The sequence below is a fragment of the Lactuca sativa genome, chromosome 6 (genome assembly GCF_002870075.4).
Source record: "Lactuca sativa cultivar Salinas chromosome 6, Lsat_Salinas_v11, whole genome shotgun sequence".
NCBI lineage: Eukaryota > Viridiplantae > Streptophyta > Magnoliopsida > Asterales > Asteraceae > Lactuca > Lactuca sativa.
Window position 1 is genome coordinate 195534383 of NC_056628.2, and position 72089 is coordinate 195606471.

At 35.9% G+C, this 72089-nt stretch overlaps 5 protein-coding genes across 5 annotated transcripts; 4 read left to right on the plus strand and 1 right to left on the minus strand.

Annotated features, from left to right (window-relative positions):
* Positions 1-12073: 12073 nt before the first annotated feature.
* Positions 12074-15566, plus strand: LOC111908828 (cytochrome P450 98A2). The gene is made up of 4 exons (XM_042896177.2): positions 12074-12241; positions 12703-12914; positions 13051-13186; positions 13342-15566. Exon 4 carries the CDS (start codon positions 13820-13822, stop codon positions 15407-15409), a length of 1590 nt encoding a protein of 529 aa, XP_042752111.1. The 5' UTR covers positions 12074-12241; positions 12703-12914; positions 13051-13186; positions 13342-13819; the 3' UTR covers positions 15410-15566.
* On the plus strand, positions 12208-13490 carry LOC111908798 (uncharacterized). Its single transcript, XM_023904598.1, has 4 exons — positions 12208-12241; positions 12703-12914; positions 13051-13186; positions 13342-13490. Exons 1-4 carry the CDS (start codon positions 12208-12210, stop codon positions 13488-13490), a joined length of 531 nt encoding a protein of 176 aa, XP_023760366.1.
* Positions 15567-22220: 6654 nt separating the features above from the next.
* LOC111908829 (eukaryotic translation initiation factor 3 subunit I) lies at positions 22221-24384 on the plus strand. Its single transcript, XM_023904629.3, has 8 exons — positions 22221-22543; positions 22726-22941; positions 23106-23233; positions 23341-23460; positions 23566-23655; positions 23749-23835; positions 23938-24017; positions 24157-24384. Exons 1-8 carry the CDS (start codon positions 22360-22362, stop codon positions 24233-24235), a joined length of 984 nt encoding a protein of 327 aa, XP_023760397.1. The 5' UTR covers positions 22221-22359; the 3' UTR covers positions 24236-24384.
* A 24334-nt stretch (positions 24385-48718) lies between these two features.
* Positions 48719-49483, plus strand: LOC111908799 (uncharacterized). Its single transcript, XM_023904600.1, has one exon. It carries the CDS (start codon positions 48719-48721, stop codon positions 49481-49483), a length of 765 nt encoding a protein of 254 aa, XP_023760368.1.
* A 19093-nt stretch (positions 49484-68576) lies between these two features.
* LOC111908832 (uncharacterized) lies at positions 68577-70494 on the minus strand. Its single transcript, XM_023904630.2, has 5 exons — positions 69869-70494; positions 69467-69608; positions 69191-69350; positions 68890-69090; positions 68577-68804 (listed from the first exon to the last, which is right to left on the minus strand). Exons 1-5 carry the CDS (start codon positions 70359-70361, stop codon positions 68799-68801), a joined length of 1002 nt encoding a protein of 333 aa, XP_023760398.1. The 5' UTR covers positions 70362-70494; the 3' UTR covers positions 68577-68798.
* Between the last annotated feature and the right edge of the window lie 1595 nt (positions 70495-72089).

A 72089-nucleotide genomic window follows, 5' to 3' on the forward strand; every position in this document is an offset into this window, starting at 1 on the left:
GACGGTTCAAATCTCCACATCCACGAGAAACCATTTGTGGAGAGTCTATCGCTCACTGAGCAACATTTGACTGATTCCAGCGCATATAAATTAGGGAATTTGGTATAGAAAGGAGTTTTACTACACCAAGGATCCTTCCAGAACATTATTTTAACATCAAACCCCGGGATGAGGGCGAAAATGTCAGTCCAATCTATGTGAAGCGAATTAGTATCTCTAACTGCCTTATAAATATTGCACCAGACTCCGTTTGATGATTTCCTTGCTATATAAGAGGTAGGTTTGTTGACTAAGTTGTGAATGCTTACAATAACACTTCTCCATAGACCACACTTTTCATTCATGAGTCTCCACCACCATTTAAATAGCAATGCAGTGTTCTGTGCAAAAATTGATCCCACACCTAAACCACCATCCAATTTAGGGGCAATGACTTTATTCCAATCTACCCATTGAATTATTCTTTTCAATTCACTACCTCCCCATAGAAATATACGCCTTATTTTTTCAATTTGATCGATGATTCCCAATGGAGCTTTAAACAACGACATATAGAACGTGGGGAGACTATCCAGAACAGACTTGATGAGGGTGAGACAACCCCCAAAAGATAGGGAATTGGCTTTCCAACTAGAGAGCTTAGAAGATAATTTATTCAGAATCGGATTCCAGTTTTTCTTAAGTGACATGTTAGCACCAACCGGTACTCCCAAGTAATTAAACAGAAATTCACCATGTCGGCATCCAAGTGCTTGAGCAGTACTGGAAAGATTTTCTTTATCAATGCCCACGCCAAATAAGCATGACTTAAGAAAGTTGACTTTCAGCCCCGAAGAAATATGAAAGCACTTCAGAATCCGTGACAGATTTTTAAGATTCTCATAATCCCATTCACCCGCAAATATTACATCATCAGCATACAATAAATGTGAAATAACAGGACCGTCCCCGGGTAGTTTAATGCCACGGATAATTAGGTTATCGCAAGCACTTTTCACCGCAATATTTAGCCCTTCCATAGCCAATATAAAAAGAAATGGCGACAGCGGATCCCCTTGTCTCACCCCCTTGGATATTGAAAATTCTTTTGTGGGAGACCCATTAACAAGAACTGAGGTGTAACATCCCAAAATTTAAGACTAAAAATTTCTTTTAATAAAACATTACGTTAAGTAAATTCATCATTTTCAAACATAAACAAAGTATTAGTTTCCAAAATACATATTCGTTATCAAAGTAAACATTCCCAGGCTGTCTAAACTATGGTGTGTGCCATGCGATCATCCCGAGCTCCATCATCCGCTACCGGAAGTACCTGAAACCAAAACTGAAAACCGTAAGCACGAAGCTTAGTGAGTTCCCCACCCTACCACATACCATGCGCATAACTGCACACTGCACATACTGGGCCACGCTTTCTATCTAGCTGCAACTAACACATACTGCAAATACTGGGCCACGCCCGCTATCCTGGGCCTCGCCCCCTACCTCGGGCCTCGCCTGCTACAACGGCCCCGCCGCTCCAGGCCCCGCCTGGCTTCGAGCCCCGCTCGGATACATATTTGTTTCACTTAGGCCTCGCCTGTCACAGGGCCTCACCCACTAACATATAATAGCACATCAACATATCACATCACATCACATAAGCTAAACACATACTAACGGATCTTGTCCTAAGGCCTCGCCTATCTCTGGGCCCCGCCCTTGTCCTGCTACTGATGAGTCATGGAACCTCGTCCATACTCCTGCTGATAGTGAGGTGCAGGCCCAGCCCACCCTTACTCCTTCCCTAACTTGGGCCTCGCCCCTAATCTGCTACTACTGAGATGTGAAACACCATCCACACTCTGCTATTGGTGAGATACGGGACCTCGCCCACACTCACCTCCCTACCAGGCACATACAAGTATCACACACACAACAAGTATAACTATCACATAAACCATTCCTTGGGCACTCGCCATCTATCATTGGACCTCGTCCCGAATATCATATTAGCATATTGTGCCTAGGGCTAACCCCCAGGTCTTCTACTCATAACTACATGGGCCAGCATTGTGGCTGTAGACCCATTCATACCAAGGGAAACTCACCTGCACTGGCTGAACTGGCTGATGATCCCACTAGCTGCTGCCCGACCACTCACTGGACTCCTGCTCTACTAGCTTCCCGAGCTATCAATATCAATGCAACACTTAGTCTAACTGACCCCCGACAGTCAACCAAGTCAACTCTGGTCCAAGTCAAAGTCCTGGTCAAAGTCAACCTTCCAGGTCAACCCTACTCGCCGAGTCCACTTACTGACTCGTCGAGTTCTTATGCTCAAAGTCCTTTCCAATCGCGACTTGACTCGCCGAGTCAGCCCCTGACTCGCCGAGTCTACTGATTCCCGAATTCTATCATGTCCCACTCACTGAGTCCTGGCTCGACTCGCTGACTCGAGTCTTAACTTGAAGGGTTTGGGACCACGCGACCTGACTCGTCGAGTCTATGAACAGACTCGCCAAGCACAAGGCAATCTTCAACCAACTCGCCGAGTTCATGCCCATCTTCATCCGACTCGACGAGCTGTTCATCCCACTCGTCGAGTTCATCCTCATCTTCAAGCTACTCGCCGAGTCCACTTGGTTCCACATACATGCAGAGGACTCCAAACTGTAGATCTACCCTTCCCAAGCCTACTCCTCACGTAAAGTTGCAAACTTTACGTGTAGAGAAGGAGATCTAGGCAAAATGCACCATAAACTAAGGTGTAAGACCAAGAGGCTCCACAATCCACTCAATGGCTGATACTTTACGGGATTCTAAACCAAAACAAGCATGGATATGAGGTAGCAACCTCAGATCTGGACCTCAAGCTCGAGATTGATCTTAAATATGGCTTAAAAGCCCTAAAACTCATAACCAAAGTAGATCTGGATGAAGGAAGCGACTTATTACCTTCAAGTGCTCTGAAAGGTCCTTCAACTTTGGATTTGCTGCAGTTCCTTGAAGCCTCAATGATTCCTTCCCTCCTTCTTCCTTCAAATCACCCTCAAAATGGCAAAGAGCTTGAATAAGCAACAATGGCGGTTTAAGGTTCGTATTCTGGGTTGGAGAGGCAGTAAAGGAGCCCTAGGAAGAAGAATGAGACGTTTAAATAGGATCCAAGCCCCGGATTTAGGGTTTTCCTCGCACAGACCCTACTCGCCGAGTTGGTCACTTACTCCTCGACTCGGATCCCGCTCGGACTCGTCGAGTTCCTCCTTGGACTCGCCGAGTCCCCCTTAATTTTTGGGTTTCCTTTACTTTCTTGGCTTTCAAAACTTTGAGTGTTACAACTCTCCCCCACTTAAACTAAACTTCGTCCTCGAAGTTTGCTATGGCCCACCGCCTGCAGTCTGCTTTCAATATCCCAACAATTATTCCGACTAACATCAATCCCTGCAGATAATCACCTCGGGTCAACCCTGACCCTGAACATCCTGGCACACAACTTACTCACCGACAATCCTTCTGGTACCCTCTAAATACTGCACTAAACCGATAGGGGTTCACCCCTCCTTTCCTTGCGCGATTTCCTTGCCTCCCTAAGGCAACGCTTCCAAAACTAACTATTTCCTCTGTCGCTGTGAAGGTCCTATCCTTCACCAACTCCATTACTCCTGCTACTACCAGCACAGGTCATCACTATCAGTAACCACTGACACTCCTCTCTGCCACGACTTGGTGCCGAGCACCTCTCGATCAACCAACTAAATTCCCACCATACGCTGCATACTCGAATTGACACTGACTGGCAATTCTGTTGTTCCTCATCTGACTTCCGGATGTACTGAAACCACCCTAGTCCCTACCAAGCTATCAATGTCTGGGTTACCGGCTCCCACCGATCGTTGACCCATCATAACTCCTAGTCGCTCTCAGCGACTTCCAAAGGAACTTCGACCACCTATCACTGCTCAATCTATCGTGCCATTCCGGCGCCACAATCCCGGGATCCTCGATCCCCTATCTCGACACTACAGTCCTTACTAGGTCTCACCTATGCTGCTAAACTCACGAGCCTCGCCCATGGGTCCCACCCGCCTCTAACCTCCTAATCGCACTAGTCTAACCACTCTCGCTCAGGCCTCGCCCACGGGTCTCACCCAACCATACTACCGAGCAACCCTACTCTCAGGTCTCATCTACACTGCTAATCTCATACGGGCCCCGCCCACGGGTCTCACCCAACTATATCCTGGAGCGGCCTCTCCCAAGATCTCACCTTTCTAGGGCTATACAAGCAAGCTCCCTATCATTCTCATCCACTACCCATTCCTGATCCCTACCTAATCAGTAGGAGATAAGGGCCTCGCCCCAACTCCGCTGACGAATCTACTAAAGGATGCTACGGCTTACCCGTAGACTTACATCACCATCCATTGCTGACTGCTAGTGAATGCTTTAGCTGCCCCGTAGTCTTACAACACTTCCACCACTGATTGCTAACACGATGACACCCATGTGCCACTAGCTCTCAAGATCCTTATTCCGACTCCCACGAGTCCTTCGGGCGATTCACAACCCGAATTCCCATCCACGTACTAACCATCACCATCATACGCGCTAGCTGCCGGGGAGTTTCTCAACCTCACAATCCTGAACCCTCAAACCATCAAACGCTGAACTACTTCTTTTCCTTCTCTGAGGTCACGTGCTCATTCTGGGTCTGCGTGCTCCTCTCTGGGCACACCCGGAGGATTCTCCCCCACTTCGATCCAGCTTACACCTTGCTGCTCAAAACTCAAAAGAGATCCCGATCTTTGCCACCATTCCATAACCCATCTACTGAGGAACCCAAGCCCGTCATGGCTAGGGATCTAGCCATTCCATCTCTAACACCATGCCACTTCGAACTAGCGAGACGTACCAAATCCCTTCCAAGCATGCTACAGTTACTGCATCCTTTGTAACCTCCTTCTATAGAGCACATCCCCTAATTACCATACAAATGTCCAAGGTATGCAGATGGCATATAACATAATCACAAGCAAGTAATATAATACTCACAGATACATGCCTACTAACATCGATGCAGTACCATAACAATAGAGTTACTACAAAGGGAAGGATTCAAACTACATACCTGCGATCTAGTGCGGCTCGATCTTGACTTTTTGCGGAACGGTGGGCGCCTGGCCCTGAACTCTCTCCACCACCAAGATGGGACAACGAGACTTGAAATGACCCGGCTGGTGACAATGAAAACATCTCTGATCCTGCTTACAATCCCGATACACATGCCCCCTTTCCCCGCACTTGAAACACCTGAACTTGTGACAAGCAAACCCATGAGTCCCTCCACACTTACCACACACCTCTAGGTCCTCCTGACCTCCAGCGCCCAAGTCAGCTGAGTAGGACTCCACACTACTTCCCAGTCTCCCTGCAACACGTGCCCGCTTCCTTTTTCCGAGTTGCCCATCCAAACCAATCTCCTGCTCTCGTGTGACCCCGACTACTCCATCAACCATATGAACAGCAGTTGGTTGTCCCTGGAACTTAGCGGTCACCCGATCCGTGACCCGCTCAATGATGTTGGGAAACTCCTCGCGAATGACTAGCGAAACCTCATTAATTACCCAGTCATGCAAGGGTCTCTCCTGGAGACAGGGTGCCCCACTCACTCCTGACTCCTGATGGTAAAAGCCTGGAATGGAATCCACCTCTCTGATGGATCCCTGAACTCCATAAGATCTGGGCTCTAGACGAGCCCCAAACTGTCCTGATACTATCCCGACCCTAAAGGCCTCAAGATGACCATCCATAAGCTCCACGATGGCCTCTCTAACCGAACCAAAAATCACTGGAGTCTGATCAATGATGTTGCGCACAATCTCTGCGGAAATGAAATCCCTCATCTAATCATCAAGCTGCCCGGCTCTAGAACCTGAGCCTGATCCCTCTCCGCCGCCTGATTCACCCGCTGGTCTCTCCCGCAACGTCACCATGCTGAAAATATATCACAACCACTATCAGAATTCTCATCACTGATGCGAGACCAAACATACTCTACCAGGTTCCCGGTCTTGTCTCGGCCTTTCCCGAATCGAGTACGGATCCTCTGCTTTCAGTAGTACGGGCCCATACTACCTTCCACATCTATCCGTACTTTCCTCAGGAATCGCTTCGACTCCACCAGGTCCCTTATCTATTACCACTGCTCCCAGCACTATCTCATCCTAGGCTTACCCTAGGGAAACCTCTAACTCAGCTCAAACCAGTCCTCAGCTGCTGAAGGTCTCCTTGTGATGCCAATTAGCCATTACCTAGATACCATCACATGTGACGAGGCTCAGATAATCCTTCGAGTAAGAGACTCGTCCCTACAACGGTTGGACTTAGACGAGAGCTGCACAATAGGGCCAAATCCAGCACTCTGAGATTATTCAAACCCGATCACATGTGGCGTGGCGTATCCACCTAAGGGCTAACTTCCATCACTTAGAATCCCACAATGCACAAAGCAAGCAACATTCAGACAAGGGAAAATCTAACCACAACATACTCAATCACATATAATAGGCACATAAGGCATCATTCCTAGATCCTTACTCCTAATCTAGCATGCTGTTCTATCAACTGATAATCATAACATAAACTGGTATGGGTATTTTGGGGTACTTACTTGAGCTCGGCTGATTGCATGCACCACACCCTTTTCCTCTTTTCGAAGTTCTTCTCTTTATGAATTCTTTTTGCTTTTCTAAAACTGTTTTCTTTCTCAAAACTCTCTTTTTACCAAAACTGTCTTTCCGTGTTGAAAACTTTTATACCAATTCCTCAGTTTGAGTTCAGTCACACTCGAGAGCATGTCCGAATCCCTCAAACCAAGGCTCTGATACCAACTTGTAACATCCCAAAATTTAAGACTAAAAATTTCTTTTAATAAAACATTACGTTAAGTAAATTCATCATTTTCAAACATAAACAAAGTATTAGTTTCCAAAATACATATTCGTTATCAGAGTAAACATTCCCAGGCTGTCTAAACTATGGTGTGTGCCATGCGATCATCCCGAGCTCCATCATCCGCTACCGGAAGTACCTGAAACCAAAACTGAAAACCGTAAGCACGAAGCTTAGTGAGTTCCCCACCCTACCACATACCATGCGCATAACTGCACATTGCACATACTGGGCCACGCCCTCTATCTAGTTGCAACTAACACATACTGCAAATATTGGGCCACGCCCGCTATCCTGGGCCTCGCCCCCTACCTCGGGCCTCGCTCGCTACAACGGCCCCGCCTGGCTTCGAGCCCCACTCGGATACAGATCTGTTTCACTTAGGCCTCGCCTGTCACAGGGCCTCGCCCACTAACATATAATAACACATCAACATATCACATCACATCACATAAGCTAAACACATACTAACGGATCTTGTCCTAAGGCCTCGCCTATCTCTGGGCCCCGCCCTTGTCCTGCTACTGATGAGTCATGGAACCCCGTCCATACTCCTGCTGATAGTGAGGTGCGGGCCCAGCCCACCCTCACTCCTTCCCTAACTTGGGCCTCGCCCCTGATCTGCTACTACCGAGATGTGAAACACCATCCACACTCTGCTATTGGTGAGATACGGGACCTCGCCCACACTCACCTCCCTACCAGGCACATACAAGTATCACACACACAACAAGTATAACTATCACATAAACCATTCCTTGGGCACCCGCCCTCTATCATTGGACCTCGTCCCGAATATCATATTAGCATACTGTGCCTAGGGCTAACCCCCAGGTCTTCTACTCATAACTACATGGGCCGGCATTGTGGCCGTAGACCCGTTCATACCAAGGGAAACTCACCTGCACTGGCTGAACTAGCTGATGATCCCACTAGCTGCTGCCCGACCACTCACTGGACTCCTGCTCTACTAGCTTCCCAAGCTATCAATATCAATGCAACACTTAGTCTAACTGACCCCCGACAGTCGACCAAGTCAACTCTGGTCCAAGTCAAAGTCCTGGTCAAAGTCAACCTTCCAGGTCAACCCTACTCGCCGAGTCCACTTACTGACTCGTCGAGTTCTTATGCTCAAAGTCCTTTCCAATCACGACTTGACTCGCCGAGTCAGCCCCTGACTCGCCGAGTCTACTGATTCCCGAATTCTATCATGTCCCACTCACTGAGTCCTGGCTCGAGTCTTAACTTGAAGGGTTTGGGACCACGCGACCTGACTCGTCGAGTCTATGAACAGACTCGCCGAGTTGGTCATCCGACTCGCCGAGTTCATGCCCATCTTCATCCGACTCGACGAGCTGTTCATCCCACTCGTCGAGTTCCTCCTCATCTTCAAGCTACTCGCCGAGTCCACTCGAAGGACTCGCCGAGTCCACTTGGTTCCACATACATGCAGAGGACTTTCGAGTCATGCAGGGACTCCAAACTGTAGATCTACCCTTCCTAAGCCTACTCCTCACGTAAAGTTGCAAACTTTACGTGTAGAGAAGGAGATCTAGGCAAAATGCACCATAAACTAAGGTGTAAGACCAAGAGGCTCCACAATCCACTCAATGGCTGATACTTTACGGGATTCTAAACCAAAACAAGAATGGATCTGAGGTAGCAACCTCAGATCTGAACCTCAAGCTCGAGATTGATCTTAAATATGGCTTAAAAGCCCCAAAACTCATAACCAAAGTAGATCTGGATGAAGGAAGCGACTTATTACCTTCAAGTGCTCTGAAAGGTCCTTCAACTTTGGATTTGCTGCAGTTCCTTGAAGCCTTAATGATTCCTTCCCTCCTTCTTCCTTCAAATCACCCTCAAAATGGCAAAGAGCTTGAATAAGCAACAATGACGGTTTAAGGTTCGTATTCTGGGTTGGAGAGGCAGTAAAGGAGCCCCAGGAAGAAGAATGAGACGTTTAAATAGGCTTCAAGCCCCGGATTTAGGGTTTTCCTCGCACAGACCCTACTCGCCGAGTCGCCTTAGCCGACTCGCCGAGTTGGTCACTTACTCCTCGACTCGGATCCCGCTCGGACTCGTCGAGTTCCTCCTTGGACTCGCCGAGTCCCCCTTAATTTTTGGGTTTCCTTTACTTTCTTGGCTTTCAAAACTTTGGGTGTTACATGAGGCTTTTGCTGAAGATAAGCAGCTAGAAATCCATCTCCTCCATTTACACCCGAAGTTCATTTGTTCCATGACTGAGTCTAAAAAACCTCAGTTAATGGAATCAAATGCCTTTTCAAAATCAATCTTGAACAAGAACATTTTTTTTCTTTTTTTTTTTTTTGTTTTGCCCAATATATGATTTCGTTTAAATAATAAGAGGACCATCATGAATGTGCCTGCCTTGAATATAAGTTGACCGAGTCTCATCAACCACCTCCCCGATTACCATCTTCAATCTAACAGCGAGAAGTTTTGCAATCACCTTGTACCTACATCTAATAAGACTGATGGGTCTATAATTTGTATATGGATGGATTAGTTGTTTTTTTTTTTTTAACTTAGTCAACAAACAACTAATCCATCCATATACAAATTAAAAGAACACTCCACAAATGGTTCGCCCAAAAAATTTGGAAAAAGAAAATTCAAAAGGTAAAAATGCATTTTTTTATAAATTAAATAAATTGGACCAAACTACAAAAAAATATATATATTTTTATACATATATCCAAAAGTATCATTTTAAACCAAAAAAATTATACTAATATCAAAGCTCTAAAGTTTTTATTTTATTGTAAGTTTGGTCTGATTATTTTTTAATTTTTTTTAATATCGATTTTGCCCTTTGTATTTTTTTGAACTTTTTTATTATAGAAATCAAAATTTCTCTCTCTCTCTCTCTCTCTCTCTATCTCTCTCTCTCAAACATAATTGACTTGAAATCCACATTCCGAAATCCGTCTATCATATCCATCAAAAACTCTTACCAAACTTCCCATATCTCCCACATTTTACTCAAATCCACATATACATAGATTTCCTTCACTCGGTCGAAAGCGACGCCTCCTTTGCCACCTATAGAGCCCCCAATTCCACTACTGCTCCCTTACCTATCATTTGGGGGTTTTGTTGTGGCCACCTTCGACCCTCTCTACGTCGCCCCTTTTCTCAAATCTTACATCAGCGTCGGAGAAGAAGGATCGTCGCCCTCACCCATCATCCAGATCTAAACATCTAGAGTTTTCTCATCGTCACCCTTGATGTCATCAAATCTGGAAGACGAAAACCCTAGTTACGGATGAGAAAGGTGATGGTGTTAGGGTTTCTAAAATTAGAATGGTGACGATGTGATTGGAGAAGCAGAGAGACGGTGTCCATTACCAAGTTGAAGTAACATCGAGTAAACTATGGCTTACTTGGTGTAACATCCCGAAAATACCAACAATTTTTTTCATCTTTAACCCATCAAATCTGCATAATCATTTGTTTGAAACCAATCAGAGTAAATGTATTTTTTTTCAAACATCATAGTAATATGCTAACAATCAATGCGAAAAATCCATCAGGGGATGTTGTGCAGTTAAGTCGGGCCCTTCCCTTTGGAACTGGAACTACCTAAAAATGTTTAAACCACAAAACCCTAGATCTAGCATACAATTAATTATATTAACATAAATTAGGGTTTAGATATGACCTTAGATTGTTATATAGCAATAACAATCAATCATTAGCTTCAGAAAGCTTTGTGCCTCAAGTGTTGCACCTCTAATGGAGTCACAAACACCACTAAGCAACAAGAATGAAGTGGGAAGAGAGGGGAGGCACCAAAAACGGCTGGAAACCCTAATCCAAGTGTTAGCCACGTTTTTGGTGCCTAAGGGCTCCTTATATACTTAGGCAATTAGGGTTATCTAACAAGGAAACCCTAATTTGACTGCTTAAGCCCTAAGCAACCCATGGACTCCTTCTTTAGAAGCGTTGGACGATTTCTAATGGTTTCCCTATAGAATTCGTCCACTCCACCTTCTATGGAGTCCATAAGCCCATCTATGTAATTATCTTATAATTACACAATAAGTCCGTTAAGTTTAATTAATCTCTTTTAGCCACAAAATTAATTATTAATTAATTCTTGACTAATATTAATTAAACAATATGATTTCTCCTTTAATATATTATTCTTATAATATATTAATAAATCATAATTAAACTTTTATCTCCTTAATTCATCCTACATATTGCTATGGTGAAGGCAACTCAAAAGGACCATGCTCATAATCGGGTCAAATACATACCAAAATAGTTATGGACTTAGACACTAATCCAACATTATCGTCAATATAATACATAAGCATAAACGAAAGATTGCATGTCTTAGAATAGTACATTAACTTATTGGCCTACATTCCATTATCCTCTCATCAAAATCATCTCAACACACATGTATTTTCGTACCGCTACCTGTGATACAAGGAAACTGAATGGATCAGACTTGGGGAGGTCTGGTGAGCACATAGGGTTTCAACCCACAATAATTAAATTTTTTAATTAAATTTTTTTCATCAAACAATTCAACCCGATTACTCATTCCCGTTATTTTCACATTATGACCCTAATTATTAGTCTCAAGGGGCCTACCCTAAGGATCATTGTAACCATCGGGGTAGACAACATTGTTTAGGGGATTCCTTAGCAAATGCATGTCAATAAGGCAACTATGGGGGGATGAAATACATCTTTAGTGAACACATAGTTCAAAAATACATACAGGTTGTGAGTCTACCAACGTTCCACTGAGACTGTCTAGAATAGTCTTTGGTCGTCATCTATATTCCGCTATACGACTAGATCATTTATAAAGTCAAAGCCTCTCATCTTAACATCATCTCATCTTATATATTTCATCATTATCATCCTTTTTCTACACACGCGTTTGTGTTTTACCGACTTGCATATTCGCAGATCAAATGGAGAAATTGCAGATCAGCTTAATCATCTGCGATTTTGATGATTAATAATATTAGATTTTTTTGTCTATTTTCTATAAAATAATTTAAAAATTGACTATTTTTATAATTTTCCCATAAAAATAAAAACTAAAATGTACAGACTAAGTTAAATCATTTTTCAAAATTTCAAGGAGTTTTTACCGTCGCCAATTGACTGAATTTGAAATTGGTATCTTTCAATTCCTCATCATCCGTAGGCCTGAATCTCAAAATCTCAAGAATCACGCTTGTCTTTCTTCTACAACAATTTTTTCCTCTTCTTCATACGGCAGTCATGTCCGCCAACCCTAATTGCACAGTGTACATCGGTATATTTTCGAAACCTACACCAATTTTACCTTTTATTATTACTATTTTGTCTGCTTCATGTTGTTCCAATATGTAAATTTCCATGAATGAGTTAGACTGTTAGGGCTAGTTGACGATCCTTTCTGAGTATTGATTCCCTTTTTGGTTTTAGCTGAAATTCAAGATGTATATGAGTTCTATGTTACCAGTGAATCTTGATTGGATTAACGTATACCGCTTTTTTTCCATTGATTCAACTCTCGGTCCTCTAAATCAATAATCCATTATAACGTGTATACAGGAAAGGTAGGCATATGGAATACGATTTGGGATAATTTGCGCCCAAAATTCATGAATTTGTTTAATACTACAATAGTGAATTCTTTCTATGTGTATCCTATATAAACGAATCTTGTGGTATACTTGCTATATGCGTCTTTCCATAACTGATGTTTGAGTGTGTGTGTGTGTGTATACACAGGTAACTTGGATGAACGAGTAAGTGATAGGGTTTTATACGATATCCTTATCCAAGCTGGGAGGGTGGTTGACTTACACATTCCTCGAGATAGGGAAACTGATCGACCAAAAGGTTTTGCATTTGCAGAATATGAGACCAAAGAGATTGCCGATTATGCTGTCAAGCTTTTTTCTGGTCTTGTCACTCTTTACAACAGAACATTGAGATTTGGAGTAATTCTCTTTTCCTTTTAGCTACTCAATTTTGATAGCCTATGTTACTGTTTTCACACTTCTTTATCAATTTATGCAACAGTATTTCATTTTTTTACCAGTTTAAAATATTGATATATGAACTCCATAAAAACAGATTTCTGGGCAAGACAAGTCTGCACAAAATTCAAATCCAAATCTGCAAACCTCACCAATGACTACATCAAATTCTCCTTTCAAATCAAGGCCAAATGTTGATGTTTCTCCTGGGCCCATTTCACCATATACACAAGGTAAAGTCTCTCACATGATGCCATGACATAAAAGTTGGAGTTGTGTGCAAAAGACAGGAATGCCCTCCTGATCCTCATCACTGAAAATAGTCCTATTAAGAAAATGCAGCCTTAGTTATTGAATATTGATGATATGTTTTTGGTTGAAATTTCAGTTTCCCCTAGTGCAGATGTATTTTCATATGTAAGTAGATCTTCACATGTGGATCACAACAATAATGACCATAGAAGAAGTCATGGGGCAAATCGGGATGCCATGTCAAACCGCTATGATGCAAATAACCCACATCATGATCGTCGCTAAATCTATTAGTAATCATGATAATGTTGTTAATTGTGGAGCATTATTAGATGATCGAAACTTAGTCTTTTAGTAATGTAGCTGTAGCATCTGTATGAATTAAATGTTTGATATTAGCTACATCTGTGACGATTGTTTTAGTTTGCAATGGAAGTGTTATGTGTTGCTGTTGGATGATGCGAAATCATGAAATTAAGATGGAATTGTTAAAATAATAAAAAAGAATATATATTATTTTGTTGAGCTATAACAAATGTGTTGCAAATGTAATATTTTCAGGAGCATGGAAGTTGCATTGATTAATAAGAGAATGCAGTTCCATTTATAAACAAATGTCACTTAAAGAACATGATATTATAGTTGCTCCTCTCTTTACAAATAAGTCAAAACTCATGACTTTGTTCCCCACACTCGGCTTCCTCACATCATCATCAATGGTGATTGAAGTTCTATCCCTCTCAATCACCCTCATCATTATCATCATCTTCACTTTGCATAGACGACTCGGACAAAACCTCCCACCAGGCCCATGCCCATGGCCCATTGTTGGCAACATGTACCAAATAAGACCTAACGATTTTCGTCTTTTAACCAAATGGTGTCATGTATATGGCCCCATCATATCGTTTCAAATTGGTTCCTCAATCTGCATTTCTGTGTCAAACCCACACTTAGCTAAAGAAGTTCTCAAGAACCATGACAATCAACTTGCAAATAGACACAGAACGATAGGGATTGCAAGATTTAGCAGAAATGGCGATGATCTCACATGGGCTGACTATGGACCCCGGTTTGTGAAGCTCAAAAAGCTTTGTGTTGTAGAACTTTTCTCTCTAAAGAACCTCGAAGCACATAGGTCCACGAGGGAAAATGATGTTTCAATTATGATCGACTCCATTAACAAAGATTATTGTGGGAAAGTTTTGGTAGTAAAGAATTGTTTGAAGAAAACAATGTTCAATATCATTGCAAGAATGTTATTTGGCAACTCATTGGTGTCTTATAATGGGGAGTTAAATGCCATCTTGGAGGCTCAGTTTCGCGCCAAGGTATCATTAGGTGTAGTGGAAGAAGTCTCGTGGCTACGGTGTCTTTCTTGGCTTAAAGACAACGAAAACAAATGGATTGGATCGCGAAACCACCGATTCTTTCAAGCAATTATAATACAGAAAAAAGAAAACCAAAACACTAGCACCCACCAGAATAATTTAAGTTTCTTGGATGCTTTATTGAGTCGACGTGAAGAATATAATCTTAGCGACAATACAATTAGTGGGCTATTGTGGGACATGGTGACTGCAGGGATCGACACCATTGTTGCCGCCCTAGAATGGGCTATGACCGAGTTGCTAATAAACCCGGCGGTTAAGCGAAAAGCTCAAGAGGAACTAGATAGGGTTATAGGGTTTGGTGAAGTTATGACTGACTCCGATATACCAAATCTTCCTTACCTAACATGTGTGGTTAAAGAAACCCTAAGGTTGCATCCTCCTACGCCACTAATGCTTCCCCACCAAGCCACAACAAACTTAAAGATCGGAAGTTTTGGTGTTCCTAAAGGAAGTAGGGTTTACGTGAATGTATGGGCAATCGGTCGTGACCCGCATGCATGGAAACAACCGTTGGTTTTTCAACCCGAAAGGTTTCTTGAAGAAGATGTTGATATAAAAGGACATGATTTTAGGTTGCTGGCATTTGGGTCGGGTCGGAGGATGTGTCCAGGTGCACAGTTGGGGATGAACATGGTGACCTTAATGTTGGGGAGTCTTTTGCACCGATTCGAATGGTCATTGCCAGAAGGGTTTAAGGCAGAGGAAGTTGACATGGTAGAGATGTTAGGAATAGTGGCTTACAAGAAGATCCCACTGGAGGTTGTCCCTACTCCAAGGTTGCCTAAGCATGCAAGTAGCAAGGATGAGTAAGTTGATTAAAGCTTGTTTGACAAAACTAGTTGGTAGTTAGTTGGTAGTTGGTAGTTGTTGCTTTTTATTTGTAAAAAAGTCTTTCGACAAAAGTAGTTTTTAGCTTTTAAAGATGTAAAATTACACAAAACCAAAACTAAAAGTTGCAGAAGTTAAAAGCAGTGAAAAACTAAAATATTTCAAAAGTTACCCTTTTAGATTATTAACTTCTTGTTTAAAGTAAATACCACTGTCCAAGAAAAGTCTAATAGTAAAATGGTTTCTATTTAGATATCATTGCTATAGTTAAATATTTTTTTTAATTATCATATAATATTATAAACAAATAAACATGACATTATAATAAACAAATAGTTAAAAACTGACATATAATAAAATCTAACATATAAAAATAAACAAATCGTTAAAAAGTGACATATAATAAAATGAACAATTAAATAAAAATTTAAAATATAATATAATATAACATTATAATAAACAAATCTTAAAAAATTGGCATATAATAAAATGACCATGAAGATTGATAATGCAGGTTTGAATGGGTTTCGACGACATACTTAAAATATTTCAACCTCTTAAAATACTCGTTGCCAAAACTCAAAAGAGAGTACAATGCTATTTCCATGTTATTTTTTTTATCAATATAAATGTCATCCAAATACAAAGCAATTGGATACCGTTAAAATTGGATAGATTGAATAGAGTATAATGTCCTAAAAAAAAGAAATGATAGTAGAATGCCTTAATAAGAAAAAAAAAATTAAAAGTACAATATTGTAGTAAAAAGAAATGAAAGTTGATATCCCTAATATGTTTATATGGCTAAGTACAATTACCAAATAATTAACATCAAACATCCATCCTCTCTGATGGAGACAAATCCTGCACCCATTCAATCTTAGCAACATGGTACCTTCATTATATATGTGAAATACATACCATCAGCTTAAAAAACAAATTTGAAACTAGTTTGCCGAGACCGTGTCTATTTCAAAAAAAAATTATAAACCTTGAAAATTAAAAAAAAAAAAAAAAGTCATGATAGAATCTACCCGAAAAGGATATCTACGAATTGAGAAATTTAAGAACATTTTATATGGTAATGATTCATGTTGTGCTTGAACCACATGGATCAACAATTGCTACATATGGGTTTTGTAAAAACATAAATTAAAAACATTAGCATAAAGAGTAGAAAACATGTTAAAAACATAGATTAAAATAAAAAAAACCTTTGAATCCCATAAAAAGAAGCTATTTGTAAGTGAGATAGGTGGAAGTCCCGGTTGAAGAAGTGGATTTCGAAGACAGACTTGGTGATGTCATGTCCATAGTTTGCCAAACCATAACATACAATACCTTTATTTTTTACCACCAAAACCAATGAAAACCACATTCATACATATTATTGTGCAAAATATTCTCTTAACTTAATGAAACAAAAGGGCACAAGTCGTATGCAATATGATTCAAGTTAGCCATATGAAAACCTACCCGACAAAATTTGTGTGTCAAACTCAATGTACACCAACTAAATATGAACATTGTGCAACTCTAACTTATTTGCATGCTCAAACATTACAGAAATTTGAGTCTTTTCAAATTCAATTCCAAATATAGAAATCGCTACCGTTGCTGCTATCTCAGCCGCATCCCATAAAAACCCATAAACAAAATGAACTTTTAGACTTTTTGTCACATTTTTTATATATGTAATACTCAGATTTGTTGCTTATTAAAAATAAGGTTCAGTGTAGAAAGTGCAAGATTAAAAAGTGTTTAAAAAGTTGTTCCTTTACATGAAACAATGACTACTGGATTTGTGGCGGTTTGCTTATGTCTTAACTTTAGTTGAAAAGACGTGTCACATATGACATCAAGAAGGAAATAAAGCGAGTGAAGGGGTGACTGTGTGGGCTAGGCACAAAAGACATTTGACTTTTAAGGATCAATAAAACCTGAATTTAGATGCTCGATCATTTTTTACATAACACAAAGGACCTTTTGGCTATGTGTCAGTGCCCCTACATGAGAACGTTGCATCTCCTCACTAATTTGGCACTATTCCACAAAAGATTTTGCCTCATTGATTTCATATCCACTTGTCTAAGTTATATTCATCTAATATACAAACAAATCATGTTTAGTCTCATGTAGACTGTTTATTTAGTTAAAAAACAGACTTTGTGTGTGTGTATATATATATATATATATATATATATATATATATATATATATATATATATATATATATATATATATATATATATATATTATCCCTCCAGATATTAATTACCCAGTCAAGTCAATTTATCCATAGAATACTTAATAGGAAAAAAACATAATTTCTGCGTATTACACTTTATCCATGTTGATATCATTACTCATTTAAGCACATTATCCATGCATGAATTAATAGGGAAAATAAAAACATGGTTTTTTTCTTTTACTATCTTTTATGCCAGGTGGCGACAATCTCAGCCCTTTAGTAGTTCAGTTCCTCTTTTTTGCTTTCTTCCTACACCATCTTATTAATTTAGTAAAGTCTCTATAATTGAGGTTGGGTCAGTTCCAATTTCATATGATCTAATAGAAGGTCTGTTGAAGGAATACACACCATCTTTAACGGTTCCCTAATAAACCTAAAGAATCAAGATCTGAAAGCATGCTCGGGGCCATAGACGTCCAACCATGCATCATCAATTGCTTCTACAAAGTAAAGAGAAAGTTTGGAGACGAATTGTTGATTCGTAGATGGTTGAAGGAGATATGGTTTTAGGGTGTATCATTATTGATCGGAAGCATAGGTGGTGGTTTTATGGCGTATCGTTGTTGATTGGAAGCATAGGGACCGAATTTGCCAATCTTCAAAACTTTTATCGCAAAAACATAAAACATATAAATTATACTGTTTCTCATGGCTTTGTGCATTAATATGTAAAAAAAAAGGAATATTGAATCCTAATGTATTAGGATTTAAATAGTATTTTTATAATTTGTGATTTACACATAATAAATATATTTAAAATTAGTCATGTATTCATGTTTAGTTACATAATATTTATTTAATTTGTCACTCATATATACATATAATAAATATTTTTATATTCCGACATATCATTAGTGGTGGTTGATATATCCATCATTCCATATTATTATATCCCTTTTATTTTTCTAATTTATATATATATATATATATATATATATATATATATATATATATATATATATATATAGAGAGAGAGAGAGAGAGAGAGAGAGAGAGAGAGAGTTAGGTTCATATAAAAACTCTAAGTATTATGTGAGTGTATAACCAATTGTGGACCAATGAAGATTTTTGAATTTTTTTTTAACAATTATTTTAATAAAAAAAACAAATCATACATTTATAAATATCTCCCTTAAATCATGGAGTAGTTACAAATCACCAAATGTACGGGACATCACCAGAAATACCATTATCAATTCTCTGGTTCAACATCGCTTTACATGCCACCACTAAAAACCCGAAATCAGCCAACAACAACATCATCAGACCGCTTTATCTCCACCGGCACACTATCTACAACAGGAAAAACGGAAGTATCGTTGCCCTAAATCTCGATTTGCCCATAAATTGGGACAAGGTACATGAACATTAGATTATTGCATCAGTACTCAACCCAGTTGTACAGTAAAATTGATTAATCGAGGTTTCTTAGAGAACACGCATTTGTTGCCTTCAAACTGTTTGATGAAAAGCCTCAGAGTATTCATTATCAGAGAATTTGATTAAACTTGTTCGAATCAAGCTTTTTTAAAGAACACCTATTTACTGCCTTCAAACAGTTTGACAAAAATCCGTAGGGAATTTTATATAAGTGTTTTCTAGGATGTTCTGGTGGGTTAGTAATCAAAATTTTTTGACTGGGAAGTAAAAGATTACCTTTTGGATTTATTTTACTGAGGTTTTGGTGTTGTTCTTTTTCTTATCGATATTTCTTGGCTCTAATATCCTACTAGATTTGGTAAATTTTTCATCGATTTCGTTTTTGGCGTTTATGACAGCCCATATGTTAGGTTTCGTATCTACTTCACTATCTAATCTGTAAAAGATAGAGTTAACTGATGTCAATTTAATTATGCTTTCAAATTTACACATATTAATGGTAAATCGTTAGCATATCATATCTTTTGATTGGAATGCATCAATGTTTAGGATTTGAATATACTAGTCTGGTGCTTAAAATCATTATTTATTCAAGGAAAGATGTCATGTTTTTCAATATGGTGCTTAGAATCATTATTTATTCAAGGAAATATGTGATGTTTTCACAGGAGAATTACATTCATGTTCTTTTTCATGTCATATATGCATGTTTTACAAATCACTGTCCAAACTAACAAGTTTGTATAATACCATATACAGGTCTTCCTTATACTACTAATGAAATGGGATAAAGAGAAGCTTTCCAACAATAATATCTATCAAGAATGGTGTTGTTTCAAAAAGAATCAAGAATATCAGTATATTATTTCAAGAATAGGGCATGTTTTGGTTTGCAAATCGACCATCTGTACATCAAGAATGTTTCATATAGTTGTATTTTTTTCATGTATTCTTTTAGAATCAACCAGAATGTAGGTTTGCTTTGCTAATGTGAACATGTTTTGTTGCATAATTGTTTTCCATTTTCTCTTATTATTATTCTTTCTTATGCGTTATTAGTCATTATCATTCTCAATCATTCAGAAAGAATTATTATTCTTTAAGAATGCACATTGTCATTATTAACCATTCTGATAGAATTAATATTCTTAAAGAACGCACCAATATATATTCTGTGAGAATTATCATATTCTTAACTAATGCATTATGCTTTGTGAAATTTGTATTTTTCTTACTTTTTACATGTTTTTTAAAAGAATGTGTCAACTTTACAAAAAATATATGATTATTATTTTGATGAAACTTGTTTTTTTTAGAATATATTTAAATGTATTCTTTGAGAATATTAATTCTCAAAAAATAACTTGAATAAAATCATAGTCTATAAGAATAAAAAAAAATATGTGTCCATCGTAATATAATATAAACCTGCGTTATAATAAAAAATGTAATTATCCATTATAACTTTTTATAAAATATGATAATCTAGTATTAAATAAAAATCTCATCAAACTAGGATACAAATAAGGGATTTATTTTTTTAAATATAAGTTAATAGAGTAAAATATTCTTGTAATTAATTTGGTGTATTATAGAGTACATAGTATCCTAGGCTAATAACATGTATCATCAAATCATAACCATTCATTTTTTTTAATCCAAGAGACAAGAAGTAGTAATACATTCACACAATATTTATGGTTCATATTTAATCCTAACTATATATATATATATATATATATATATATATATATATATATATATATATATATATATATTAATTACTTAATGTGCAAAGAGAAATAGAGAGGAAAAGAAGCTAATTGGTTGTGGTAGATTGTGCTCCCAGCAGCCTCCCACCACAAATAACCACGATCACTAGCAATCACTAAACACTAAGGTAGTGTTTGTTTTTTGTCTGCAGATCTGCGTGACCTCTTCTGTCTGGGCCGCGCAGACCACGCGCAGACATTAGCCTTCTCAGACTGTTTGTTTTTTTAAATACTGTAGACCTAAAAATGTATGCGCGCTCTCTTCTTGACGCAGATGTGGACCAGAGTCTTCTAACATCTTCAGACATCTTCTAGCCTAAAACACACACACACACACACACATATATATATATATATATATAAATTTTTTTCAAGTTTTTTTTTTTTTAATTTATATTTTTTCCAACTTTATTAATGATAAACAATTTGAAATTTTTTTTTACAAAACTTAAAAAAAACGTTCGACAATACAAACATAATATTTTTGATAAATTTATAAATAAAGATTTATTACAATAATAGTCGTTGAAGTTGTTTATATAAATATGAAAAAAAGTCATAATATATTTTTATATTTTTTTGCCAAATTTTGTAAAACATTATTTAATACAGTATCGTCAATTTCTCGAAAAAATATTTATGATACGTTTTAATGGATTTAATTGAAAAAATTGAAGTTTATTTACATCAATCTATGTATCAAATTCTTTGATCGCTAATTATAATGTTTAGTTATAACTTTGTAATCAAAGTTGTTGGTTTTTATCAAATATATACGTTAATTCATATCATTTTATTTTTATATTTTATACAATAATACATAAAAGTCGATCTAAATTCATTAATTATTTATAACAAAGTCATAAAAATATTAAAAATTCACTTTGAAGTCTAAAAAAATCAGTTTATTTAGATTTTAGTTTATTTTAGTAGCCCGCAGATATAAAAAAATAAACAGTCTTTTTTTTTCAGACTGGCAGACGTTTGATCCACCTCTTCTACTGCAGAGGTCTACAGATATGGTCCGCAGATTGCAGACATTTTGCCTTAGAAAAAACGAACAGCACCTAAAATGATGTTTATGTTCGGTGGTTGTTGCCAAATTAACCATAAACACATCGGTATTTCGGATGGTCTAAGGGCTCCAAATGGCACTATGGAGTTTGTAAAATTACATTGTTTTTTACAAATATTATTATAGATGATGATCTAAGCCTATTGTTATGGACTTATCCTTTAAATATTTCTATTGCTTTAGTTTATGACTTATGAGGATTTCCAAATAATTAAAAAAACAAATAACCCAACAGCCATCAATAGGGCTCCCTTTAGCGGTTCCGACCCAAAAGCGGCCCAATCTTACAGCTTTCCTACAATTTGAGCTTCCCAAAACCCCCCCGACGGCTCGACCTCCGCACTCATCTTCCTCTGATTTATTAGGGTTTCTAACATCGGAATAATTTTCCCAAAACTCGACATCTCAGAGCTCCACTTCTGTTCAATCGAATTTCCGGCAAACGAAAGCAAAGATGAGGCCGATATTGATGAAAGGGCACGAGAGGCCACTCACTTTTCTCAAGTATAACAGGGATGGTGACCTTCTCTTCTCTTGCGCCAAAGATCACACTCCTACTGTGTGGTTCGCAGACAACGGCGAACGATTGGGCACATATCGTGGTCACAATGGTGCCGTATGGTGCTGCGATGTTTCGAGTAAGTTTCTTCCTTCCTCTCCCTCTTTAAGTCTTGTTTAATTTCTTTAAATTAGCAACTGGTTTGGGTTTTGAACTAACTAGTAATTGGCTTTTCTGGTAGTCAAATCTATAACTAAGCGATTGGATTTTGTGGAAATTTCTTTTGTTGATAAGGTAACTGATTCACAATTGGTTCTGCAGGAGATTCAACACGATTGATTACCGGGAGTGCCGATCAATCAGCCAAACTTTGGGATGTTCAGACCGGAACACAGCTTTTCACATTCAATTTCGATTCCCCTGCTAGAGCTGTTGATTTTTCCGTTGGTGATAAGCTTGCTGTTATCACCACCGACCCTTTTATGGGATTAACTTCTGCTATCCACGTTAAACGCATTGCTTCTGATCCTGCTGACCGTGAGTTCACTAATTTGGCCTGGTTTATATTCAGTTCTCTAATCAACAAATACAGTAAACTATAGAAAGCAGCTTTAATCTATTTTCAACCAAACAATGCATTGGTTTGTATCATAATGTGACAATGTTAATAATACTACGTTCTAATTGGTGCAACTTTTCAGAGGTCGGTGAATCTGTACTCGTACTTAAGGGTCCTCAAGGAAGGATCAATAGAGCTGTTTGGGGACCTCTGAACAAGACAATCATTAGTGCTGGTGAAGATGCTGTGGTTCGAATTTGGGATACAGAGGTATTGTTTTCCTCCAACTTCTGTAAACAACCTTGATGAAGAAGATGAATGGAATTGATTTCTCTTATTCCTCAGTTAACTATTTTTTTCTTCTTTTAAATTTTCAGACAGGAAAACTGCTGCAAGAAAATGACAAGGATATTGGTCACAAAAAGACAATTACTTCACTTGCAAAATCTACTGATGGATCACATTTTCTCACTGGATCCCTTGATAAGTCAGCTAAGGTAATTAGTTCTATAACAAGATTTCATTTTTCATAGTGTTAGTTATTTGATTAAATTAAATCATATCATTCTTATCCCCCTATTTTCTTTGAAATAAATAATTAGCTTTGGGACAGCAGATCATTGACATTGATCAAGACATATGTTACTGAACGTCCAGTCAATGCAGTTGCAATGTCTCCACTTCTTAACCATGTAAGTTTCATAATCTTTAATTTTTTTTTAATTTTACTAAAAACAATCTTATTTTATTTAATATAATAATATGAAACATTTATGATTTATCAGGTGGTGCTTGGAGGTGGTCAGGATGCATCTGCTGTTACCACAACTGATCATCGTGCTGGTAAATTTGAAGCCAAATTTTATGACAAGGTAAAAAAGAATATCACATATTTTTTATATAATCTTTTTTTTTTACAGAATTTGTATTTATTATATATATGTATGTCAACTTGTGTGTATGTGGTATAATAGGTTCTACAAGAAGAGATTGGAGGGGTTAAAGGGCATTTTGGTCCAATAAATGCCTTGGCTTTCAACCCTGATGGGAAAAGGTACATTCTTCTTTCATAAGAAATTGTAAAGTTGAAATCCAAATTTGATTTTTTTTTTTGCACAAAAGACCTAAATACCCCTGCTCATAGCTGTTGATAATCTTTTTACCAAATTTGATCTTTTTTAAATGTAATGTAGTTTTTCAAGTGGTGGTGAAGATGGTTATGTGAGGCTGCATCACTTTGATCCTGACTACTTCAAGATTCCATCAATTTGATAAAAAAAAGGAAATATCAAGATTTACTTTTAAATCATTAAAAACATCTTTTCGGTTTTGTAGTAGAGTTGAGATTGTGGTGAGGTATGTTTTCACTTGGATGTAATTCGAGCAAGAGTATTATTGAAAGATTATTTGGATTTGATTCAGTTTTGAGGATGTGCTCTTATTCATCTTTTTCCATTTTCATTAAAATTTTAGTCATTTTCTTAAATATCATTTATTCAAAAATAATCTGACTAGTGGTGTTGGCTTAAAAAATGTTATCTTTATGGGTCTGAATGTAGTGTGAAAATTAAAATTGGATTCCATAGTGTTGTCTTATGCTAAATTGGTTGCTCATTCTTCATCAAAGAGCCCTAAGTGGGTCTTAATGGGTGACAATGTGTCATGTGTATAATCTGTAAGAAGTGGAAATACGAAAGTCTTAAAGTTAAAATGAATTCCCAAGCATAATCTGGAAGATACCCATTTGCATATTGTGAGGAATCAAAATTTCTTTTTTTACCGATGTTGGACTTCATTGGTACGGATTTTTTTTAGTGTGTACCGTGTAGCATTCCTCGAAAGAAAGATTTATGTAAGAGGATTGTGAGAAACTTACTATTATGACCCTAATGTAACCTTTTATTATGCTTAGATAATAATACCATTATTATCTTTATACTCATTTGCATGATTATAAACATATAATGATAATCTAATCTTCCTCTAATATCTTGTAGTTATTTAACATAATACCATCTACATCCAATCATACATTCATACTTTATCTTCATGGAATAAATTGTGGGCATTTATCATAATGTCACTAATATTAAAACATGGATACACAATATCATTAACAATTTAACATATAAACATTCATACATAGTCTAGTGAGAGAGAGTTATGACTCACTTTGTTAGTTAGTGAAAACTAACTACCCTTAGCTCTAAATCTTTAATTGATGCATCTTGATCCATCTTCTTTGCTCAAGGCCTATTCATACAACATATCAAGTCCTTAAATAGAACTTGTCTTAGCCTATTAATAGCTTGATTACTCTCTATACCAAAATGATTGATTAATTGGTCATAATTCTCACTTCTCATCTTTTACCTCTAAATCTATTTTATCAAATGAATTAAGCATCTCATACTACCTAATTCATTACACTCTAAACTCTATTGCAACAATTCATCTTCCTCACTAGTTAGGGTTTGAAACCCCTAACTTTCCATATATGAACTTCACCATGAAAATCACATATAAAGTTTGTTCAAAGCTACTAAACACTCTCAATGCATACTAATTGAGTCATAATCTTATTAACTCAAGCAATCTAACCAAACTAACTATTTAACCATTGAAGCTTAAAGCTTCATACAAAGGATAAATCATTACCTTAAGGGGAAGAGGATGTTAATACTTGCAATCCATCATCTCTAGCTCATCTTGTCACCCTTTTAGGTTTAAAATCACCATCCATCTGCTTTCCATCGAATTAGGAAAGAAAAATGATCTAGAATGAACCCTTAACAGGTTTAAACATGTTTATTGAACTGCAGAACTACGTTGTGGTAGTATGTTTACCGCATCGTGGTGTGCGTTATTAGGTTGCGCTCTCCCTCTTGTCGAACTGAGGTGCCACCGCGGTACCCATATACCACGTCGCAGTGCAAAGTACGTTACCCTTTACTTACGATGAAGCTTTCGTCCCTTTTACCGCTTTGCCCATAAGGCCATGGTAAAGACCTTACCACGCCACGATGCCTGCATTACCACAACAATTTCCATTGCTGATTCCATTCCTGCTTTGGAAAAGTTTTTCTTCCAACTTCTAACACTCGTATCTTCTTCGTTTTAAACCTGTTTTTATGATATTTGTATCCACGTAGTTGTCGGGGTAATATCTATAACTCCATCAAGTCACTTCTGACAGACTTATTATGGGTCTTAATCTATTAAGTCAAAAACTTGGCGCAAGAAACATAAAATTCTCAGTTTACCCTTTTAGGCCTAAATGCTCAATCTCTTGCATTTCTTCTCTTGAACTCACTTATCTCATCTTATGTAAGCGACTTAAACTTATCTTGACTCATTTAATAAAGTTACATCTTCTCAATTCATGAAATTCCTCTAAATGACCAAATTGCCCTTTTGGTCAATTATTCATCCAAAGTCAAATCTCTCTAAATTTTGAGTTTTTACAATTATGGTCATCCTACACCAACATTACCATCATTATACACATGTATTACCACCACCACTGTCCAACACCATCAACCACCACCACCTTCACCGTTGTCCAACACTAGCAACCACCACCACCATCCACCCATGTCCCACCCCTTTTTACTCTAACTTCTTGCTACCCTCATGAAATGTATGGGAATCGATGTGATATTTGATTTCAACAAACACGACGCCATTCATCTTTCTCATCTCTTCTAAGCATCGGAAATTCAAAGCCTATACCATTTCCCCTCTTTTTATTGTTACCATAATTTCAAACTCAATTGAGAGAGAAAGGAAAAATCATAAATATAAACCAGAATTCAAAACTAGAATAAATCCATTCAAACAAGAAACTCGATTCATTCAAACCACAAATCAAAACCAAAGAAATCAATAAAGTTGTTGGCGGTGGATATGAACAGATGCGCATCAATCCACAAATCAAACACAAAAACTAATCAAATCTAAAATGTATTCAAACTAGAAAGCCACCAACATAATCGATTTTGTATTTTCTACATGTATTTTTCACACATATCTAGATGCGGTGGATCGATTTGGGCGATCAATGGTGGTCGAGAGGTCTCTCGTAGGATTTTTAAAATTTCATTTTATCATCACCATTAGTCAATAAGCATTTTTTTACCAAAAACATTTTTGGAGTTCAAACATCTCAAACACCCTAAGCGTTGAAGGATCTAGATCTCGTAAATGAAGAGCATTTAGTTGAATATCAAAACGTAATATAAATACAAACTCAATAACAAATATGTGTTGCACTTCAACGACACACTACTATTTTTCAACACTAAAATCTAAATTATGGTACATGGATACAATAACTATGAAAAATTTAAAATTCTATGGTAAAAAAATTGGAAGGAAAAAGAATTAAATTAAATAATTCTATATTTAATTAAAAAATATTTTTAGTGAAAAAGTTATTACAGAGGACACCAACAAGTAAAGTTTCCAAAATAATAATAATAAGAAAAAGAACGAAACGCTAATTCAGAACGAAACCGAAATTGGTCTCAATCACTTCCAAACATTAGGAACCAGAACGAAACGACAATTCAAATATTTTTAGTAAAAAAGTTTTATTCTTGTGTTAATCACAGTACTTACCGTTTTCTTTTTCTGCCTTTGGCGGTGTTTTCTCAATGGCATATACTTTGGTTCGATGATTCTGGAGTTCGTCTTTTCTAAATGGACGATATCTCTGGGACAAATGTCACAAATTACGATTGTGATTGTCATGGCCATCGTCCTTGCGCTCTCGATGGACAGTATTGGAGCGAGAGACTACTTCTTCTTGTTTTATGTTTGCATTGGCAACAACCTTTAGGTTGCCTTCTTTGCTCTCTTTTCACCTTCGACTTGCTTGAGGTATTTCTCAACTTTGTATTTGAGTTCATCCCTTGATTGGGTACTATTCCTTGCATCTTCTTCAATAGAGGACCGGGAAGTAAACCTTGGGCAAAGGCACCGGTGACAAGGTATTCCTCGTGCCTCGGGACGTTTTGTGTTGCTAGAGTGAATTTATCGTAATACGTTCTTGGTGACTCTCCCTCCTTTTTCTTACACGCCATGATTGAGTTCGGGTATCCTTCACCCTTTATTAATTGCATGAAATTATTGAGGAAAAGGTACCGTAGCTGCTCAAAGCTCGAGATGCTAGCAGGTCGTAGTGCCTTGAACCATTTTACCGTGTTTCCCGATATTGTTATGGGGAAGTATGTGCAAGTGAACTGTTTATCCATACTCAATGACATCATCCTCCATTCGTAAGTGTTGATGTGTTCATTTGGATCGGTGGTGCCATCGTACTTTGGGATGTTCGGTATCATTGGCGAGTGTGGGATCTCGTACTGTAAGAGTTCCTAGAAGAAAGTGGAGTTGGTACTCCTCACCGGGTTTTCCATGTGTGGGTATTGAAATCCACCGTACATCATAAATTGGTGAGCGTAGTACGGGTTACCATACGCCTGATTGTACATAGCCACCGACAACATGTAAGATTGTTGTTGCAAGCTCATTTTCATGTTTTGCTGCAACTGTGAGCTCGAGCCTGACTGCTGGAGCATGTATAGATTCAACCCTTGCAACTGTTGTGCGTAGGGATTGAATTGTTGTGCCGACAACAAGTAAGGATTAGACTCTTGCATCTATATTGTGTGAGGTTTAGACCCTTGCGATGGTGGCACTATAGGATTTTTAGGTTATAATTAAACCATGTGGCGAAAAAACTTAACCCTTATGTTCACATGCAACCTATTTGGATCTAAGTTTTCTTTATTGATGGAAACAATCTATGAACATCAAGAACCCTAAAGGAACCCTACTATAATAGAAAATTACAATGGATTAGCGTTTACATACCTTGTGATTATATTTGCAAATAACCAACCAAATATTTCTTCAAAAAGCTCTTAGAAATCAAGCTCCAGAAATCTAATACCTCTGATGGTTTGTACCCAAACCCTATCAATTAGAACACTTGAGGAGAGAGGAGAGGGTGTGAGATTTTTGAATATCCTTCTTAGAATTTAAGTGGCTGAAAATCATAGGCTAACGGTCATATTTATAGTTGATAGGAAAACTCTAGATAACCCTAATTTGAAATAAAAATAATATTATTTCAAATCTTGACTTTATCTAGTTTCCTTATTATCCATATTATCCACATTGAATAATCTATAAGCCCTAAGGATCGAGCAAATTTCGGCCAACCCTAGGAATGTTCCAGAATCCTTCTCTTGTTCAACTATTGAATAATTACAACTTAGGTCCTTGCACTTTTAATTAATATACTTAATCCCAAAATTAATTCCAGTTAATTTATGATTAATTATTAATAAAATAATACTATTTCTAGTTAATATATTAATCTCATAATATATTAACTAACCATTTATTTCTATTTATTAATTAAATAATAAATCAATAAATCAGGCTCTTTCTCCAAAGTCATTCTAGTCAGTTACTATTTTTGAGGGCAACACAAAAGGATTTTGCTTTTATTCAAGTATATACCAATTTAGTTATTGGCTTAGACACCTAAGCGAACAGACACTTGGGGAATGGATCTCTGCAGCTGGTGGATGTAGAGATTGAACATCGGCGGTTGCTGCGTAAAGAGCAGAATATGTGGCATGTCTACTATGGGAGAGAATTGATAGTTCGACATTGGGTGTTGTGCTGAGGACAATATGGTACCTGGGGACCAAGTGTTCGTCCCCGCTTGTTGTAACATTGACTATGGTAGAGAATACGGTGGTTGTGACTGCCGAGTCATTATTATATGTGACATTGTGGTCGTGGTTACGACCAGATGCTTTGTGATGACGGGCATCGGTTGCCATAAGTAGGCTATTGATGCTATTGTGGTGTGCGCCGTGGAGCCTAGTGGTGCTTGTGAGATTGGCATTTGTGTGGAGGATTTTCCTTCTGGTGCAGATGTTTGTGTGCCGTCGAGCGACTACATATATCTAAGTGGACTTATCTCTCTTTCGTCGGGTGCCGCAGGACCTTCCTGCGTCATTGACGATGTCTAGTGTCGTATCAAGGTTGTGTAACTCTGAGTACACACCCAGATGGCGCCAAATGTTGTGATATTTTCTCCAAGATTAATGTCGTTTCATAGTGGTTCCGTCTGAGTTAAGCCTTGTAATCACATCAGTGAAGAAGCAGCGTCAGTCGACGTCCGGGAGATGGTCTCGGGATGAAGTTCCGACGGTCTAGTTAGTCTGAGTGTGTATGTGAGAATACGGAGATTAGGGTTTTATCTGTAAGGAAACAATCATTTCCTTTCAAGGAGTAGGATTCCTTTTATACTTGACCTTCGTTGAACATGATCCCAACGGTTTCCTTTGTCTCGTATGGGCCGACAAGATGTGGAGGAGTCCCATTGGTGAATTGTGCATCACTAGTAGCAATCCTCTTTGCTATTGGTGTGGAGGGATTAAAGGATAATGATTTGAGCATTACATTTGTCACCCTAGAGAGTGGTTAACTATGTTTTAGCTTATTGTAGAACGGAGTTTGTCGTCTAGAGTTGGACCTGGGTGCAAGAGCGCCAAGCACCAGAGTCCTAGTGTGAGGCCGCGTAGGCAAGGGCGAAGGTCTGGCACTAGGCTGGTTAGCGATCGTTAGCTAGGTCATCCTAAAGATAACAGTTCTATTATCTTTAACATATTCCTACAGGGATACGTTAACAATATATATATATATATATATATATATATATATATATATATATATATATATATATATATATATATATATATATATATATATATATATATATCGTCAACATAAACAAGGAGATAAAATAAAGTGGAGCCTTGTTTGAAAACAAACATATATGTATCAACACGAATGCAACTAAAGCCCAAGTTACTAAGGAAGATGTTGACGCACTGAAACCAGGCCTGTGCCTGCTTAAGACCATAGATTGCCTTTTTTAAGCGATCAACATTTAATGGATATTAATCATCAATAAATGCAGGAGGTTGTTCCATAAACAACATGTCAGTTAATTTACCATTAAGGAAAACATTCTTGACTTCCAATTAGTGTAAAGACCATTTTGCATGATTGTTATGGAAAGAATGATGAAAACCATGGGTGCTTTGACAACTGGACTGAAAGTATCAGAGTAATCAAGCCTTGGAACTTGAGTGAAGCCTTGAGCTACAATTCAGGCTTTATATTGCTCAATGGAACCATCAGAATGGAATTTGGTACAAAAAATCCATTTGGATCCACCCACATTGGTGTTTACATGTCTTGGAACTAAATATAATGTTTCATTAGATCATAAAGCCAACATTTCTTTTTCCATTTCCATTAACCGATTAGGGTGGGGGGGGGGGGGTTGCAGCGGACTAAAAACCTTTAGGAACATGAGAGGAAAAAAGATAATAAAAAAGACTCATTTTTCCGAGTGATGCAAAGTTAGCAAAATGTTATGGTTTGAAGATACATGAGAGAGATTGAGTTACCATAGGGTGAGCCAATATGGGAACTGATGTTTGACGATTCTATGTGGGAGAGGGTGAAGGTGATGGCTGTGGTAGCATGGGGTTAGCGGAAGCGGCAGGTGGGATGATTGCAGCAACCGAATCCTCGGGACATAGCGAACATGTCAGAGACACTATGCTTGGTGATGAGATGGTGGGTAGATGAAATGCAATAACAGACTAGGGGAAAATAAATGTTGCTTGAAAAGAAAAGAAGGCACAAAAAGTAGGACTTGAATCCGAGCCTCAGGTATAAAGGCCGAGGCCAATCTGTTGACTTTAAGGCCATATGTGAAGACTAAAAATGGGGCCCTAAATATACCTTGTTTACTTATAACCAAAATTCGTTAATAATATCATATTGTTATAGTAATGATTAAAATAAAAACGATAATAGAGTAGATAATCATGCATAGTTCATATTTAAAAAAAAAACAAATCTTCAAAAATGGTTTATGTGGTTTCCAAAAAGATCGAATTCAATTCCTAAATTTTTAGGTCGTAAACTTTCGTCCATATGCTTTAAGAACTGTTAATGTTTAGTCCTTTTGGCTAAGTCCATCAATTCTTTTTTGTTAAATACTAACATTTTAGGGTAAAAATGTCTTTTCCATACCCCATTGACCATTATTGAAGTTGTTTGATTTTATTAATAATAAAATAAATAAATAAATAAATCCACTACCACCCACCCCTACCCTCTAGCACCTCCTCCTCTTCACTCTACTCGACAACCACCACCGGATTGCTACCACCCTCTGTCACCACCAGAAAATCACCACAACCTCACCCTCTATATCTACCTCATTGCCAACTTAGTTTACATGAAAAATCTTTTGTTGCACCCACATGCACCATCTTATGGATTAATTAAAGCATTAAACACTCCACGCTAGTAAGCATTAAATACTAATAGCCATTAAGCTACCCTTATAATTTCTTACAAACCATCATTAATCCAAGAGCATTAAAAACTAATAAATAACCACTGCACAAATTGAACGCATGCAATTATTACCCATCTTTTCGTATGCATACATGCATATTTACTTAAGAAGCAAAAGTAGTATCAATCACTTATAGCAAAAAGAAAAGATCATAAATAAGACCAATAAACGCTTAATAAATACAACACCATCACTATACCAACCACCCATTACAACCACACACTCCAAAACCTTATATAACATGCAAATCATTCTCCTTCCAATCCATACTCTACAACTAGATGAAATAGGAAGATATGGAGACGATGCTCAACACCTTGATTCACCAACTCCAAATGACGTAGAAAGCCATGACATCACCGCAACACAAAATCATCCAACACTACAACACCGATGAGGAACTCCTGCTAAACATCTCCACTACTCCATGTGACATGAACTACGTCATATCCACAAAAGTCCTCAATGATGCAAAGAAAGTTAACGTCAACATGTTGGATTGCATCTCCAACATGCAAGAGACCATGGGAAAGACCATCATTACGTACAAGCACATGATCAAACACATCCCTAATGACTAAGTCAGATGACCTAAATCTTTTGGAAGTATTTATTTTGATGTTTTTTGGTATATGTGTCTTTTGCTAGTGTTTTGTTGTTTGTTTGTAGTTTCCTTTAATGTAAGTTTGGGAGAATATTGACAATTGTTTGGTTGAGTAGATGATGTACTGTTTTCTTAAATTATTTAATCAAAAAATAATTGGTAATATGTTGCTATATTTGTTTGTTATTTTATGTTGTATGATGTTATATTGAAGTATTTAATCATGAAATGTTAGTAGCTGTATAGAGTAATCTTGGTATTGTGAAGTGCGATACATGGAATACATATTTTCTTAACCCATAATATCAAAAAGTGAAATTTAAGTAGTAGACATCCCATGACAGAAGTGTTGGGTTATGAGCGAAACATCAATCCTATGGTGCACATGCAAACCCTAAAGCTTTGGATCTAGGTTTTTTTTAATTGTACATGCAATAATAATCCAATGCTTGTAAACACTATATCTAGCATACAAAAATCGAAAACTACATCTAATAAACAAGTTAGAATGTTACCTTTGATTGTAGCTTGATAATCTTGAACCTTTGAGAACCTAGCACCTCAAATGTGATGCCTCTAATGGATCACAAACACCAAAAGCAATTGGAGAATCTTAGAGAGAGAGAGGGAGGAGGCTCAAAAGTCGGTTGGTTATCCTTCTTAGGGTTCAGTGTCGATTTTGGCTATCCCAAGGGTTCCTTATATAGCTGAGCAGTTAGGGTTTCAGTCAAAACCCTAATCCAGTTGCTTAGTCCTTAAGCAGCCCAAATGATCCTTCCAGAAGGCCCCTTGGACGATTTCTATGTGGACTCCCACATAGAATTCGTCCATTGCTTCCTTACGGTTCCTAAGCCCAACTTTGTAACTGTCTTATAATTACAGTATCAGTCTCCTTGATTTAATTAATCTCTTTTGACCACAAAATTAATTATAAATTAATTATTGACCAATATTAATTAAACAATATGATTTCTCTTTTATTATATTATTCATATAATATATTAATAAACCATAATAACCTCTTTCTCCATTATTCATCCAGTCAAATTGCTTTGGTGAAGACAACCCAAAAGGACCATGCTACAACCGGGTCAAGTACATACCAAATATAGTTATGGACTTAAACACCTAATCCAACAAGAAGGTGGCAACAATCCGACGACGGATGGTTGCAACATTCATTGGTTGTCGAGTAGAGTGAAGGGGAGGAGATGCTAGAGGGAGGGGAGTAGTGAGGTTATTTTTCTATTTTTTTTATTATTAGTAAAATCAGATAGCTTCAAGAATGGCCCTTGAGGTATGGAAAATATGCGTTTACCCTAAAATGTTAGGATTTGACAGAAAAAAGCTGACGAAGTTAGCCAAAAGGACCAACTACTAAAAGGCTTTAAACCACATGGATCAACGTTGATGACTCAAAAATTAAGAATTGAACTTTTTTTTTTTAAAACCACATAGACCATTTTGAAAGATTTGTCTTTCAAAAAAAAAAGTGAGATTATTTCTCATTTTTATGGGGATGCTCTTATCCTTTTAATTGCACCAACTATGTTCGAACTCGAGAAAACCACTTTTAGAGACTAGCTACTTTTTCGGTTGACTAAATAGGTGCTTGTTGATTTAATTCTCAAACTATTATATATAGATATATCGCATTATAAAAAAAATCAGGCCTAAACGATAGGGGCCTATATGGTCGTACACCTGACAAGTGCTCAAGGCCGACCTTGATAAATGTACTTTTAAAAAAGTACAATGCATATATCAACATCCTTTGTTTGTGAATGGTAGTGTAATGGTGGTGGGGCTAGTGGTTATTGGAAGTGGTAATGACGGTGATGGTAGTGCGGTTGGTGATGCTTAGTGGTGGTGGCAGCAGTGAGGTGGTGGTGATGATTGGAGATGCTAATGATGGTGATGAGGTTGGTGGTGATTGGAGATAGTAATGGTGTTGATTAGACCTGACAAACGTGTCGTGTCGTGTCAAGACATTAAACGGGTTGAAAGGGCTTGACCCCAACCCGACCCGTTTAATTACCGTGTCGGACCGTGTCAACCCGTTTATTTTCGTGTCGGTTTTGTTTCGGGTTTCGGGTTAAGGTTTACACCTTATAAATATGTTGTGTCATGTTGGGTTGAAATATTTTAAAGGTTGAAAAGTAGGAGTTGTAGAGGCAAAAAGGAAAAAGTGAAACGCTGAGTTGTGAGATGGAATGAAAAAATTTATAGTAAGTTAAGAAGGAAAAATGAAAATAATTAAAGTTGGGAAACAAAGTGATAGGTGGTGAGGATGACTAAAATTAAGTAATTTTGAAAATTTAAATATTATTTTTAATTCTTGAGTTTGACCCACTATAATTCTATAACATATAATATATTTATAAAAATATGAAATTTATAATAAATAATATAGAATTAAACGGGTCATATTCGAGTCATCTTCAACTTGAAAGTATTGACCCCTAACCCTACCCGTTTAATTATCATGTCGTGTCGTGTCAATCCGTTTACATAAACGTGTCGAAATCTTTTACCTTAAGCCGCTAATTTCGTGTCGTGTCATGTTTTGTGTGTTGATGGTGGTGGGGTTGATGAAGATGGTAGTGGGGCCGGTGGTGTTTGGCAGTGGCAACAATAGGGTACTAGTGGTGGTGGCGGCTGGTGGTGGTTATTTTAGAGTTTGGAGTTTTTACAAAAATAGTCCTCCTAGTAGGTGTTTTTGCTGAATATAAAGAAGGGCATTTGGATAATTTTACACTTGGCTAATAGTTGAGTATAAACTGAGTTAAATCCCAGGGACCAAGGTGATACGAGAAAATGAAATAGGGACCAGCAATGATCAATACTAAAACCAAAAATATGATTTATGCAAACCAGCAGGACCAAAACTGTATTTTACTCTATTCAATTTAATAGTATGTCATGGTAATAAATTATTAAACATTTCCCTAAAATCTAAATAGTTGTTAGGAATTTAAAATATAATAATAAAAAAGGCTAAAAAGCATAAGATCCATCCAATATGTACTCCAAATAAACGGATATGATTCAAGTTGTAGAGTTGGTTTCATATGGAAGTAGATCCGCATTTTCGGACTTAATAAAAAAAAAAAACTTTATAGTTTTTTTATTTTTATCATCGATAAAAACTTTAGGCAAAGATCAATTATAATTATACACTCTTTCACAATTTAAATGTATAAAAAAATAGCATGTTCTATATGTTATTGTTTTTATTATTTTATATAATAAATTTGATTATCTTATCATTTTATATGTAAAGATAGTAAATTTATAGTAGCAGTTTGAACTTTGAAACGTAAGTTCCTAATGTATATCACAAATTCTTTATTATATTAATTAGTAAAAAGAAAATAAACATGTTTAATTATTATGTGATCTAGATTAAATTTGTACATCATGTATGCATCCGCTTTATTTTTATTTTATTTTATTTTATTTTATTATTATTTTATTTTTTAAAAATCAATATAGGACGGGTTTTACATAGTAACACGATGAGACATGAAATATAGTAATAAATATTAAAGCGATTTTGATATGAACTATAAATATATTAGGAAAATATCACTGAATCATCAAACTTTTGTTCATCCAATCATCAATACACTTATTAAATTAATATTTCCCCATAATGCTTACAACACCTATCGAAGTTCACATCACTTTAATATAAACATTTACATGTTTTTTATGTTGTTTAATCGACACCATGTTTATAATATAAATATTTTTCACAATGTTCATATTAGATCGCCTCTTGTCCACCAACACGATGTTCGAACATGGGTGATGCTTTTCTTTTGGACCTTCCTTTACATTCAACTCAGCTATATAATGAATAATTCAAACTTTGTGTAATCATGTCTTCCAAAAGTGTCAATAAGATCCTATCTAAATCAATTCGAGGACCGGTGCAAAAACAAATATAAAGCTCTTTAAAATACAGAAAATTATAATCCAATAACTAAAATTAAAATATTATATGGTTTAACAATTGTATTAGAATAAAGTACTTGTATAACTGAGGTGAAGCCTATAGGATCAATTCCAAACTTCCAAACATCTCTTCAATATTTTTACCCCGCTTCTTTTTCAAGAACATGCCTCACAAAGATGAGCTTTCAAGATCTTTGTCACATAAACTTATCAACTTTTATACCCATGCAGTTCGGGCCAAATCATGTTTCGAAACAACTTAAGCAGCCTAATCATAAACATCATTCATGTTGCCTTTATTAGTAGAACAAAAACATAATCATACAACTAATTTTAGATACCCATATTGAATTGAAACATATAGTCTATAAAATGAAATAAAAAAAAAACAAATATCAAATAGAATCTTGAAATCATACCAAATTCAAAAACCTCATAATTATCCTTTAATAAAAAATCAGTATTTTTGACAAGTGGTCATGCAACAAAACTAATAGAACTACACTTTTTTTAGAAAGAATCCACCAAATTATGTTCACGGTGTCTCTCCCAGGTTGCTCCCCTTACGGATAGACCCTACAAGTGATCAATAGTTCAAGAGCTATTAACAAGGGCAAACCTACTTATAGTACGAATGGAGTTTCTAAGACCTACCTAATTTTTTAATTTCATTTAGTGTTGTATATAATATAAATTTTAGGACATGCCTTGAAAATAATTTAGTACCTACCTTATATTATTTGACAAAATAAAAAACAAATAAATCAAAAAAAGTGGAGGGATTATACTTAAATTTGCAAAGCAAATTAATGGTTAATATTTATCAAAAGCTATCACATGTACACCCGGGATTAAGAGAAAGAGATGCAATTGTTTGATGTTATAAAATTAATGGTGAATGGTTATAAGAAACTTGAAAAACAACATAACTTCTCTCTACATTGCTAGGTGTACGAACAGGTTGTTGCAAGTGAACTCTTTAAAAAGAAAAGAGACACATTCATGCAAAGTAATTATTATTATTATTTTTTCTTTTTGACAAAAGTCCGATTTTAAGGGTCAAGTAGGTCGAGTTTTACTGGTTTGATTTGACCCACCACATGTATTTTTGACATTTTGGTTTTTTGGCTTCATTTAATTAGAGAATTGTAATTGACCATTCAGTCCAATCATCTGTGCATCATTTGATATTAGAGTAAACTTATGAATGGTTAAACGATTGCTTAGTGGGTATGAAGCAACTCACGGTGTTTGCAATCGTTGAGATGGCGGACATGGTCCACAAAATGGCAGAGCCTGTTAGTTTTAGGGAATCAAACTAACATGTATACTTTGATAATTATAGGATCATGTTTTTCCAATACTTTCCGAAATCTGTAATTCGTCCTTATTGTCTGGGGTACACGAATTTAAAAGTGTGATAATCTAAGAACAAAACCAATCTGAATTACAGACCTAATTCGATATGAGAAACACAAAATACCTTTGCTTGATGTGCTTTTTAAGAGACACAAAGATTATATGATCTATTTCAAGTATATAAGTTCCAACCCGTTTTTAGAACATTCATCATCATTATATAGATGAAAGAAGACGGTTGGAAGTTGGTTAACTTCTTTTTTTGACGCCAACATGAGTTAGTTATTAGACATAACTAACTTATGACATCACCACCGCTAGGGGCGCTGCCCCTTGAACCCCGCCAGGGACGCTACCCTTTGGAACCCCGTACTCATGAGCGCTGTCTCTGACTCATGTATTATTGAGTTTATATTTAACACTCCGAATGTGCACCCCACATCTCCAATCTCAGATAGCAAATAAGCTTAGTCTTTCTCAATAACAATACTAACTACACTAAAGTATGTTGATAACACTAAAATCACCAACATAGTCAATCTATGCGATTCACATGACATAAAGATTGAACGATTGCGACAACGGATCCAACAACTCGAGTTCTTCTATCAGGTTCATTATAACAATAAATTATTATTCTAGCATTTCAAGTTTATCTTTTAAATGTTTGAAGAATTTACAAATAATAACCGGTACTTATTCGAATCTCAAATATATTACAAAAGAAAATCAATATTAGTATTAATGTTGGACTCACATTAAACGTATCATTAGATTTTTGTATTTATATAATTTGTATAAAGCACTTTATATATGTATGCGTGTATTGTATATTTGTTCTATAACAACTAAGTTGCAAGCAAATGCCCAGTGAATATACTACGTGTAAGCCGCCGAGCTGGACGGTCATACAGTTTACTTCCACCGCCGTCTTCAGGTCAAGGCGTGGATGACGGGTAATATAACCTTTTCCAACAATATCACCTATTTAATAAAAATCTATATTTTAATATAAATTTACAAAACTTGCAACTTTTTTGTTATCTTTCAATTGCTAAAAGCTACATGCAATTTAATTTGCAGATAATATATTACAACATAAACCATGTTGTTTCTAGGATAAAAACAGGTCCGTCCCAAAAGGTGGACGATAAGAATGATCGTCTAGAGCCCACCAAAATTTGTAAGGAATTCATTTTATATATATATATATATATATATATATATATATATATATATATATATATATATATATATATATATATATATATATATATATATATATATATATATATATATATAAAATCAAATATGTTATATTAAGCTAATACAAATACATTTCTTTTTAATTATAGAGTTATTACAAAAAAAAAACTTGATGCAATTTGTGTATTTGAAGGGCCTTTTTTTCCTCTCGCTCGAGACCTAAAATATGTTTGGAACGACCATAAACTTAAGTAGTGGAGTGTTAAGGTTTTTGTAATATTATAACGATTAGGATGTACGCAAACAATGATTTATTTATGGTTGATCGTTTAATTTTAACTAAACAAAACGAATACTATGACACAAACACATAAACTAACAAATTTTCTTAATCGTGTTTGTTCACAATATGACCTTATTCGCGTTCATTCGTTAAGATAGCAAACGATCGAACACCAATGCAAACGATTACAAACGGAAATAAATAAACATAAATGAACAACTATATGTAAGTGGAAGCATTATATACAAATTTTACAATCAGTGACGGATTTTATTTTATATAAGTATCAACACACATATGATTAAGACGATATATTGTTAACTCGCAAACCTAGCTAGATTAGAAAAAAAAATTAAAAAAGCTTAACCACTTTTAGTATTCAACTTGCAGATTCAACTCTAAAAGCAAAACAATATTAAACAGTATAGTGATGCTTTAAAACTTTGAAATAGAAAATTTTGTATGGGTTATGAGGGTCTTAGGAGTGTCTTGGAGTTCATATCTAGTGAATGGTTGAGTTTTGGAACCTTACATGAAAGTTGGATGCCTTTTCTTCAATTTTTGACCTAAATGAGATCTAGACATGTAATGGGCATATATGTCTTAAAAGCATTAACATTCTAGTGTATTAAGAAGTTATAAGACCTTATGGGAAGTTGGAGTGTAAGGCTTAATGCATTAAGGAATTAAAAGATGGACTTTTTGCTTCAGACTGATCTCACGACGTGAGCCATGTGGGTCTCACGACGTAAGGGTTGAATGACCCCGTTTCTAGTTAGATGCTTGGAGCTCACGACATGAGAGGCGGATTCTCACGACGTGAGGTCAACTCCGTTGACATTTCATGACTGAGTTGGATAGGGTGAGTCAGAATGAATTGGAATCAGACTTAGTAAGCTCTCATGACGTAACCAAAGACTCGTCACGTTGTGAGTGTAACATCCCGATTCCCAGGTATGAGAATTTTTACTAAAAAGGCAAATTTTTCTTGGAACTCGTCGAGTTGATGGCCTCAACTCGACGTGTTGAAAATTTTTGGGTCGCTGATCTTTTTGGACCAACTCGACGAGTTGGAGAGGAAAATTCGACGGGTTGGTGGCTGAATATGAAACCCTAATTTTTAGGGTATTGCACCATATTTAAAGGCCTTAAGTCCCATTGTTGGCCTCCCTAATCGCCTCCTCTATCCAGAAACCTTAGAATTTGTGCACCTTACCCCAAGTTGAGTGTGTGAGCTTCAAAGTTGCTTCTTTTGGTCTTATTTTTTAAAGAACTTGAAGTTAGTGGTGCCTAACTTGAAGGGGAAAGCTATAGATCCAAAATCTCCTTGAGTTTAGCTACTCTTTTGAGGTAAAAAGTCGAAAACTTGCTTATCTATTGCTTAAATATCTTCCTTGGAAGTTTATTGTCATGTTTGGCTCATTTTGGGATTGTTCATGGGGTTGAGCATTTCATGAAGTTATAACTTCAGGTCTGGACGTTTTGTGGCCTCTTTGGGCTTAAAGTTTCAAGATATATCTAGTTCTAGGCCCCTTTCATGCTTTAGGTCCCTTATTAAGCCTCCTTTGAGTTTTGGAGCCTCTTGGTGTCATGCATGGACGTAAAGTTAACAACTTTACGTGGTTTTACAGCTCGTGGGTATCAGATCTAGATTTTAAAGTGTTAGACTTGATGAAAAAGGACTGAATGTGTTAAGCTGGGAAAACTCGGCGAGTTGTCTAGCCATCTCGACGAGTTGGCTAGGGTTTTCCCGCTTCTCTGGATACTAAAGGAACTTGATGAGTTGGGTCAACATGAACTGTTGACCTTGAATGTTGACTTTGACTTTAACCATGGTTGACCAAGTCGGACATTAAGGGCATTTTGGGTACTTCGGGGTTTTGATAGAAATCGTCATGGTGGTTGTAGGCATTTGAGTCCGGAGCCGAGTTTTGGAGTTGGATTTTACTGGTTCAGCACTACTTGTGAGATGAGTGTTTCTCACTATACTTGTTGGGTCGAAGGCGCCAAGGCCGACCCTTTTGGATTGTTATCTTGATTATTGCATGACTGAGTATTGTAGTGATCTGTTAGATATGTATCCTGATAATAGGATGCTGTAATGCTTAGTGATCTGTAAGATCTGTCTGTTTGTCTGATTGACTCGTTGTATGTTTAATTGTTATGTATATGTCGACATGTTATGTGTGGTTGGGTTGAGGCGGACCTGCTTTGTGCTGAAGGCCAACAGACCCAGGGCGTCCCAAATAGACTGAAGGCCAGTGAGGCATACCAGTCACGCTGAAGGCCCGGAGAACGTTCCAGATAGACTAAAGGCCCGAGGTGGCGTACCAGTCCTGTTATAGGTTTTGTGAGCGTACCAGATAAGTTGTAGGCCGGTGGGGCGTTCTAATCAGACTAAAGGCTCTAAATGCATGTTATTTGTGATATTATTCTGGCTCTTGTATTGTAATTAGTATTTTGGGGGAAACCCACTAAGCTTCGGGCTTACAATTTTGGATTATGTTTCAGGTACCTCATAGGATCACGGGAAGGTGAAGGCATAATCGTGCACCTCCTCATATTTTGTTTCATGATTTCTGGGATTTCTTTGATGTCGAACTTATTTTGAAAACAATATGTACACAATGATGGTTTTTAGACTTATGTAAATGTTTTAAAATTTTGTGGATGTTACAGTGAGAATAGTCAAGTGACTTTGGAATGTTGACTTTTAACCGTTGAGTTTTAACTTGGTTTGACTTTTGGGCAAATTCCATTTTTTAGAAGGTAGACTTAGGGTTTACCTTGTGTGGATTGATAGGAGGTGTCCAGCACCCGTCTTTTGGCAGGAGAGCAGTTATTTGAGGTCGACTTTGTGATTCATGTGAGTCTCCTCACTATATTATGGGACGAAGGCTCTAATGCCATCCCATTGGCTTATGATATATAGGAAGAGCAAGGGTGACCCTTGACATTAGTATTAAAGACACGTAAGTGGCTCATGGCAAATTGTATACAAGACCAAGGATCAGAACCTGACATATATGTAGATAGTTATACATATAGATAGTATGTTAGTTGTCTTTGTGATACTTGCGTGAAAGACCAGGAGGTGGCTCTTGGTGCTTGTTTGTAAGACCCAGGGTTTTGACCCTCGGTCTAGCAATGAAAGACCATGATACGACTTGTGACATAATGACAAGACTATGGTCGACACATATCAATCTCTATTGTATGTATGGTATGTGGTATTTTGGGGAGCTTACAAAGCTTTGTGCTTACGACTTATTGTGTAACAACGTAAATTTTTAAAACAAAATTTTCATTTTCAAAACATTCATTTACTCACAAAATAACATCAAACATATTGTATCAAATGTATTTATCACAAAAACATCTCCCTAGAATCCAAAATATAAACTCCTCAAGTGTGTACGAATCATGCCAGCGCCTTCCCGCGCTCATCACTGGTACCTGAAACACATCACACAACAACTGTAAGCATAAATGCTTAGTGAGTTCCCCAAAATACCGCATACAACACATACGCCATTCAAGACTATAATATGACCCTCCGGTCGATGTGTCTCAGCGGGACCCTCTAGTCCCGTAGCTCGTTGGACCCTCTGGTCCGGTCATAGCTCGTTGGGCCCTCCGGCCCGGTCTGTATCGTTGGACCCTTCGGTCCGGTCTATAACAACATGCAACATACACATAACACATCGCACATAATCTCATACATAACACATAGGACCCTCTAGTCTACACAATATACCACTCTAGGTAACGTATAGTGAGAAGACTCACCTCGATGTCTCGATAAATATCTGACTCGGAATAAGTGTGATCTAGCCTCCGCCTAATCACATAAAGTAATACACTCATAAATACAACTGTACTCAACCCTAAAAGTCAACAAGGTCAACGGTCAACTTTGACCGGACTCGGCGAGTGCACTAGGGCGACTCGGCGAGTCTACACGTGTCCACTGACTCTCTTAGATCCTCTCTTGGCACGCCGAGTACCTCCCTGGCTCGACGAGTTCCACCTAGCATGAATCGCGGGGCCACCACGACTTAACTCACCGAGTCTCAAGAACAACTCGACGAGTTCCGACTTGAACTTAGTCCCCCTGACTCACCCTGACTCACTGAGTCGTTCCCTCAACTCGACAAGTCCACTCACTGAGTGATTACGGGCAAACTTCATTCTACTCGCCGAGTTTTTTCTTCAGACTCGGCGAGTTCATGCCATGCATAAACTCAAAACCACTTCCAAGGTCAGATCTGTTCCATTCAATCATAGATCTGGCCTCCCCAAGCATGATAATCACGTAAAGTCCAAACCTTGATGCTCAAACAACATCTATTTGCTCCTATATGGTGTTTTAGCCCCATATTTCATAACCCGTGGTCAGAACTCCCATGAATCCTCATAAAGCTTGAGGAATAAAGCTTCTCTGGACCTCTATGGATCCCATTCCAAGCCTCATCACAAATAGGGACGAAATGGACATCAAATCTAACCAACAAAGGGGTCAAGAAACCCTAAACCTTTATGTTCATCATAACAACAGAAAGGGATCCAAAATATTACCTCCAAAGTGATGCTTTGAGCTCCAAATTTGAAGAATGTCCACCTCCCTTGCTTCCTCTTAGCTAGAACCTCCTTTGCCTTGCCAAACAATGCTTCAAAGGTTAATAATGGCCTCTTTTCTTTCTCTCCCAAAATGCTCAAGATCTCTTTAGGGTTTCTCTCTGGGGTTGGTGGCCGCAAATGACGGCCATAAGCCCCTTTAAATAGGTCTCAAACCCTGGAAATTAGAGTTTCATTAAACAGCATGGACTCGCCGAGTCCATACGCGAACCCGCGTGCATAACCGTGATCCTACTCGGCGAGTTTAGACTCCAACTCGCCGAGTCTCCTCACAACACCCAAAAAAAATAAAAGAATAAAATAATACCTGGGAGTCCGGATGTTACATATTGTTTATGGTTTCAGGTACTTCTGGTACGAAAGGGAAGAGCCCGGCGTGACTGCACTACATCCACCCATTGTAACAATGTAAATTTCAAAACAATTTTTCACTTTTTAATAATGCTATTTCATTCATAAAAACTCCAATTATCAATGTATCACATAACAAATTGATAAAATTACATCCCAAGATCAAATATATGAAACTCCGATAGTATGTACTGGTCATGCCGGCGCCTTCCCGTGATCCTCATTGGTACCTGAAACACATCACACAAACACTGTAAGCACAAGGCTTAGTGAGTTCCCCAAAATACCACATACAACACACACACCTCTCAAGGCTACAGTACGACCCTCCAGTCGATGTGTCTCAGCGGGACCCTCCAGTCCCGTAGCTCGTTGGACCCTCTGGTCTGGTCATAGCTCGTTGGGCTCTTCGGCCCGGTCTGTATCGTTGGACCCTTCGGTCCGGTCTATATCGTTGGACCCTCCGGTCCGATCTATACAATCACATAGCATACATATATCACATTGCACATAATATCATACATACACAGAACACACAATACCCTCCAGTCTACACATATATACCACTCTAGGTAATGTATAGTAAGAAGACTCACCTCGGGTATCTCGGATAATCTCGCACACGAACACACTGGTCTAGCCCCCGCCTAAACACATAAACAACACTCTCAAAGAAATAATGGCTCTCAAAGGCTAGATTAACTCCACTCCTACAATTCTACAAAAGGGTAAAAGACCATTTTACCCTTCCCTGACCCAAAAGTCCAAAGGTTGACCAAAACCCTAAAAGTCAACGGAAGTCAACAGGAGGCAGTACGCGGCGCGTACCTTCTTTGTACGCGGGGCGTATGCTGGCGAACCACAATCGGGGTCTCAACCCCTTACACTGCGCGTACTGAGAGTTACGCCCAACGTAAGTCTCAGTTTCAGCCTTTCCTTGGATTTTGGTCTTAAACGGTTAAGACACTCATTCAACTTCCAGATCTGACTTTCCCTAAGCCTCTTATCCCATAAAGTCGGAACCTTTAAGACTTTGCATGGATGTAAAGGTCCTTACACACTCTAACACCTTTCTTTCTTCCTCAAAAGGTCTAGATCTCATGCATGGCTCAATATTCACGTCCAAGATTGCATTTTTATGAACATACAACCCTTGTAGTCCTGAAATATGGTAGATCTAGGCTAATGGAGACCATTTGCTCATAAAGTCTCCACCTTGGGACCAAAAACCCTAAAAATTGGTCCAAGAAGCACACAACACAAATGACAAGGAAAGTTTTGAGCTTTTTACCTCATAAAGAAGCTCCAACCTCTGAAAAGCTCGAATCTACTCTTGTCCACCAACTCCTAGCTTCCAAAATGGCCTCCTCTTCTCTTTCACCACCTTGAAATGGCACTTTGAAGCTTAGAACACCAACACACTAGCTAGAACGAAGGAGGACTCTCTATTAGGGTTTCACTCTCAGGAATGGTGGCTGAGGATAAGGCCTTAGCATTCCTTTTATAGTGCACAAGCCACAAATTAGGGTTTACATCTTGGCTCGCTATGACCAGCGTAACCCTGGGTACGCCCAGCGTACCTAGGTGAGTCTGCGTCCAAATTAAGCGTGCAAGTATGCGCAGCGTACTCACTTGCCTAACATTTCATTTTAGGGGCTTAACTTGACAACTTGGGAAAAGGAGAAGGGTTTAAGAGACACACCTGAATTCGGGATGTTACACCCATGTTTCTGCACTTTATGATTTTGGGATCGCTCTCTGATAACTATATTTACTTTAATGTACTTTTGAACGATTGAAATGATTAAATGATGTTTATCGTTGAATTAAAAATGAAATTTTTATCTCATTATTTTTGGGATGTTACAACCGACCAACCCAACGAAAAATGCTCCTTAACCAAAACCTCATCATGGAGATCCAAAGCAAAAATCATGTGGAAAGACTCGGCTAAAGGATAATCCCCACTCCAGACATCCTACAAAAATCTTGTACACGACCTATCACCCACACGAAAAAGGAAAAACTCTAAAGATCAAATCCCCGATCTCTCATCGACGCAAAGACAAAATAATACCATTCAAATGGCCCTTAGGGACCTAAAAGGATCTAACAAAGTGAAACACCCATTTCTCCTAAACAAAACCCTCACCAATAAAGATTCTGAGTAGTGAAAAAAGCCCTATTTCCATTTAAACAACATAGCCCAATTAACGGAAAATAGACTACTAATACCCAATTCACCTTCGGATATGCTCCCCAAGACTTTATCCCAACTAATCCAATGAATACGAATTGGCGAATTAAGATCTTTGGTAAAACCAATAAGATACCCGGAATCCAATGGGAGAATACCCAAACTCACTAAGGGGGTATATGGACCCTTTAAATTAACATTAATATAAATCACAAGTAAAAGAAAATGATGAACCAAATCAAAAGAGTTAATACTCATTTTAGTTTGGTCGTGACCAACAACACAAAAAAATGAATCCACAAAGATTATTTCTAAAAAAAAAAAAAAGACTAAATTTGTGACTTTAGAATATTTAACTAAAAAAAGTTAGATTTTTTTAATGTTTTCAATATTAAAATTAACAAAATTTAATATATTATAATATTTTTGAATTTTTGAATGTTTTTTACCCAAGATAATGAAATATGTGTCCATAAACTAATCCCGGGGTCTGATTAAATGCTCAGTCTCATTTGAAATTCTCTCCCCATTATTAAATCATACTTTATAATCTATATATATATATATATATATATATATATATATATATATATATATATATATATATATATATATATATATATATATATATATATATATAACACAACTTGCATCAAACGTGTATTTGGTGAATTGGTGTAGTTATTTATTTTGTGACGTCATATAGTTGTGGTGGCATTGGCATGTCATCTAGAACAAGTCCATCTAGAACGACTGGGTTATTATTAAAAATTTAGTATTATTAGCCATGTATTATAATCAATTTAAGGATATACCAACTTACCTAACACCCCCTAAACTATGTCAACTTGCGTTGTATGCTCCTCTGGTTAAAATAATCATCACAAACAGCCTTTAGCAAAATGGATTTTGAAAAGCAAACTAGAATTTATATTCTTTTGGCAAAGTTTGAAGTAAATTTCAAATTTAAATGATCAAATTAAATACTAATACAAAGTTAAATGAACTTTTTGAATTTATTATAATAAAAGGTGGGTAAACAACATGTTTTTTAGACAAGTTTTACCATTTAAATGAGAAAATAAATCATAATAAAACATTAACTAAACATAAGATATCTATGTTTGACTTCACTCATCAATTACCACCTAGTTAAAGTTAGTAAAAGTATCATGGAACAATTATACAACAAACATCATCATCTAAATGAAATCATTTAAATGAAAAGTTTTAGGTGGCTACAATAGGCAAATCACGATTGAATGTTGAAGGACGTTGTTTAGATGTTGAACCAAACACACTGAATGTTGATCGATTCATATCGATGTTGCATATGACCAAACAACCCTTGGATGATTTTAATTTGGAAATATGAAGAAAATGCAAGGGGTTTATGTAACTATTTCTAAAGACCTTGACTAAATCAAAGTCATGTGGGTACCCATGTTCTTGTCTTAATAAAATACTTTACACAAAATCCATTGCCCTTTCTTCAAGAAGTCAACACCGGTTAGAAGCTTCCATATAAACCCTTCTCCTTCACATTCACAGCACCTCTTTAAATTTCAACCTTCATCCTTGGAATAATATTATAAGCACTTGAATCCATACAGAAAACCCTTGATATAATCTTCAGTTTCCTCTAAATTCATAGTAAAACCAGTCATAAACCTCAGTTTGCAAGAACAGAAACTATGGCTTTCATTTGTGGATCCGGTGGCAACCGAGAAGACGATTTTGACTTGGTTTGTCCGGCTTCATCAACAACTCAAAGAAAAACAACAAGAAGACACAGTTTTTGTAGCAGAAGCAATAAAGACAACAAGAACCCATACGCAAGTCGTGGTCTTGATAAGTTTGAAGCTCTATTGGCGGATCTTGATGGCAAGAGACAGCAGATCTTTACACAAAAAGGGTCTCACGATATCTCCTTAGTTCGGTTTGTGTACTCAAATTCGAATGATGTGAAACCAATTGTTGTCAAGATCAAAGATCAAAGAAAACAAGACAAAGATCAGCACCATAAGCTGAATGGAAATGCAAAAACGGCTGAATCATCTCCGGAGCATCCGGTGGCTGCCGGAAGTGGTAAACCTAGCGGCGGCATGGTGGTGCAACCAGCAAAACCAGTGGCTGATATGTGCAAGAAGAGGATTAGTGTTGGTCAATTGAGATTAAAGTTTGGTCAATGGTGGAGGCCTTGGTATTCTTTGTCTCTTTTTGTGATCTTGATCTTGGTGTTCTTGGTGTTTTTTGGCCGGTCTTCTGCGATATTATGCACTTCTCTAGGGTGGTATATGATGCCCATGATTAACGCAACATCTGAAAACCCTAAAAGACCGAAGAAGATCATGAAGAAAGAGTATTCAAGAAAATTTAGCGAGAAGATGACCACATCTCCAAGAAGCGTACTGAACAATGAAATGATGAACAATCAACCCCATCGAAGAAGTTTTTGATTGAGTTTGAAGCAATTAAGTTGTGTTGCTTTTGAATTTTATCGTCATTTTTGAATTTTGTGGATGATGTTCATGTAGATATTCAATTTCTTTGTTTTTTGGTTACATTTTTTAATGACGGGGTGGTTGGAATTCAATGTATTAAGAAAAAAAATTCCTATGCATGTTAAATATATGCTGAAGATGTCAAATTTATTCGATTTTATTTTAATCCATCATGTTGCTATAACATAACTATATGTTTTGCTAGTCTTATATATAATTATAGTTCGACAATGTAAGATCTCCATTATTATTTATTGAGGATAATTTATATGTCCAAAAACTAAGTGGAGTACATACATAAAAATAAAAAGGTGTAAGATTTAACTATAAAACCTAGTTGCTAAAAGAATATTCCCAAAACATAGTCTTCTCATCATTAAAAAAAGCAAAAACATCAGTTTTTAAAATGAGAAGTGCAGTAGGTGAATATAAGAAAGAAAACTCGACTATTATTAAGAAAAAGATACGCAAACATCGATGTAACAAACGGTTGGTTCGGTCAGATAAATCAGACAATGTCTACTAATGAAACAAAGTGATTTTTTTAACGGCAAAAGAATATATATATATATATATATATATATATATATATATATATATATATATATATATATATATATATATATATATATATATATATATATATATATATATATATATATATATATATATATATATATATATATATATACACACACAAAAGAAACTAGTTAGGTCCTAGCAAAAAATACAACATAGTAAGGCATCTAGGGGATTTAGAAGTCATTTCGTCCTAATCCTCTTAGCCTTAGCATTTCTAAAGCACAACCAATTAAAAAAAAGGCCACGATGTTGTCAAAATTATACTCTCATCTATACTTACATCCCTAAAAACCGTTGCATTTTTGTAACACCATAACACCCTCATAGTTGTGGAAAGGATCAAGTTCGCTATAAGTCGAGTGAATCTAACCATCAGATGATTGTCAATCTAGCTACACATCTGTGCAACACTATCAAACAAAAGGATGTCAACATCAATACAAAACGCCACATTTGTTGAACAACTCCACACTTCAAGAAAAGATGCACACTCTCTTCGACAATATCCCCACACAACAAGCACAACAACGAAGATATGTCCACCCCTTCTTTGGTTGGAAGCCGTTTACACACCTTTTTCCACTGAAAAATATTAATCTTTATAGGAAAAGTGGTATTCCACCTTGTAGCATCAGTTGAGGACAATAGAGTGACATCATCTAAACAATCTTGAGCTGACTTCACAATAAACAAGTATGAAGGATCATGAACACATTGTCATTGATGAGAACTTGCAAATAGCACCACTTAACCAAGGACCACCATCATAGCCATGAAATGCCCGATCTCGATCCCCCCTCTAACGGGTCGACGCCAAGGAAACATCCAACCTCCATCAATCCGTAAATATTTCCCCGTACCTTGCTTTACAGTAAACAAGACATAGAATTGATCAAATTTATATCTAAACAATATATCTTCACACCAAAGGTCCTGCCAAAACAAACTACGAGCATAATTACTGACCACACGTCACATGTCAGAATGATAAATCACACCATTCTAATCGTGATGATTTATGGAGCCCACACTCCATGTCAAATTCTATCCCTACAGTTTCCAATACAATCAGTAGAATTTCCATGAGTTGCTTTTACACTCATCAATCAGATAAATTTTATTAATAGTTGTCAAACACATTTTCTTATTACAGTCAAAATCTGTACAAGGAAGTCTATTTATAAAAAAACGAGTTGACCTAAAATATGTTTGTATGTTGGGCTTAAAAACTGTCGTCGACTCATTTGACACATTGTTCAATCACTGCAGCTACGACATGGAGTAGTGCATCAAATGCCCCACAATATACTCCATAGGTACTCCGCAACTACCTCAATAACCACTCTCCTACGATCCAACAACCTACTACAACTACATACTTTTGATGTCGAAACCGATATACATACAACTCCCTGTAAATTTTCTTCTTGGGACCTCACATTTAATTAGTTGTTAAAGTGGCAATATGGTCAAAGAAAAGATCAAGTTCCACAACTTAACAACCAAAACATCCGATTTAATAAAATATTGTGATCTATATAAACATTTGTATAAATGATCTGTTTACTAGAAAAAATGTTTTTTCAAATGCAATGAGAAGTAATGTCCTTAATTAATAACATCTATAATAGGTATTCTTAAAGATATTTTCAAACCAAAAGGTTGTTCAAGACCGAAAAATTATTAGGGTAATTCATTCAAATAAAGATTGTTCAAAGAGCTTATAGATTGACGAAATCTTGTTATGATTTTTTTGTAAAAGATTGTTCAAGGAGCTTATGGATGGACGAACTCTTAATATGATTTTTCTGTTAAAAAAACTTTATGTATCCTATAGATTTAATAATTACTCTTTTAATAATTACTAATTATAAGACTGAAAGGAGTGAGTCTCGCTACTCGGGTTGCTATCCTCGTTATGCATGCTAGAACATCTCTCATTAGTGCTCGCTAGGGGGGTCGCTACAAGATGTTCGTTGAATCCTTGGCGAGAAGAGAGAGAAAGGGACGCAACAATCTCATCGGTTGAAGAGGAGTTGGACCGGATTGCTAGTGCCTTTGACAAAACTTAAACTTCCACCATAATTTCGAACTTAAATTTTCACCAACTACTTCACAATTAAATAAAAAAACGTTTTTAATTAATAAAATTTAAATATTCAACTATAATTCAACTACTATAAATCAAACCACACACTCGACATTTCGTACAAACAAAAAATCATTATCTCTCTCACAAACAGTCTCGATTCACCAAACAAAAATGTCTTAATATACACAGAAGAAAACCCCAAGAAACAAAAAAAAAGAATCTTCAAACTAGGGATGTCAAAAAGTCTCGTAGGACCCCGTTCCCGTGGGGGGCCCCGTTCCATTTGGGGGAATTTTTGTTTTTTTAATCGGAGGCGGGAACGGGGGGAGGGAATGTTGACTGCTACTTAGGGTCCCACCGGAAATCCATCCCCTTCCTCGTCAGACGAGTGAGGTGTACTGCATTCTTGGAGAAATCATGAATAAATCTCCGGTAGTACCCTACCAATCCCAAGAAACTCCTGATGTCTGAGGGATATTTCAGAACCTCCCACTGCATCACAACTTTGATCTTAGACGGATCGACCAATATCCCGTCCTGGTTAACAAGGTGTCCAAGGAACTACTCATAACCAAAACTCGCACTTCGAAAACTTAGCATAAAGTCGTTCTCGTTTCAAAACCCACAGAAGCTTTTGAAAATGCTCCTCATGCTGCTCTCTGGTCTTGGAATATACTAGGATATCATCAATAAATACGATAACTGAACAAACAAGCATCAACTTGTCTACTCGATTCATCAAATCCATAAATACCACAGGCGCATTGGTGAGCCCAAATGACATCACCACAAACTCATAAAGTCCTTAACGAGTCCGGAACGCGGTCTTCTACACGTCCTCCTCTCTCACCCTGACCTGATGATGTTCAGACCTCAGTTCTATATTAGAGAGTCAAGATACACCCTACAACTGATCAAAGAGGTCATCAATCCGTGGAAGGGGATAACGGTTCTTCACCATTAACTTGTTCAACTCTCAGTAATCTATGCACATCCGGTGTGAACCATCCTAATTCTTGATGAACAAAATTGACGCTCCCCACAGAGAACTACTCGGTCTGGTGAACTGCTTGCCTAGCAGTTCTTGCAACTAGGATGACAGCTCCTGCATCCTAGGTGGTGTCATGCGGTACGACGCCTTGGCGATTGGAGCCACACCTGGCACAAGGTCAATCCTGAACTCGACCTGCTTCTCAGGAGGCACACCGGGTAACTCCTATAGGAATACATCCGCAAACTCCCTAACATCCGGGACATCGGAAACTGAAACCTGACCCCCAACACGCGTGTACACCACATAAGCCAAGTAGCCCGCATACCTGTGCTGAATATTTTGTCGAGCCCTGGCTAGAGAACAAAACCTAGAACCCATCCTAGTGCCCTCTCCATAAATAATCAGTTCTCCCCCACTTGAGGTTCGAACTACCATGCACTTTCCCTTACAATCGATAATAGCATCGAACATAATCAGTTAATCCATGCCTCGGAATAGGGATCGAATCGATTGGAAACTATAGCCCGACGATCTCTAGAACAAAACCTTGATACACCGAAGAAGTAGAAACCCCGTGTTCGTTGGCGATAGAAACTTGCAGCGGACACTCCAACTCCCCAATGGGCGTATCGAACTCCCTACTGAATGATCGAGATATGAAGGACCATCCGCACCTAAGTCAAAAAACACTAAAGTAGGAAAAGAGTTCACTAGAAACGTACCTAACAAAGGCACACAAATAAGCATAAAATAAAACATAATTATCAAGATAAGGGATAGAAACATACCAGTCACCACATTTGGTGTTGCTCTGGCCTCCTCGTCGGTATGATAAAAGGCATGACCTCGAACATTTAGGAGCTCCGCCCTCCCCTGACGTCTATCAGTGATCCTCAACGTGGCTAGCGTCGGGGCCTACGCCGGCATAGAGGCGAGAAATGGATAGTTGACCTTCATATGGCCAACTTGATCATAATGATAACAAATCCTCGTACTCTGAGTTGGGCTAACTGGAGGCAATCCCTCGCATAGTGCCCCTCCTTACTACATTTGTGGCATAAAATACCAAATCGGCATGCCTCCTCATGAACCCTAACGCACTTCCCAAAAGTGCAGCGTCGCTGACCTGCAGATCTAGATTCAGTGGCCTTGAACCGCTTTGGCGCTGGCTGCGACTGTGTCGAGGGCGATCTCTGCTCCCTCAACTGAAGATCAATCTCAAGCTCAAGCCACCTAGCGGCCTACTACAACTCCAACAAAGAATCATACCATTGGGTGGAAAAAAACTGCCTGATATTCGTCTTGAGCATGCTTAAGTAACGGGTCATATGAGCCTGCTCCGAAACACACTCAGGGCAAAACATGGCCCTCTCAGTAAACATCCTGGTGATCTCCGTCACTGACTTTGTACCCTGCGTTAGATCTGAAAACTCTTGGGCCAACCTCTCGTGCTTTACTCGCAACACATATCGAGTACGGAACATCTCCATGAACTGCTCCCAAGATACCGCAACCCTATGCTCTGCAGAATACGATCCTGTAACAAGTCTCCACTAATCCTTCGCTCTGGACCTCAAGAGGTTCAAAGCGCATCTAACCTTCTGGTCAGTTGGGCAAGAGCAGGTGAAAAAGCATTCCACAACATCAGATAGCCACCTCATGGCTACGATCGGGTCCTGGACTCCATCGAAAGTCAGGGGCTTCGTATTGTCGAAGTCCCGATACTAAAAAACCCAACCCGGTCCAACATCTATAGTTGCAACGATTGCGGAGGCTGCAGCAGCAACAATCACGTATCTGTCATCGAAGAAATCCATCATCGCGATCTTAATAGACCCAAATAACTTTGGTATCTGATCCCTAACAATACCCATAACCTCCTCATGTAGGATCTCCCTAATCCTGTCATCCAACGCGGCTGACCCATCCTGGCAGCCTGCGCCCGATCCCGATGCAGATCCAATCTCAACTCGACGCGTAGTCACCATAATAAAAATAAACCGAGAGTATGTCAGATAACACACATATAATAATGAGGATCCAACAGCCCTACGTATGCTTTCAGTATTCTGGGCCCATACTACCTTCCACACCTACCCGTAGTCATCTCAGAGGATCATCACAACAACCCTAACAATATACTTCCATCTAGCATACTCATGCACTCTATTCTCACTTCCTAGAGGAAGGTTACACATATCGACTGGCCGATTGATCCCACATAACTAATCCTACCACTAACTGCCATAGGACCCTCCATTGGTGCCAGATAATTATCGTATGAACATTATCACATATTGCATAACTTAAATAATGTTAGGCTAAAAGATTCAATCCCACAACAGTTGGACTCATACAAGAGCTATGTAGCAGGACCAAATCCCCCACCCTAAGACCATTTAACCCATGCAGTATGTGACTTAGTGAATTCATTCAATAATTATTTCACAAACTAAAGAGTCATCCAATAATCAATAGGGCACTCCACACGAGAAAAGGCATCAAATATTTAACAATTATATTACACGATTCCTGAGGATCCTTATCCTATCACTAGCATGTCGTTCTAATCATAACATAACATAATCTCAATTAATTGTGTGGTAATTTAGGGTTACTTATTGGCTCTGTCCGATCGTACACCTTCAATCCTCCTCAGTTATTTCAAAAACCATTTGAAAATTATTTTAAGATCTTTTTCCTTAGTTTGAGACTGGATTCACACGAGTGTCCCTCAAATTCACTCAAACCAAGGCTCTGATACCAACTTGTAACATTCATATATTTTTATAAAAATTTAAACTTGTTCAACCCAACCAAAATCATAATTGTTTACATTGTAGTTTTTAAAACACATTTAACATCATAGTTTTTCCCAAAATCACAAAACATAATATGAGGAGGTGCACGATCAAGGCTTTGCCTTCCCACGATTAACTGAGGTACCTGAAACACAACCCAAAACCATAAGTCAAACGTTTAGTGAGTTTCCCTAAAATATCACCATAACACATAATCATAGATACTTCAGCAACAGCATGCATATAGAACCTTCAGCATGTCTGGACCGTCGCACCATGCCATCTGCCTGTCTGGACCGTTCTCCGGGACTTCAGCCTAACTGGTCCGCCTCACAGGCCTTCAGTCTATCCGGGTTACCCTGGGTATGTTGGCCTTCTACACACAGCAGGACCGCCTCAACCCAACCAACCATCACATATCCACATATAACATAATCAAACATAACTAGCATATACAGGCAGTCACACATGTCTAGCAGATCACTATAACATAGAAAGCATATAATAAACTAGGATAACAATCAAAAAGGCCAGCATTGGTGTCTTCGACCCGAGAGTACAGTGAGGACAACTCACCTCGCACTAAAAACCTCCAGCTGATGGCTCGCTAAAATCCTGAACTATCACAACAAATAAACATCCAATTCATAATCGGATAACCATCCTTGTCTAAGAACCCATACCTAGGGTAAATGGACACTTTACCCTTTCCCTAACTGGACCAAGCCCCATGCCCAATTCTTGATACAAAAGCCCAAGGTTATTCAAGACCCATAATTGGCCTAATTTTCCAAATTGGGCCCAACTCCTTTTTGGGCCTTATCATAAGGTACAACCCTTCACTTTGCCCAAAACACTCATACTCAAATATACCAACAAGGGCCCAAGCATTTAAGCCCAAAAGGTGGCCCAAAAATTGAAGCCCAAACTCCAAAATCCAACAGAAGGCGTACGCATGGTGTACTCCTGCGGTACGCATGGCGTACACCAAGCCTCGCATTGACCCACATCGGGGTGGATGACCGAGTATATGGGGCGTACTCCCCCTTACATGGGGCGTACCCTCGTAGATCCAAAAGTCTCATTTTGTGCTTACTACCTTAAGAACTTAAGCTCAAACTATATATCCATGGTCCAAATGCACCCTAGAGTCATAAAGTCTCCAACTTTATGACTTTACGCGTCCAAAAGTTCTTAATACAAAGTCTTAATCCATTAAGACCCTTCTACCAAATGCATGGGACACTTCTAGCCATTAGGACCTCATTTTTATGACTAAGGAACCCTTTAAGGGTCTGAAAGGACGACTCAAAACATCTAGGGCATGTCATGCTCAAGATGGAGCATTTGGGACCAAAAAGAAACATAAAAAGACCCAAACACGAGATCTATCAAACAAGTCATAAAGTGTGACAACTGCCAATTTTGGGTCAAACAAAATCAACTCGACTAGTATTAGGATTTTAGGATAAGCGCTATGTTTCCTAATGTACAATTTACAATCATAATACAAAGTATCTCTCTGAAATTGCCATTTATCAAACATAAACCCTAATTAGGGTTAACAACGTGAAATTTGATAATTCAAGTATATATTATTTTGGTATAAATAATATTCATAACATAATGTGCTAATGTCTTTGATGATATTGATACTTTTATAATAATTTAAATTGTTATGATTTAAATTAAGAAATTACATATTATTTACCATATTTTTTTATAAAATACCACTCTTTTATAAAAATGCCAATATTTTTTATAGAAATAAAAAGAGTTGACTTTGCTTTTAATAAAAAGCCATGGGAGAAAAAGTTGTCTTACCTTTTCCCCAGAAAATCTATCACCTGACATTTAACCTAGCACACCCCATCCCTACCCTCCTAACCCCCCCCCCCCCAACCCTCATTTCCCTCTCTCTTTTTACTCTCGTCTGAAAGGCCTTTTCCCTTCACCATTTTTCTCCATTTTGTTCTTCTTCTCCAAGAAAAGCTCTCAACTTTCAGTCCTAATTTCTTCCAAGTTAGTTCTTGAACTTTTGGTAAGTACTTCCTTAATCTTCTAGTGATTCTACACACATTCATACTAGTTTCAATCCATTTACACACATTATCATGTGTTACTATTCATAGGATCTTAAAATCTTCAAAGTATTCTTCAAGTGTTCTTGACTTGAAACTTTCCATCTATAACCATTTATTCATCAAGAAAACACACATAAGATGAGTTTATACCCTTTCATTTTCGAGATTTCTAAGTTTTTGGGGGAGAATACAAGTAAGCTTGTATAAATATACAAGTTGTTATGGCTTGCTTACATGTTGTGTAAAAGTGCTAAATACATGAAATAATGTTATTACCAAGCTTTATAGACATTTATATGTAAAAGTATATTTAAAATACAAAACTATGAAAAACAAGTATAAACATGCTATATGTTCTTATGAAAAACTTATAAACACAAAACTATAAAAACTAGGGTTTTTATGAGTATAATATGATTATTCTAGCAAAAATGGTTATAACCAAGTTATTACACCATTTTTGTATAACATAAACCAAAATATGTTATTTTGGACATATGTCTTGGAACTAGTCAAAAATACCAAAAATTTAGTTTTACAAAAAGAATACTTCAAAATCTATCAAAAAAAGGGTTTTCTAACAAACATTGTCATAACTAGGTTATGGCACCATTTTTGTGGGTTTTGACCAAAAATATGTTGTTTAAAACATATAAAGTTAACTTAACCTAAAAATCAAAAAAAGGTAAAAAAATTTTTACATAACTATATTTCAGTGGTTGCCATTTGTGACGTTAAAAGTCAAAAACTAGAAAAATTGTCATTTTCATACTAAGGACTCACTTATTTGTGCTAGATGTAAAATATTTGTTATTTATGAATATCTAAGCATGCTAGCATCTATATATGTAGATATATGTATATATAGGTACAAAAATCAAATATTATAATAAACTATATAAGTATAGTTATGGATCATTAACACTATTGTAACATGTGGAACATAGTGGATAATTATATATATATATATATATATATATATATATATATATATATATATATATATATATATAATGTTATTTTATACTATTTTATTATCATGAAAAAGTGATAATTACACATACAAAGGTTTTCATTACAACAAAACGTAAGCTCATTTATTCAAATTTTGTGAGTCAAAGTCTTCATCGTACCTATCAATGTACCTACAGAAGTCCTGTATTATAACAAGAACTCTCTCGTAAGAGAGTGTGATACTTTTGTATAGATATATACATGACTGACAATCCTGCACCTAAGCTGCTTGCAACAGCTATACCGACAGGTCTGGGGTGACAAATGTCTAACATTCCGACGCCTGAAGAGCGTCGTAACAGGACATCCATGTCTTTAGCACGGTTATAATAACTTACATGGGGAAACAACGATACATTTAGTTTACGGGGAAACATACATTCAAACGGTTTTATATAAATTAAAACTGCATATTACTATTTTAAGTATGGAAATACTTGTACGTTTCGGTCTTAGGGTTTCTAAGACTACAATTCATTTTAAGGAAAATATTGGATTTTCTTGAAACGAACACTATCATTTTACAAGGAAATGCTTACAATTCTTCATACAAACTCTTATGAACTCACCAACTTAATTGTTGAAACTTTTCAAAATTACTTGTATTCTCAGGAAATCACTAAACATGTAACTACATGCTTTTGAGGATGGGACGCTAAGGCGTTAGAAAAATCTTTTTATCATCATATTGTAATTGATTTTGAAACATGTAACTCTTATAACAATGTAACTTTTTTAATTATATTTATGATGGTTGTGTTTGCTTTGATCACTATTATACATTATGTTATGATACAATACAGGTAAGTCATCCACCCCGGACGTTTCCGTCATCCTGGTTTGAGGTGTGACATAAAGGTATGAACTTTATAGCTTTAGCTAGTGGAAAAGAGAGCCAAACTTCCATATACAATCCTTGCTACAAGCTTCCAAGCTTCTTGATGGACTTCTCCTTCCTCTAAAACACCAAGAACACACTTTAGGGCTCTCAATCTCACTCTAGGAGGCCAGGGTTTTGCAAAAATGACTCTAAGGCTTTGGAGGCTGAAAAGATAGGGATAAATGAGTCATAAGGATGCTTAAATACCCCCACAAACCCTAAAACTTAGGGTTTCCTTCGGACACGAGTACACCCTAGTACGCTTAGCGTACCCACATGTACATTTAGCGTACTCCTCTTGGTCCCAAAATTACAAATTTGCCACTAGGGCTTCCCATGATCACTTCCGTTCAATCCAAGGGCGAAGATAACATACATTAAAAACCAAGGGATGAATTTAGAAATACCTGGATTCTCGGGATGTTACACAAAACCTCTGAAAGAACAGCTCATGAAGTCTAGAGTAGACCATACTCAAGAACACCAAGCAAAAGGGACCAAAATGCATGAAACTTAACCATAACAAGAACTAAGAGCAATATTCATCATGGTCAGAGCTTTTTGCCTGAAAATGATGTCAAATGGTGGTGAGATTTTGGATCTAAGGTGGCTCACTCTTCCAAGGTGGTTCTCTCTTCTTCTTATTCCTTCTAAATCACCAAAAGTACCTACAAAATCTAAAAAACACTCTCAAGGAGGATTAGGGTCGTAGATTAACGAAATAGCAAGTGGAGGCTGAAGAGTGAATGAGAATGAGGAGTTAATGATGTTTGTATATGGACAAAGCCCTAAAAATTAGGGTTTGGGATTAATCCTCCGCGTACGCCCACCATACTAAGGTCCGCCCTAGTACGACCAGCATACTAAGTTCGACCAAAATTACCAAAATGTCACTATGGGCCAAAATGCAATGAGTTGTCATACTGGGGGGGGGGGGGGGGGGGGGGAGGGGAGGGTTAATAGGTAAATAATTGAAAATTAAGATGTTACAAAAAATTATGTCAGTTGGGAGGGATATCATGGATGCGGTTTCATGTGTTGTAGAATGTTAGAGGTGGAAATGAGATGAAAGATAAAAACTAATATGAAAGTAAAATGACAAATAAGTTATGGACTTATGGTTTAGGTGGGAACAAATGTTGTGTACATGTATAAGATAAGATTGTATAAATATATGATTACCAAGTATTTTCTTCAAATTATGAATTATTATGTAACAAGTAATATAAAAATCCAATAGTACACTTATTTAAAATTTCAAAATATTTCCCTGAAATTTCGAAGGAATCAAAATCCCATATCTGTATATCTTTACGTATTACTCAAACATTGTTATTATTCCAAGACGAATGGATAATTATCACACTATAATATTCTGAAAGATATCCAGAATCATAATTTTTTACAAGTAGGTTATAACTTATAAGTTATTTCAATCAAACAAAAACATAAAGGACTTTTTATTGTCACATAATTTAAGGGAGGAAAACGGCACAACTACACACATGGCATGATATAGCATGCATATGTAAGTCCTAAAAAGATGGCAGGTTTTAAGGTTTTAAAGAAGAAAATGTGATTAAAAAAAAGTTCTTATTTTCCAGTAATATGTTTTCAATTCTTTAATTTAGATAACGGTTATTTGGTTAAGGAATAAAATAAATAAAAACTCTTACAATTTTAGGTTTTAAATATCCTTAAAAAGTAAAAATTAATATAAAATAACTTATCAGTACACATCAATGTTTATCATATACAACAATTTATGTTTTAGAAGCTTATACAATATATAAATTTTACGATAATCTAAAATATAAATTGGTGTTTATGGCAAAAATTATTGTATACGGTTCACTTCCCGTGAACTAAATGTAAAACTCAATTATTATTTAGTGTTATTATCTCTAAATTACTAGTTTAGTTTTATAATTATTGTGTAATGAATTAAAAAATAAATACTACGATATTTAAATCAAATAAATTTTTTATAATTAATATATACGAATGTGGGTGACAGAATGACCACAATATCTTTTTTAAAAGAATGTGTGGTATAATAAATAAATTAACGAATTAATAAATAAAGGAAGGCTAAATTTGGAGGATGAATGACGAAAGTGCTGAGTTCATGAAAAAAATTAACAAATCAAAATATAATTAAAATCTTTGATATCTTAGTTGTTTATAATCCCACGAACGTGATGTGTGTATCAAAAATATTAATAAATGTAAAAGTAGATAAGTTTGCCTTCGTGACTTCGTGTTATACACGAAATATTGTTTTTAAATTTTCAGATATATATAATATATTGATAATTATTATTATCATTTTTTTTTATTTAACCAATTAAGTTTATAAACAGTGGCAATGTTAGGAAGAATCTAATATCGTATATTTTCTCGTTTTTTAGTCCATAAAACCTATTAACCTATAAACTTTTTGGTGTAATACAAAAAACAAAATAATTTTCATTTAAAAAAATTGTAATAATTTTGTAAAACTTAAATATTTTTCATATATGTTTTCTTTTAAGATTAGATTTTTTTTTCATATATGTTTTCTTTTAAGATTAGATATAATATTATCACATGTTATGTTGTGGGTCATTAATTAAGCAAACTAAAGATGATGGCTACATGTTTGTACATTTCCTAGTGGTGGATAGGATTGTTTTATCGTTATCACATGCTATTACTTATATTAGTCGGTCAAAAGATGGCCAATGAATACGTCAAACGCATAAGATCTAGTGTTTAATTAAAGGTATTATTGATATTTAAAGTGGACCACGTTATTTTTTAAGAAAAAATTTTGTTCAAAAGATCGGTATATAAATCCGTTTGAGACTATTGTGTAAATTTAAAATTTGAATCGTGTAAGTTAGTCATTCAGAAAAAGTTTTTAAACAATATTAATATAAAAAAAAAAGCTTCTAAATTATATATTTATACTTGATGAAATGAACAATATTAATAATGATTTTCATTTACTTTCAATCAAATGCTCAATCTTATGGGAACTATTATGTCACTTCGCGCAGAACATGAAAAACCTTGTAGCTGACCCTGCATATGTTTAACAACAGTTGACATATGTATAAGTAAACATTTTATAGTCAATATGTTTTTCTTTTCATAAAATTTGTAAGATCATCATTTTTTTCATGTTAATAGTATTTGTGCGTTATGGAATATCAAAATAGATAAGTATCTCCTGTTGGATAAATTTTTTGGATATTTGACATTTCTTCTTTGGATAAATATGTACATGGATAATACTATGATGGAGTGGATTTACAAAAAGGTTTTTATTAGATACTTTTAAAACAACTTCAATAATGAATATTTTTGTTTATTTTTAATATTCTTTTTTTAATTATTATTCATAATTATATAACTGAAAAATAAAGTCGCGAATGTAATAAACAACATTGATGATATAGTACGATATTATTTAGTTTTTACTTATTGTTAAACGTACCCTACAATTGAAGAGATTTAGTGACATTCTACACTAAGTGTTATTATTTTTTCATAACTTTTGATCAAAATTAAAACTTGATTATTATTTAATTAATTTTGTTGTGATATTGAAAAATTATACAACAATTGAAAGATAACTTATAGTTTAATTTATTTATAAAAATAAATACAACAATTGAAGATATTTTCACTTCACTTCCCTTCATTGTTCATTTTATTTTACAGATATAACAAGTTTAACTTATCTATATAATAATAATAATAATAATAATAATAATAATAATAATAAAAAGAACAAGAATAATAAAATTGAAATTTATTCTAATAAATGAAAGTTTGTTTGTCACATGTTACACTCTCATTCAATTTGTTAAATGTCATTTGCGGTTATTTTGAATTTTTTTTTTCTATACGTTATTTTATGAGATTTCTTATTTTATTAAATTTCACATAATATTTTAATATAATAATTATAATAAATATAATAATAAATGTATATCAAATTCATTAATGGACTTACCTTTTAATTTTAAAATTCTCAAATTAAAGTTCATTAGTTTCTTTTGTTTATTTATTAAATTTAAAAAATAAAAAAACATTTCAATTTTAATAATTCATTATTTTTTTATTTTCTTATAAATCTAATGTTCTTAAATATTTAGACATTCATATTTAATCTTTTGTTTTAAATTAACATATGTAATACATGGGTCCCACAACTAATTTCTTACTAATTTAAAATAAAAACATAAAAAATATATCTCATCTCTAATAAAAGAATCATGTTTAGGCCAAATGACACATTTCTACACAAGACACTTTTTTAAAGCCTCAACTAATGGTTACCCGCTCATATATTTTTCTCTTTCTGTTGAGTATTTCAATTAGTCCCAGAAATTCAAGAATCTTCAAAACCATCAACCATATCTTTCTCCGAAATTATCAGTACCTTGAATCTCTCTAAAGAAATAAATTTACACTCAACGTCAATGCTCTCCAGATCCACCCTCTCTTGCCACTACTCTACCTTCACCGTCATTTTATACACAAACAAGCCATTTAAGCATACCTCTTTTTTCTGTAAACCATTTTGATCTATAAAACGTACTATAAAATCTCACAATCTGGTCTTCCATCTTCCAGCCGAGAAATCAGTTACTGATAACCGATATATTGGGATTGATTAGCAAGATTCAAAGAAATTATAAAGGTGATCACTTCCAAAATTTAATCTTTGTATAAATACAAGTTCACCACGTTATTTTTTACGGATCGATCGTTGAATGTTTTTAAGCCCTGGAGTTATTTGATCTAGAAGTAGTGAGTTATTTGATTTTTTAACCCTAACGTCGATCAAATTTCATCTTTGGTTTCTTTTGAATTGGATTTTTTCATGTATCTTTTTCCTATTCATCTCTTTCAATTGAATGTTTATGGTTCTATAGATGCTCCTTTGTAAGTTTGTTCCAAGGAATGATGATTTTAATGGTTAGGGTTCATTTTCACTAATTTGTCAACTAATTTTGTTCGGTTAACATTGTTTCTAAACAAACATACCAAGTGTTCCACGAAATTCCTCAATGGTTACTTGAGGTATCCACACAGTAATGGATAAGGCCTCTATTATTATTTCAAATTTTGGTCAAAATCTGATATGTTTAGTTTTTAAACTTGTGTTGACTTTTCTTAAAACTATTACTTTATTTGCAAGGCATTTGACTATACAATTTGTATGATTTTTCTGGAAGAAGGATCTAATCAGAAAACAAAGATTTTGAGAGTAATAATAAACTTACCCACTCTCAATCAAATTTACTTGTCAATTTGACAATTATTGTATGTTGTTACTTGAAAATCAAAATTTTATTGGCTATTTGTTTGTTCAAAATTTTCAGAAAGTGGATTTTCCATTGGAGTGGGATATTCTTGATCTTTGTTAATATGATCTTCTCAAAAATCTGGAAGGTCCTCTTTAGGTTTGTATTTTTTAATTTTTATATCAAGTATTATTTTCAAAAATGATCTTAATTTTTATTTGGATAAATGATAGAAAAAACACTTGAACTTTCATATTTTTATTGATTTAGCCATCTCACTATTTCTTTTGTATTATTTAAACCATTATACTTTTTTTGATAGTTAAAAAAAATTAGTTTGTCGGTTATGGTTTTGTTATTGAGATAAAATACAGAAAACACAGGGTATCTTTTCCATTTTATCTGTTTAGTAGCCATTAGACTATTATCGATTTATCCAATAATTAAAAAAGCAATAGTTTTTTACATCGGTAAAGTGGTGACAATAGGTTTTGCTTTTTCAAAAGTGGGTCGCTGGAAAAGAAATGATTTTTATAAACGAAACTATATAAAAATATATTGGTTAAAATCATTACAAAAAATAATTAAGTGGCTAAATCAATTAATGTTGAAAGTAAGTTGTTACTTTCTTTTTTTTTTTTTTGAATTTTTCGTTTTTTGTGTATTAATGAGTTTATTGTTTCTCATTGTTAATTTTTCTTGTATGCAAGTTAAAAATGAAAAAAAATGATGTTCGTATCTCTCGTATGTTATTTGGATTTCAGTTTTTAATATTTTGGATGTTTGATTCATAAAACTTATGAATCAACTTGATTTAAATGCAACTTTATGTGTTCACCCAAACTCATACTTATCTAATCTACACTATGCCTAACATCTTGCCTAAAGAGTAAAAACCCATTCAATCCATTGTATCAATCTATTCTTAGATTCAGTTTTACATGTATATTATTGCAAAACTAACATCATTGTGTTCAACAGCTCGAGATCAACATTTTAATGTGAAAGCTAAAAGAGAGTATTACGGACCTCATAATCAAAGTTTACCATTTTCTTTACTGGGCAAGAATTTAACCGCAATTACTTTACTTGCCGTCTTAAAACATAATTTTAAATTATCAATTTGATTTCATCCAAATTCTTTTCATTTATCATGGGATATAAAATAATCATTATTTACTTTGATCAGTGAAGTTGATAGAGAAATATTGGATAAGTTGCAACATGTAAAGTCATATAGATTATACAAATACCAAAGAACAATGTTGTAATAGAAAAAGATACGAGTAGGATGTTATTATGCACCAATATTTCAAAGTAATTTGCTATTACTTGCATTTAGGCCTATACAAAACCTACAAACACACAAATAACAATGTATTTTTTTTATCAATTTGTGTAACAAGCACTCCTAGATGCAAGTTTTTCTCTATATTCCATATTGGATATTATTATTAATGTACATTGATTCTGTCAAACTCAAACACTAAGAGTTTATTTGCAATAAATTTATTGTTAATGATAGTATTTTGCTTTATTTCTACAAATTTGGGAAGCTTAGGTACTCTCTATTCATTAATGACCAACAGTAACCTTTAATAATTTTAAGTTTTTTTTTTCTAATTTTCATCTTATTTTGTATATTAATACTACTAATTTGATTACAAAGTTTTAGAATATTAAGGCAACATACTTAGGGCGAATAGCTATTCCGAACTCATGGAAGCCTTAAGAGGGTCAACAAACAGTAAGACGACATATGTGCATAAGAGGTAATTAGCCAGAGTTTAAAATAAATTTAGAAAAAAAACATTTTTGAAATTGTTTTTTTTTTGATGAATTGTTTGTTCTTTTTATTACAACATTGTAATAGGAAGAGATGAATATACTATGCTATAATATGTTTGAAAGTACAATGTTATAATCTATTTCTTTATTAAAGTATTATTCTTTTAACTTTGTTGAAATAGCAACATACATTCAGGATAATAGCATTGCTAATATTGAAAATTTTAAAATTATCAGTTTATCAAAATTAGATATTATCAATTAAATACTATAAACTGGTAAAAAAGAATTAAATCAGTAATTAATAACGAAACTTATCAAGGTTCAGCTAAAATAACTATTTGCAAATGTATTATTAATTATAAATTAAATTTTAAAATTGTTTTACTCTATAAGAGCATCTCCAACCCACTCTCATTCTCCATTTTTTTCTCTCATTTCTTTCATCTCCAACGCTACCCTATTTATTCCCCCATTTTAGGGGAAATGAATAGTATAACACCAAATATGATGTTATACTATTCATTTCCCCCAAAATGGGGATGACTTTGAGTTGTCACTTTTAGTCCCTCTTTTTATATATTTATACATTATTAGTTTATTTTATCTACTAATTATAATTTAAATGTATTATTTAATATTTATAACATTGTATTATGTATTAAATTATATTAATTAACTATAAATATAAAGTTTGTTTTTTGTTCATCAAATTCATATAAAAATTTAAATGCATATTGAAATTTTAAAAAATGATAACATATTTTACAAAAACTTATAATTAAAATATATATTACAAATACGATAACTTATGCTATTAAACTTGTAGTTAACCTATATATTACAATAATAATCTAATAAAAACCAACAAGTTACAATACTATTATTTATTGATTTAATATTTATTTAAAAGTGTGAATGTGTAATATTTTTATAAATGCTTATATAATATTTAGTTATAAGTTTATTATAAATATAATTGTTTGTATTTAATATTAATCTAATGAAAAAAAATATAGATTATATATTTGTTAAAACTAAATTAATAGAGGGATATGTTTGACAATCTATGTAAATTGGAATAATGAAATATACTAGGAATATATTTTTTGGGGGTAAAAATAGAATAAGAATGGAATATGATTGGAGATGAAACACTATTTGCCCTATTTTTTACTCTATTTTTGCGGGGAAAAATAAAAATGGGTTAGAGATGATCTAACCAAATATAACAATAGTTAAAACAAAAACTTAAACATATTATACTTCTTTCCGAACAACCTCCCAAAACTCTATATACTTTATCACTCCGTCATGGTCTTTGGTCTAAGTAGGTCTTGGGTTCAAATCAAAACCCAATCTGTTAGGTTAATAATATATTGGGCCTAAAGTGGGCCAATCCTATATCGACCTTAAGTTTCATTACTTCATACTTCATACTTCATAGGAAATGGACATATCAATAAACAACACTAAATGAAAAAAAAAAAAAGGACCCAAGTGTCATATCATATGATTACAACATGTTTCTCTATTGATTGCTTAACCCAAAAAGTGTACCAAATAAAACCCAACATTCATCATGTCTTCTTAAATCTGAAACGATTTAGCAAAAATCCCGGAAAGAAACGATCCACAAGACCAGTGATGAATGCACATATGAAAATTGAAGTAAATACAATATCTATCTTCATTCAGCTTCATTATATGCAACTAATCTTATTTTTTTTCCCCTTCATTCCTACATTTCACAACATCAAATTAGTAATGGATTCAACCGAAATTTAATATCAACTTTTGTTAAATAAAAATGGAGTATTTATTACCTTGAAGCGTTTTGAGCGTGCGTTATTTTGCGAATAACGAGGTACATACGGCTGATATCTATTAGCTTCACTTCTATTATAATTCCCAGCTGCAACTTTAGGAGTTGACCTATTGTTGACTTCGCTTTGACTTGTAGCATTTCTAAATACGTCATCTTTGTCCCAATTCACCTCATAATCAGCCTTCAAACGAGATCCTTCCTGCAATCCAATCATAAATTCGTAATTTAAAATAAATAAATAAATAAATACATTTTCCAGTTTAGTAGCAAGTGGAATAAAAGAAAACAATGTTTGTTACCTTTTGTAATGATCTTCCACATAACACCTTCAAGGCCTTACAAAACTCGTTATGGTTATCAAATCGAACCAAAATCTTACACTGGAGACCTGGAACTATGTCTTCATCATCTTCATCTGCATCTTTTCCTATACCATCATCTTCACCAACATCAAGATTCCTATTCAGAAAATTTGACAAAAGGAATTTACTATAATATAATATCATATATAAAGTAGATCAAAAAGAAATAAGTAGGAGAATGAAACTGATACTACAAAGGTGTATACTGTATACCTTATCTTTCCTAATGCAGAAAAAATAGTATGAGTGACCAAAATTGAAGGCTTAGATGAAACTCTTGTCTCAGCAAACCAACGTGATGGAACTCCTCTTAGCACAATTGTGTCGGGTTCTCGTTTTCTACCCTTATAATAGCCTGTTCATTTATACATAAAGTTCAATGTTTTATTGTTAATTTAAGGTTAACTATTTCACTGATCCTGCTATTTTGCTAGATTACAGTTGATGATTGTTTAGTCGAACATAACATCATTGATTCTTCATCAAAGTATATGTGTTAATGTTGATTAAACTTATGATTGCTTGGGAAATTATGAAACTGTAAGCATATATGTCTTCCCCTTATGTGAAGAGCACAGCTAGATCGAAAAATGATAATGGAAAATGGATACGAACCTCTATCTCCGCCACCGAAGGCAAAATTCTCCTCCCAATCTTTCCTCATTGCTTCAAAATCATCAGATTGCGGAATCTCAACAGTTAACCTAAACTTAACCCCAACAAGACTTAACTCAATTCCATCAATCTTCGCAACAACCGTCTTCTTCCACTCCCTAACCTTCTTTTCCTGATCTTCGGACGAGCTAGATAGAAAACCTAATTGACGAATGAAAAGCTTACCACGAGCGACGGGATCCTCACGTTTGCGTTTATTGATGTCTTTGAATTTACGAACATGGAGGTCTTCTTCGGGAACAATGACGGAGAATGAGGATTTGAGGAAGTCGATTAAGGAGCGCTTGAGTTGCCATTCGTCGAGTGGTTTGACGGAGGCGTCGGCGCGGTGGACGGTGAGGTTAAGCTTGAAGCGGGGGACCAGGGAGAGGCCACTGTCGAGTTCTAGGGTTTCGGTGGGTAGGAGGGAGTCCGAAGATCGATTGTTGCTCATAGTGCGACTGTGTTTACTAGTTTCCTGTTCGTAGAATCAACGGAAGGAGACAAAGTCTACGGAGTTGCGATTTCAAGGTTTCCCGATTCGAACTTCATAATCAAACACAACCAAATCAGTACAAAAACCTTTTCTCAAAAAAATGTGATAAAAAGTAGTATAACATTTTTATATGGTCAAGGGTTTAAAAGAATTATGTCAAATTCTCACTTGTAATTGATTTAAAATTTAAAAAATAGTAGTGTTTCATAATTAAAAGTAGAAACAAGAACCATCTTGTGCGGGGACGGACGCTGGATTCTGTAGTAGGTATCGCTGGTCCATAATAGGTATTGTCGGTCCATAGTAGGTGTTGCCGGTGGCACATTTTATAGTAGAAAAAAGAAAAAAAAATCAAAAATTTTGCACTACGTCGGGAAAAATTAGGTGTTGTCGCCTTGCCGGTGCCACCGTTGGCACCATACTAGATCCATCCTTGATCTTGTGCTTACTAATGTGTATCTACACATAGCAAATCCGGCAAACAGTTGTCACATCGCACTCACGGTCTTACATTCGTTACAAAAAAACTTAGACCTAATTACTTAATAAAAACATTCATAAATTATATTCTCTTTATGACATATACAAAGAAAAATATGAGGTTTTTAGCATTAAAGGAAGCGAAAAAGAAGGAGATGAAGCAACGAACAAGTACTTGTTCGGCATCTTGTGCTTATTAATGTGTATCTACACATTGCAAATCCGGCAAACAGTTGTCTCATCGCACCCACGGTCTTACATACGTTACATTAAATCTTAGACCTAGTTACTTAATAAAAACATTCATAAATTATATTCTCTTTATGACATATACAAAGAAAAATATGAGGTTTCTAGCATTAAAGGAAGCGAAAAAGAGGGAGATGAAGCAACGAAGTACGTGTTCGACATGGAGCGTTTAGTAGCTTCTAGCTTCTAACTTTTGACAAAACGTTAATTTAAACAAAAAAAAACTTTGTTTGACAGTACGAACGTTTAACTTTTAGTTTAAACAAATCGCTCCAAATCTAAAAGCTACTTCATGTTGGCCGTGTTCGGCAAAACTACCTGGTAGCGGGTAACAGTTAGCGAGTAGCAGTAACCGGTAGTGGGTAGCGGGTAGCATTTGATTTTGGCGCATTTTGTTGAAAGTTTCTCCATATAGCTTTTGATTTTGGGGCGTTTTGTTTAGGCTAAAAGTTAAACGCTCCTATTGTTGAACCAAACTTTTTCTTTTTTACGATCGTTTTCTTTAAAGCTCACAAACACTGTGTGTTGAACACCCCCGTAGCGTTTAACAAAATGCTACTGAGCTTTTTAAACTAATTTCCAAAAGTGCCCTTAAAAGTATATATATATATATATATATATATATATATATATATATATATATATATATAGAGAGAGAGAGAGAGAGAGAGAGAAAGAGAGAGAGAGAGAGAGCTAGGTTCAAATGTTTTTAGTAAGTATTGTGTGCTTAAATGCACCAATGAGAATTCAAGAAATAATAAATCATTAAATAAATCATTAAAGGGTATTGTGGACATTTTATACTTTTAATTAAGGAAATCATTTAATTTAAATCTTGCAATTAAGGAAATAAAGTAATATATTTGACCTAGTCATTTGTGTTCTCATTTATAGGCGTGCATATTGTTCTGTTCCAACCCTAGCACATCTATTTCTTTTTTGCGGCCTTCTTTAGCA

Excerpts from the sequence above, each read along its gene's own strand:
- LOC111908798 (XM_023904598.1), top strand. The coding sequence starts at position 12,208 with ATGTCCGCCAACCCTAATTGCACAGTGTACATCG. Across the intron at positions 12,915-13,050 it reads ACAGAACATTGAGATTTGGA|ATTTCTGGGCAAGACAAGTC; the intron begins GTAATTCTCTTT and ends CCATAAAAACAG. Across the intron at positions 13,187-13,341 it reads CATTTCACCATATACACAAG|TTTCCCCTAGTGCAGATGTA; the intron begins GTAAAGTCTCTC and ends TTGAAATTTCAG.
- LOC111908828 (XM_042896177.2), top strand. The coding sequence starts at position 13,820 with ATGTCACTTAAAGAACATGATATTATAGTTGCTCCTCTCTTTACAAAT.
- LOC111908829 (XM_023904629.3), top strand. The coding sequence starts at position 22,360 with ATGAGGCCGATATTGATGAAAGGGCACGAGAGGCCACTCACTTTTCTC. Across the intron at positions 22,544-22,725 it reads ATGGTGCTGCGATGTTTCGA|GAGATTCAACACGATTGATT; the intron begins GTAAGTTTCTTC and ends TTGGTTCTGCAG. Across the intron at positions 23,836-23,937 it reads AAGCCAAATTTTATGACAAG|GTTCTACAAGAAGAGATTGG; the intron begins GTAAAAAAGAAT and ends GTGGTATAATAG.
- LOC111908799 (XM_023904600.1), top strand. The coding sequence starts at position 48,719 with ATGGCTTTCATTTGTGGATCCGGTGGCAACCGAGAAGACGATTTTGAC.
- LOC111908832 (XM_023904630.2), bottom strand. The coding sequence starts at position 70,361 with ATGAGCAACAATCGATCTTCGGACTCCCTCCTACCCACCGAAACCCTA. Across the intron at positions 69,609-69,868 it reads CTTCGGTGGCGGAGATAGAG|GCTATTATAAGGGTAGAAAA; the intron begins GTTCGTATCCAT and ends ATAAATGAACAG. Across the intron at positions 69,351-69,466 it reads TCTGCATTAGGAAAGATAAG|GAATCTTGATGTTGGTGAAG; the intron begins GTATACAGTATA and ends TTTTCTGAATAG.